This window comes from Chenopodium quinoa, unplaced genomic scaffold, assembly GCF_001683475.1.
Source record: "Chenopodium quinoa cultivar QQ74 unplaced genomic scaffold, ASM168347v1, whole genome shotgun sequence".
Classification (NCBI taxonomy): Eukaryota; Viridiplantae; Streptophyta; class Magnoliopsida; order Caryophyllales; family Amaranthaceae; genus Chenopodium; species Chenopodium quinoa.
Window position 1 is genome coordinate 32,412 of NW_018744802.1, and position 72,089 is coordinate 104,500.

Below are 72,089 nucleotides of genomic sequence, written 5' to 3' on the forward strand. Positions count from 1 at the left end.
TTGACTTTCATCTGATTATAAAAGCTTTGATTGAATGTAATTGACTTTCATTTGATTCAATTAGCTTTGTTTGATTGTGTTTAACTTTCTTTTGATTTAATTAGCTTTGCAGAATGCATTTGACTTTCATTTGATTCAATTTGCTTTGTTGAATGTATTTGACTTTCATTTGTTTCAAAAAGCTTTGATTGATTGTGTTTGAGTTTCATTTGATTCAAATAGCTTTGTAAATGCATTGACTTTCATTTGATTCAATTAGCTATTTAGAAAGCATTTGACTTTCATTTGATTCAATTAGCTTTGTTGAATGCGTTTAACTTTCATTTGATTCAAAAAGCTTTGGTAGAATGCATTTGACTTTCATTTGATTCAATTAGCTTTGTTGAAAGCATGTGACTTTCATTTGATTTAAAAAGCTTTGTTTGATTGAGTTTGACTTTCATTTGATATAATTAGCTTTGTAGAATGCATTAGACTTTCATTTGATTTAATTAGCTTTGTTTGAATTTATTTGACTTTCATTTGATTCAATTAGCTTTGTAGAATGCATTTCATTTTCATTTGATTCAATTAGCTTTGTTGAATGCGTTTGACTTTCACTTGATTCAAAAAGCTTTGTTTGAATGTGTTTGACTTTCATTTGATTCAATTAGCTTTGTATAATGCATTTGACTTTCATTTGATTCAATTCGCTTTGTTGAAAGCATTTGACTTTCTTTTGATTCAAGAAGCTTTGTTTGAATGTGTTTGACATTCATTTGAATCATTCAGCTATTTAGAATGCATTTGACTTTCATTTGATTCAATTAGCTTTGTTGAATGCGTCTGACTTTCATTTGATTCAAAAAGCTTTGGTTGAATGCATTTGACTTTCATTTGATTCAATTCGCTTTGTTGAAAGCATTTGACTTTCATTTGATTCAAGAAGCTTTGTTTGAATGTGTTTGACATTCATTTGAATCATTTAGCTATTTAGAATGCATTTGACTTTCATTTGATTCAATTAGCTTTGTTGAATGCGTTTGACTTTCATTTGATTCAAAAAGCTTTGTGATGTGTAAGCAAGGTGAGAAACTTGTTTACAAACGAACTGGAATGCGTGTTGTGTTTAGTTGAATTAGAAGTATCAATGTAGAGTAACTAAGAAGGATTAGGGGAACTCTCACCCTTAACCTTGAGGATATAACAATGAGAAACACTCACTCACTTGTTTGGGCGTAGTAGTAATTAGGGAACTCTCACCTATTCGACAACTACCAGTTTAAGTCTTAGGAACTCTCACTAAAACACAAACCGTCCAACTTAATCCCCATTACAACTAATTATTACTCTAATTAAGAAAGCTTAAAACAAGGGAAGAATAACTCCCAAACGTTCAGCAAATTGACTCCAATCATGCTGTCCAAATTCGTCCTCCAAAGCAGCCTTGAAATGCGCCTTTGTAACCTCCCATTTAAGCCTTCATTCAAGCTCCTTTATTACGAAGTTAAACCAGCTTGAAACTCTCCTTAAAGTATGCATTAAATCAGCCTACATTCCCCCATTATTGAGGTAATTAGTCACGCTCAATATGGTGCAGCCAGTTGAGGAATTATATGGACCATGCACACCAAAATCCATAGGAGCAGCATCGAAGAAAGTCTTGGACAAAATCAATTCCCTAACGCTCAACTCTTGGACTGGAATATCCGAACCTTGGCCACTTTGGTCATCCTCTCCTTCTTCAAAGGGAATTGCCCTCAATTCTTCATCATTATAGTACGGTGCTAGATCCCCCACATTGAATGTGCTTGAGACGCCATACTTTCCTCCTAAATCTACCTTGTAGGCATTGTCATTGATCTTTTCCACTATCTCAAATGGGCCTTCAGCTCGTGGCATGAGTTTGTTCTTCCTTTGATTGGGAAACCTTTCCTTCCTCATGTAGATCCACATTAAGTCACCAACTTCAAAACTTCTCACGTTTTTGACTCTCTTGTTGGCTTGCTTCTTATAGATTTCATTAGCCTTCTCGATGTTCTTCCTTACTTCCTTGTGAATTTTCACCATGAACTCGGCTTGTTCCTTGGCACCTCCATGCACGAACTTGTCTCGAGGCAATGCTATGAGATCAATTGGAACATAAGGATTAGAACCATAGACTACTTCAAAAGGAGAATACTTCGTAGTAGTGCTAGGAGTTCTATTGTAAGCAAACTCGGCATGAGCGAGTTTGACATCCCAATCTTTGGTGCTTTTACTAACCAAGGTCCTAAGCAAAGAACCTAGTACCCTATTTACCACCTCGGTTTGGCCATCGGTTTGGGGGTGATGGGAGGTAGAAAACAGTCACTTGGTTCCCATAAGACGCCACAAGGACTTCCAAAAATGACTTTGGAACTTTGTATCTCGATCTGAAACAATGGTGCGTGGGATCCCATGGAAACGAACAACCCCATCAAAATATAATTTCGCCACCTTCGCAGCATCTTCGGTTTTATGACAAGGGACAAAGTGAGCCATTTTTGAAAAACGATCAACTACCACCATGATTGAGTCCTTACCTCTTTGAGTTCTAGGTAAAGCCACAATGAAATCCATGCTTATGTCTTCCCAAGGTCTCTCCGGAATTGGCAATGGCTTTTAAAGACCTTTGTGAAACACCATCTTTGCCCTTTGACAAGTAGAGCAACGTGCCACAACACGGTGCACAGTGGGTAGCATACTAGGCCAATAAAAGTGAGCTTGAAGAAGCTCCATAGTCTTTTGAACTCCGAAATGGCCTGCCAAACCTCCCCCATGCGCTTCATGAATCAACAAGCTTCGAATTGGACATTTGGGAATGCATAACCTATTTCCCTTAAAAAAAAATCATTTTGTAAGGAAAATAATTCATAACTACCATTCACGCATTTCTCCAAAATGACCTTGAAGTCATCATCTTCCTTGTAGTATTCTTTGATTAATTCGAACCCAAGGACTTTCGCCTCAACGACTCCAAGTAAAGTATGCCTTCGAGATAAGGCATCCGCAACAACATTTGCCTTTCCACTCTTGTACTTTGATGAAAAGTTAAATGTTTGCAAGAATTCCACCCACTTTGCATGTCTCGAATTCAACTTCTTTTGGCCATGGATGAACCTCAAAGATTCATGGTCAGAATGAAGTATGAATGGTTGTGGTCTCAAGTAATGCGACCAATGATTTAAAGCTCGCACCATTGCATAGAACTCTTTATCATAGGTGGAATAATTCAGCTTGCCTTGGCTCAATTTCTCACTAAAGTAAGCTATAGGACGCCCTTCTTGAATCAACACGGGACCAATCCCCTTTCCACTTGCGTCACACTCAACTTCAAATGGCTTTGAAAAATCTGGAAGTGCTAGGATGGGTGTATTGCACATTTTTTTTCTTTGATCACTTCAAATGCCTTTTGAGCTTGAGGAGTCCACTCAAATGAGCCCTTCTTTGTGCACTCGGTGATAGGGGTCATGAGAGTGCTGAAATTACGAATGAACCTCCTATAAAAGGAAGCTAATCCATGGAAAGAACGGACCTCCGTGAGTGTCTTTGGACTAGGCCATGATTGAATAGCCTCAATCTTGCTTGGATCAACTTTCACACCTTCTCCTGAAACAATGTAACCAAGAAAAGTGACCTCATATAGCATAAAATTACATTTTTCAAGTTTTCCATACAATTTTTGTTCTCTCAAAACCGTAAAACTTTAAATAAATGTATCAAATGTTCATCCCCATCTTTGCTATAAATAAGAATATCATCAAGGTACACCACCACGAATTTCCCAAGGAAAGGCCGCAACACCTCGTTCATCAACCTCATGAAAGTGCTAGGTGCGTTGGTGAGTCCAAATGGCATCACGAGCCACTCATACAAGCCGTGCTTGGTTTTGAAAGCGGTCTTCCATTCATCTCCTTTCCTCATCCGAATTTGATGGTAACCACTCCTCAAATCCACTTTTGAAAACCACTTCGAACCACTCAGTTCATCAAGCATGTCATCTAGTCTTGGAATTGGAAACCTATACTTGATAGTAATATTGTTAACAACCCTACTATCAATACACATGCGCCATGTACCATCCTTTTTTGGGACCAAAAGAGCAGGCACAGCACACGGACTCATAGACTCACGTACATACCCCATACTCATCAACTCCTCAATTTGTCGTTGCAATTCCTTAGTTTCCAAGGGATTACACCTATAGGCAGGTTTGTTAGGCAAAGAAGCACCCGTAATGAGGTCAATTTGATGTTCAATTCCCCTCAAAGGTGGTAACTCTTTCGGTAACTCATCGGGAAAAACATCCTCAAAATCCTTAATCAACTGAGCTAATTAAGGATTTTGACTCACAAAATTTTCGTGGATCTCTTTAGAGTACAAAAAGTATAATTCCTCCTCACCATTAATTTCCCTTTCAAATTCCTTAAGGGTAAGCAATGACACCTCCTTTGATTGTTTAGGATTTTGTGAAAACCATGGGGGTGGTAAAGGGTGCAATTTTTTTTGTTTTCCTTGGTGAGTTATAGTGTAAGTGTTATGGTACCCATCATGTTGAGATTTTCGATCAGTTTGCCAAGGTCTACCAAGCAAAATGTGACAAGCATCCATAGACACAACATCACACAGTTGAGTATCATGATAAGACCCAATAGAAAAATTAACCATGCATTGTTTCCTAACCCCCGTACTCGAATTAGAGTCCAACCAACTCAACTTATAAGGATGTGGGTGATTTGTGGTTGTAAGACCAAGTCTAGCTATCATGGTTTTGGAAACTGTGTTTGCCTCACTACCACCATCAACAATTAAATCACATACCTCGCCTTTAATCTTGCACTTGGTAATGAAAATATGTTGCCTTTGCGGTGCCAAGGGTTCGTCAACACGAGCTTGCAACGCCCTTCTCACAACCAGATTTGTTTTGGTCTCTTCTTCGGGGAAACATTGCTCTTCCTCCTCGTCCCCTTCATTAGAATTCACGTCCTCCACTTCTTCAACCTCGAAATCCTCCCAATTGATAGTTTGATTAGCAATAAGCTTTACCTCTTGCATGGTCAAAGCTCTGGAATTTGGACAATCCTTATTAAAATGGCCCCTTCCTCCGCACTTGTAACAAACAATGTCACTCATTTTGAAATCTTTCTTGTCCTTCTTAGGTGGATCGTTGGCTTTGACAAAAGAAGAACCATCCTTGACAGGGAAGGTTGGTCTTCGTGCCACTTGAGGGGTGACAATCGGCTTTTTCTTCTTCCTTTTTGAATCAAACTTGATCACAAATTTGCAAGCTTCAGCAAAGGTTAAATTGGTGTAACCTTCAAGTTTGTCTTGCAACTCTTGATCCAACCCAGCCACGAAACGTCCCATCTTGAGTTCTTCATTCTCCGTGATTTCACACACGATAGAAAGTCTGTCAAACTCTTTGATGTAGTCCTCAACCGATTCTCCATTTTGTTGCAAAGTGCTCCACTTCACATATTGGCTTTGTTTGAAATTGTGAGGAATAAAGCGATCCCTCATCCTTTTCTTTAACTTGCTCCAAGTAGAAATGGATGCCTTACCCCTAAGAGTACGTCCCCTTTGCTCTCCTTGTAGCCAGTTATCTCCATAGCCTTTTAACTTCACCTTGGCTATCTTGTATTTTTGGAACTCCTCTTGAATGTCCTTATAATCGAAATACCTCTCCAAGGATTTCTCCCATTCCAAGTACTTTTCTGGATCAAGTGTCCCATCAAAGGGACGTCCACTTTGAGACTCCTATCTTCCCTCCTAGGTGGAGGGTCTTCGCCTTGATCTCTCCTATCATGCTCGTTCATGAGCCTTGCCATCAAGGCAGCAAGGTTCCCTTGTAGATTGGCGTTGGTTTCGGCCAACCTCTCTTGACTAGCAATGGATCGATTAAGAGCTTCCAAAGCTGTCCTCAAGTCTTGATTTTCTCCCATGGTGTGTAGGTATTCGACCCGTTTGGAAGAATTTAAGAAAACTCTCCCCCTACCTGACGCGCCAAATGATGTGTAAGCAAGGTGAGAAACTTGTTTACAAACGAACTGGAATGCGTGTTGTGTTTAGTTGAATTAGAAGTATCAATGTAGAGTAACTAAGAAGGATTAGGGGAACTCTCACCCTTAACCTTGAGGATATAACAATGAGGAACACTCACTCACTTGTTTGGGCGTAGTAGTGATTAGGGAACTCTCACCTATTCGACAACTACCAGTTTAAGTCTTAGGAACTCTCACTAAAACACAAACTCTTCAAATTGAGATAACTCTCAAGTTTGGAAAATCAAACCTGACTAGCTCAAGTCAAATTTGGATAATACACTCGTGTGTTTCTTGCAAATTTCTGGACCATCTTTTTATTGATCATTAGCATGCTATTTATAGCTTTAGTACATCATTTAGTTGCCACTACACTTAGCTAAAAAAAGCAATAAATCAGAAATAACAAAACTGAAGATAAGGGTAGATTAAGTGGCTCATAACCGTCCAACTTAATCCCTATTACAACTAATTATTACTCTAATTAAGAAAGCTTAAAACAAGGGAAGAATAACTCCCAAACGTTCAACAAATTGACTCCAATCATGCTGTCAAAATTCCTCCTCCAAAGCAGCCTTGAAATGCGCCTTTATAACCTCCCATTTAAGCCTTCATTCAAGCTCCTTTATTACGAAGTTAAACCAGCTTGAAACTCTCCTTAAAGTATACATTAAATCAGCCTACATTCCCCCATTATTGAGGTAATTAGTCACGCTCAATATGGTGCAGCCAGTTGAGGAATTATATGGACCATGCACACCCAAAATCCATAGGAGCAGCATCGAAGAAAGTCTTGGACAAAATCAATTCCCTAACGTTCAACTCTTGGACTGGAATATCCGAACCTTGGCCACCTTGGCCACTTTGGTCACTTTGGTTGAATATGTTTGACATTCATTTAATTCAATTAGCTTTGTAGAATGCATTTGACTTTCTTTAGATTCAATTAGCTTTGTTGAATGTGTTTGACTTTCATTTGATTCAAAAAGATTTGTTTGAATGTGTTTGACTTTCTTTTGATTCAATTAGCTTTGTAGAATGCATTTGACTTTCATTTGATTCAATTAGCTTTGTTGAATGCGTTTGACTTTCATTTGATTCAAAAAGCATTGTTTGAATGTGTTTGACTAGCATTTGATTCAATTTAGCTTTGTTTGATTGTGTTTAACTTTCAATTGATTCAATTAGCTTTGTAAAAAGCATTTGACTTTCATTTGATTCAAATAGATTTGTTTGAATGCATTTTACTTTCATTTGATTAAAAAAGCTTTGTTTGAATGTAATTGACTTTCATTTGATTCAATTAGCTTTGTAGAATGCATTAGACTTTCATTTGATTCAATTAGCTTTGTAGAATGCATTTGACTTTCATTTGATTTAATTAGCTTTGTTGAATGTGTTTGACTTTAATATGATTCAAAAAGCTTTGTTTGAATGTGTTTGACTTTAATTTGATTCAATTAGCTTTGTTTGATTGTGTTTAACATTCTTTTGATTCAATTAGCTTTGTAGTTTGCATTTGACTTTCATTTGATTCAATTAGCATTGTTGAATGCATTTGAGTTTCATTTGATTCAAAAAGCTTTATTTCAATGTGTTAACTTTTATTTGATTCTATTAGCTTTGTAGAATGCATTTGACTTTCTATAGATTCAATTAGCTTTGTTGAAAGGATTTGACATTCATTTGATTCAAAAAGCTTTGTTTAATTGTGTTTGACTAGCATTTGATTCAATTAACTTTTTTTTATTGTGTTTAACTTTCATTTGATTCAATTAACTTTGTTTGATTCATTTGACTTTCCTTTGATTCAAATAGCGTCCTTGAATGCATTTGACTTTAATTTGATTCAAAATGCTTTGTTTGAATGTGTTTGATTTTCATTTGATTCAATTAGCTTTGTTTGACTGTGTTTAACTTTCTTTTGATTCAATTAGCTTTGCAGAATGCATTTGACTTTCATTTGATTCAATTTGCTTTGTTGAATGTATTTGACTTTCATTTGTTTCAAAAAGATTTGATTGATTGTGTTTGAGTTTCATTTGATTCAAATAGCTTTGTAAATGCATTGACTTTCATTTGATTCAATTAGCTATTTAGAAAGCATTTGACTTTTATTTGATTCAATTAGCTTTGTTGAATGCGTTTAGCTTTCATTTGATTCAAAAAGCTTTGGTAGAATGCATTTGACTTTCATTTGATTCAATTAGCTTTGTTGAAAGCATTTGACTTTCATTTTATTTAAAAAGCTTTGTTTGATTGTGTTTGACTTTCATTTGATATAATTAGCTTTGTAGAATACATTAGACTTTCATTTGATTCAATTAGCTTTGTTTGAATTTATTTGACTTTCATTTGATTCAATTAGCTTTGTAGAATGCATTTGATTTTCATTTGATTCAATTAGCTTTGTTGAATGCGTTTGACATTCACTTGATTCAAAAAGCTTTGTTTGAATGTGTTTGACTTTCATTTGATTCAATTAGCTTTGTATAATGCATTTGACTTTCATTTGATTCAATTAGCTTTGTTGAAAGCATTTGACTTTCATTTGATTCAAGAAGCTTTGTTTGAATGTGTTTGACATTCATTTGAATCATTTAGCTATTTAGAATGCATTTGACTTTCATTTGATTCAATTAGCTTTGTTGAATGCGTTTAACTTTCATTTGATTCAAAAAGCTTTGGTCGAATGTGTTTGACTTTCATTTGATTCAATTAGCTTTGTAGAATGCATTTGACTTTCATTAGATTCAATTAGCTTTGTTGAATGTGTTTGACTTTCATATGATTCAAAAAGCTTTGTTTGAATGTGTTTGACTTTCGTTTGATTCAATTAGCTTTGTAGAATGCATTTGACTTTCATTTGATTCAATTAGCTTTGTTGAAAGCATTTGACTTTCATTTGATTTAAAAAGCTTTGTTCGATTGTGTTTGACTTTCATTTGATATAATTTGCTTTGTAGAATGCATTAGACTTTCATTTGATTCAATTAGCTTTGTTTGAATTTATTTGACTTTCATTTTATTCAATTAACTTTGTAGAATGCATTTGATTTTCATTTGATTCAATTAGCTTTGTTGAATGCGTTTGACTTTCACTTGATTCAAAAAGCTTTGTTTGAATGTGTTTGACTTTCATTTGATTCAATTAGCTTTGTATAATGCATTTGACTTTCATTTGATTCAATTAGCTTTGTTGAAAGCATTTGACTTTCATTTGATTCAATAAGCTTTGTTTGAATGTGTTTGACATTCATTTGAATCATTTAGCTATTTAGAATGCATTTGACTTTCATTTGATTCAATTAGCTTTGTTGAATGCGTCTGACTTTCATTTGATTCAAAAAGCTTTGGTTGAATGCATTTTACTTTCATTTGATTCAATTAGCTTTGTTGAAAGCATTTGACTTTCATTTGATTCAAGAAGCTTTGTTTGAATGTGTTTGACATTCATTTGAATCATTTAGCTATTTAAAATGCATTTGACTTTCATTTGATTCAATTAGCTTTGTTGAATGCGTTTGACTTTCATTTGATTCAAAAAGCTTTGGTTGAATGTGTTTGACTTTCATTTGATTCAATTAGCTTTGTAGAATGCATTTGACTTTCTTTAGATTCAATTAGCTTTGTTGAATGTGTTTGACTTTGATTTGATTCAAAAAGATTTGTTTGAATGTGTTTGACTTTCTTTTGATTCAATTAGCTTTGTAGAATGCATTTGACTTTCATTTGATTCAATTAGCTTTGTTGAATGCATTTGACTTTCATTTGATTCAAAAAGCTTTGTTTGAATGTGTTTGACTAGCATTTGATTCAATTTAGCTTTGTTTGATTGTGTTTAACTTTCAATTGATTCAATTAGCTTTGTAGAATGCATTTGACTTTCATTTGATTCAAATAGATTTGTTTGAATGCATTTTACTTTCATTTGATTAAAAAGCTTTGTTTGAATGTAATTGACTTTCATTTGATTCAATTAGCTTTGAAGAATGCATTAGACATTCATTTGATTCAATTTGCTTTGTAGAATGCATTTGACTTTCATTTGATTTAATTAGCTTTGTTGAATGTGTTTGACTTTAATATGATTCAAAAAGCTTTGTTTGAATGTGTTTGACTTTAATTTGATTCAATTAGCTTTGTTTGATTGTGTTTAACGTTCTTTTGATTCAATTAGCTTTGTAGTTTGTATTTGACTTTCATTTGATTCAATTAGCATTGTTGAATGCATTTGACTTTCATTTGATTCAAAAAGCTTTAATTCAATGTGTTTACTTTTATTTGATTCTATTAGCTTTGTAGAATGCATTTGACTTTCATTTGATTCAATTAGCTTTGTTGAATGCGTTTGACTTTCATCTGATTATAAAAGCTTTGATTGAATGTAATTGACTTTCATTTGATTCAATTAGCTTTGTTTGATTGTGTTTAACTTTCTTTTGATTTAATTAGCTTTGCAGAATGCATTTGACTTTCATTTGATTCAATTTGCTTTGTTGAATGTATTTGACTTTCATTTGTTTCAAAAAGCTTTGATTGATTGTGTTTGAGTTTCATTTGATTCAAATAGCTTTGTAAATGCATTGACTTTCATTTGATTCAATTAGCTATTTAGAAAGCATTTGACTTTCATTTGATTCAATTAGCTTTGTTGAATGCGTTTAACTTTCATTTGATTCAAAAAGCTTTGGTAGAATGCATTTGACTTTCATTTGATTCAATTAGCTTTGTTGAAAGCATGTGACTTTCATTTGATTTAAAAAGCTTTGTTTGATTGAGTTTGACTTTCATTTGATATAATTAGCTTTGTAGAATGCATTAGACTTTCATTTGATTTAATTAGCTTTGTTTGAATTTATTTGACTTTCATTTGATTCAATTAGCTTTGTAGAATGCATTTGATTTTCATTTGATTCAATTAGCTTTGTTGAATGCGTTTGACTTTCACTTGATTAAAAAAGCTTTGTTTGAATGTGTTTGACTTTCATTTGATTCAATTAGCTTTGTATAATGCATTTGACTTTCATTTGATTCAAATCGCTTTGTTGAAAGCATTTGACTTTCTTTTGATTCAAGAAGCTTTGTTTGAATGTGTTTGACATTCATTTGAATCATTCGGCTATTTAGAATGCATTTGACTTTCATTTGATTCAATTAGCTTTGTTGAATGCGTCTGACTTTCATTTGATTCAAAAAGCTTTGGTTGAATGCATTTGACTTTCATTTGATTCAATTCGCTTTGTTGAAAGCATTTGACTTTCATTTGATTCAAGAAGCTTTGTTTGAATGTGTTTGACATTCATTTGAATCATTTAGCTATTTAGAATGCATTTGACTTTCATTTGATTCAATTAGCTTTGTTGAATGCGTTTGACTTTCATTTGATTCAAAAAGCTTTGTGATGTGTAAGCAAGGTGAGAAACTTGTTTACAAACGAACTGGAATGCGTGTTGTGTTTAGTTGAATTAGAAGTATCAATGTAGAGTAACTAAGAAGGATTAGGGGAACTCTCACCCTTAACCTTGAGGATATAACAATGAGAAACACTCACTCACTTGTTTGGGCGTAGTAGTAATTAGGGAACTCTCACCTATTCGACAACTACCAGTTTAAGTCTTAGGAACTCTCACTAAAACACAAACCGTCCAACTTAATCCCCATTACAACTAATTATTACTCTAATTAAGAAAGCTTAAAACAAGGGAAGAATAACTCCCAAACGTTCAGCAAATTGACTCCAATCATGCTGTCCAAATTCGTCCTCCAAAGCAGCCTTGAAATGCGCCTTTGTAACCTCCCATTTAAGCCTTCATTCAAGCTCCTTTATTACGAAGTTAAACCAGCTTGAAACTCTCCTTAAAGTATGCATTAAATCAGCCTACATTCCCCCATTATTGAGGTAATTAGTCACGCTCAATATGGTGCAGCCAGTTGAGGAATTATATGGACCATGCACACCAAAATCCATAGGAGCAGCATCGAAGAAAGTCTTGGACAAAATCAATTCCCTAACGCTCAACTCTTGGACTGGAATATCCGAACCTTGGCCACTTTGGTCATCCTCTCCTTCTTCAAAGGGAATTGCCCTCAATTCTTCATCATTATAGTACGGTGCTAGATCCCCCACATTGAATGTGCTTGAGACGCCATACTTTCCTCCTAAATCTACCTTGTAGGCATTGTCATTGATCTTTTCCACTATCTCAAATGGGCCTTCAGCTCGTGGCATGAGTTTGTTCTTCCTTTGATTGGGAAACCTTTCCTTCCTCATGTAGATCCACATTAAGTCACCAACTTCAAAACTTCTCACGTTTTTGACTCTCTTGTTGGCTTGCTTCTTATAGATTTCATTAGCCTTCTCGATGTTCTTCCTTACTTCCTTGTGAATTTTCACCATGAACTCGGCTTGTTCCTTGGCACCTCCATGCACGAACTTGTCTCGAGGCAATGCTATGAGATCAATTGGAACATAAGGATTAGAACCATAGACTACTTCAAAAGGAGAATACTTCGTAGTAGTGCTAGGAGTTCTATTGTAAGCAAACTCGGCATGAGCGAGTTTGACATCCCAATCTTTGGTGCTTTTACTAACCAAGGTCCTAAGCAAAGAACCTAGTACCCTATTTACCACCTCGGTTTGGCCATCGGTTTGGGGGTGATGGGAGGTAGAAAACAGTCACTTGGTTCCCATAAGACGCCACAAGGACTTCCAAAAATGACTTTGGAACTTTGTATCTCGATCTGAAACAATGGTGCGTGGGATCCCATGGAAACGAACAACCCCATCAAAATATAATTTCGCCACCTTCGCAGCATCTTCGGTTTTATGACAAGGGACAAAGTGAGCCATTTTTGAAAAACGATCAACTACCACCATGATTGAGTCCTTACCTCTTTGAGTTCTAGGTAAAGCCACAATGAAATCCATGCTTATGTCTTCCCAAGGTCTCTCCGGAATTGGCAATGGCTTTTAAAGACCTTTGTGAAACACCATCTTTGCCCTTTGACAAGTAGAGCAACGTACCACAACACGGTGCACAGTGGGTAGCATACTAGGCCAATAAAAGTGAGCTTGAAGAAGCTCCATAGTCTTTTGAACTCCGAAATGGCCTGCCAAACCTCCCCCATGCGCTTCATGAATCAACAAGCTTCGAATTGGACATTTGGGAATGCATAACCTATTTCCCTTAAAAAAAAATCATTTTGTAAGGAAAATAATTCATAACTACCATTCACGCATTTCTCCAAAATGACCTTGAAGTCATCATCTTCCTTGTAGTATTCTTTGATTAATTCGAACCCAAGGACTTTCGCCTCAACGACTCCAAGTAAAGTATGCCTTCGAGATAAGGCATCCGCAACAACATTTGCCTTTCCACTCTTGTACTTTGATGAAAAGTTAAATGTTTGCAAGAATTCCACCCACTTTGCATGTCTCGAATTCAACTTCTTTTGGCCATGGATGAACCTCAAAGATTCATGGTCAGAATGAAGTATGAATGGTTGTGGTCTCAAGTAATGCGACCAATGATTTAAAGCTCGCACCATTGCATAGAACTCTTTATCATAGGTGGAATAATTCAGCTTGCCTTGGCTCAATTTCTCACTAAAGTAAGCTATAGGACGCCCTTCTTGAATCAACACGGGACCAATCCCCTTTCCACTTGCGTCACACTCAACTTCAAATGGCTTTGAAAAATCTGGAAGTGCTAGGATGGGTGTATTGCACATTTTTTTCTTTGATCACTTCAAATGCCTTTTGAGCTTGAGGAGTCCACTCAAATGAGCCCTTCTTTGTGCACTCGGTGATAGGGGTCATGAGAGTGCTGAAATTACGAATGAACCTCCTATAAAAGGAAGCTAATCCATGGAAAGAACGGACCTCCGTGAGTGTCTTTGGACTAGGCCATGATTGAATAGCCTCAATCTTGCTTGGATCAACTTTCACACCTTCTCCTGAAACAATGTAACCAAGAAAAGTGACCTCATATAGCATAAAATTACATTTTTCAAGTTTTCCATACAATTTTTGTTCTCTCAAAACCGTAAAACTTTAAATAAATGTATCAAATGTTCATCCCCATCTTTGCTATAAATAAGAATATCATCAAGGTACACCACCACGAATTTCCCAAGGAAAGGCCGCAACACCTCGTTCATCAACCTCATGAAAGTGCTAGGTGCGTTGGTGAGTCCAAATGGCATCACGAGCCACTCATACAAGCCGTGCTTGGTTTTGAAAGCGGTCTTCCATTCATCTCCTTTCCTCATCCGAATTTGATGGTAACCACTCCTCAAATCCACTTTTGAAAACCACTTCGAACCACTCAGTTCATCAAGCATGTCATCTAGTCTTGGAATTGGAAACCTATACTTGATAGTAATATTGTTAACAACCCTACTATCAATACACATGCGCCATGTACCATCCTTTTTTGGGACCAAAAGAGCAGGCACAGCACACGGACTCATAGACTCACGTACATACCCCATACTCATCAACTCCTCAATTTGTCGTTGCAATTCCTTAGTTTCCAAGGGATTACACCTATAGGCAGGTTTGTTAGGCAAAGAAGCACCCGTAATGAGGTCAATTTGATGTTCAATTCCCCTCAAAGGTGGTAACTCTTTCGGTAACTCATCGGGAAAAACATCCTCAAAATCCTTAATCAACTGAGCTAATTAAGGATTTTGACTCACAAAATTTTCGTGGATCTCTTTAGAGTACAAAAAGTATAATTCCTCCTCACCATTAATTTCCCTTTCAAATTCCTTAAGGGTAAGCAATGACACCTCCTTTGATTGTTTAGGATTTTGTGAAAACCATGGGGGTGGTAAAGGGTGCAATTTTTTTTGTTTTCCTTGGTGAGTTATAGTGTAAGTGTTATGGTACCCATCATGTTGAGATTTTCGATCAGTTTGCCAAGGTCTACCAAGCAAAATGTGACAAGCATCCATAGACACAACATCACACAGTTGAGTATCATGATAAGACCCAATAGAAAAATTAACCATGCATTGTTTCCTAACCCCCGTACTCGAATTAGAGTCCAACCAACTCAACTTATAAGGATGTGGGTGATTTGTGGTTGTAAGACCAAGTCTAGCTATCATGGTTTTGGAAACTGTGTTTGCCTCACTACCACCATCAACAATTAAATCACATACCTCGCCTTTAATCTTGCACTTGGTAATGAAAATATGTTGCCTTTGCGGTGCCAAGGGTTCGTCAACACGAGCTTGCAACGCCCTTCTCACAACCAGATTTGTTTTGGTCTCTTCTTCGGGGAAACATTGCTCTTCCTCCTCGTCCCCTTCATTAGAATTCACGTCCTCCACTTCTTCAACCTCGAAATCCTCCCAATTGATAGTTTGATTAGCAATAAGCTTTACCTCTTGCATGGTCAAAGCTCTGGAATTTGGACAATCCTTATTAAAATGGCCCCTTCCTCCGCACTTGTAACAAACAATGTCACTCATTTTGAAATCTTTCTTGTCCTTCTTAGGTGGATCGTTGGCTTTGACAAAAGAAGAACCATCCTTGACAGGGAAGGTTGGTCTTCGTGCCACTTGAGGGGTGACAATCGGCTTTTTCTTCTTCCTTTTTGAATCAAACTTGATCACAAATTTGCAAGCTTCAGCAAAGGTTAAATTGGTGTAACCTTCAAGTTTGTCTTGCAACTCTTGATCCAACCCAGCCACGAAACGTCCCATCTTGAGTTCTTCATTCTCCGTGATTTCACACACGATAGAAAGTCTGTCAAACTCTTTGATGTAGTCCTCAACCGATTCTCCATTTTGTTGCAAAGTGCTCCACTTCACATATTGGCTTTGTTTGAAATTGTGAGGAATAAAGCGATCCCTCATCCTTTTCTTTAACTTGCTCCAAGTAGAAATGGATGCCTTACCCCTAAGAGTACGTCCCCTTTGCTCTCCTTGTAGCCAGTTATCTCCATAGCCTTTTAACTTCACCTTGGCTATCTTGTATTTTTGGAACTCCTCTTGAATGTCCTTATAATCGAAATACCTCTCCAAGGATTTCTCCCATTCCAAGTACTTTTCTGGATCAAGTGTCCCATCAAAGGGACGTCCACTTTGAGACTCCTATCTTCCCTCCTAGGTGGAGGGTCTTCGCCTTGATCTCTCCTATCATGCTCGTTCATGAGCCTTGCCATCAAGGCAGCAAGGTTCCCTTGTAGATTGGCGTTGGTTTCGGCCAACCTCTCTTGACTAGCAATGGATCGATTAAGAGCTTCCAAAGCTGTCCTCAAGTCTTGATTTTCTCCCATGGTGTGTAGGTATTCGACCCGTTTGGAAGAATTTAAGAAAACTCTCCCCCTACCTGACGCGCCAAATGATGTGTAAGCAAGGTGAGAAACTTGTTTACAAACGAACTGGAATGCGTGTTGTGTTTAGTTGAATTAGAAGTATCAATGTAGAGTAACTAAGAAGGATTAGGGGAACTCTCACCCTTAACCTTGAGGATATAACAATGAGGAACACTCACTCACTTGTTTGGGCGTAGTAGTGATTAGGGAACTCTCACCTATTCGACAACTACCAGTTTAAGTCTTAGGAACTCTCACTAAAACACAAACTCTTCAAATTGAGATAACTCTCAAGTTTGGAAAATCAAACCTGACTAGCTCAAGTCAAATTTGGATAATACACTCGTGTGTTTCTTGCAAATTTCTGGACCATCTTTTTATTGATCATTAGCATGCTATTTATAGCTTTAGTACATCATTTAGTTGCCACTACACTTAGCTAAAAAAAGCAATAAATCAGAAATAACAAAACTGAAGATAAGGGTAGATTAAGTGGCTCATAACCGTCCAACTTAATCCCTATTACAACTAATTATTACTCTAATTAAGAAAGCTTAAAACAAGGGAAGAATAACTCCCAAACGTTCAACAAATTGACTCCAATCATGCTGTCAAAATTCCTCCTCCAAAGCAGCCTTGAAATGCGCCTTTATAACCTCCCATTTAAGCCTTCATTCAAGCTCCTTTATTACGAAGTTAAACCAGCTTGAAACTCTCCTTAAAGTATACATTAAATCAGCCTACATTCCCCCATTATTGAGGTAATTAGTCACGCTCAATATGGTGCAGCCAGTTGAGGAATTATATGGACCATGCACACCCAAAATCCATAGGAGCAGCATCGAAGAAAGTCTTGGACAAAATCAATTCCCTAACGTTCAACTCTTGGACTGGAATATCCGAACCTTGGCCACCTTGGCCACTTTGGTCACTTTGGTTGAATGTGTTTGACATTCATTTAATTCAATTAGCTTTGTAGAATGCATTTGACTTTCTTTAGATTCAATTAGCTTTGTTGAATGTGTTTGACTTTCATTTGATTCAAAAAGATTTGTTTGAATGTGTTTGACTTTCTTTTGATTCAATTAGCTTTGTAGAATGCATTTGACTTTCATTTGATTCAATTAGCTTTGTTGAATGCGTTTGACTTTCATTTGATTCAAAAAGCATTGTTTGAATGTGTTTGACTAGCATTTGATTCAATTTAGCTTTGTTTGATTGTGTTTAACTTTCAATTGATTCAATTAGCTTTGTAGAAAGCATTTGACTTTCATTTGATTCAAATAGATTTGTTTGAATGCATTTTACTTTCATTTGATTAAAAAAGCTTTGTTTGAATGTAATTGACTTTCATTTGATTCAATTAGCTTTGTAGAATGCATTAGACTTTCATTTGATTCAATTAGCTTTGTAGAATGCATTTGACTTTCATTTGATTTAATTAGCTTTGTTGAATGTGTTTGACTTTAATATGATTCAAAAAGCTTTGTTTGAATGTGTTTGACTTTAATTTGATTCAATTAGCTTTGTTTGATTGTGTTTAACTTTCTTTTGATTCAATTAGCTTTGTAGTTTGCATTTGACTTTCATTTGATTCAATTAGCATTGTTGAATGCATTTGAGTTTCATTTGATTCAAAAAGCTTTATTTCAATGTGTTAACTTTTATTTGATTCTATTAGCTTTGTAGAATGCATTTGACTTTCTATTGATTCAATTAGCTTTGTTGAAAGGATTTGACATTCATTTGATTCAAAAAGCTTTGTTTAATTGTGTTTGACTAGCATTTGATTCAATTAACTTTTTTTGATTGTGTTTAACTTTCATTTGATTCAATTAACTTTGTTTGATTCATTTGACTTTCCTTTGATTCAAATAGCGTCCTTGAATGCATTTGACTTTAATTTGATTCAAAATGCTTTGTTTGAATGTGTTTGATTTTCATTTGATTCAATTAGCTTTGTTTGACTGTGTTTAACTTTCTTTTGATTCAATTAGCTTTGCAGAATGCATTTGACTTTCATTTGATTCAATTTGCTTTGTTGAATGTATTTGACTTTCATTTGTTTCAAAAAGATTTGATTGATTGTGTTTGAGTTTCATTTGATTCAAATAGCTTTGTAAATGCATTGACTTTCATTTGATTCAATTAGCTATTTAGAAAGCATTTGACTTTTATTTGATTCAATTAGCTTTGTTGAATGCGTTTAGCTTTCATTTGATTCAAAAAGCTTTGGTAGAATGCATTTGACTTTCATTTGATTCAATTAGCTTTGTTGAAAGCATTTGACTTTCATTTTATTTAAAAAGCTTTGTTTGATTGTGTTTGACTTTCATTTGATATAATTAGCTTTGTAGAATACATTAGACTTTCATTTGATTCAATTAGCTTTGTTTGAATTTATTTGACTTTCATTTGATTCAATTAGCTTTGTAGAATGCATTTGATTTTCATTTGATTCAATTAGCTTTGTTGAATGCGTTTGACATTCACTTGATTCAAAAAGCTTTGTTTGAATGTGTTTGACTTTCATTTGATTCAATTAGCTTTGTATAATGCATTTGACTTTCATTTGATTCAATTAGCTTTGTTGAAAGCATTTGACTTTCATTTGATTCAAGAAGCTTTGTTTGAATGTGTTTGACATTCATTTGAATCATTTAGCTATTTAGAATGCATTTGACTTTCATTTGATTCAATTAGCTTTGTTGAATGCGTTTAACTTTCATTTGATTCAAAAAGCTTTGGTTGAATGTGTTTGACTTTCATTTGATTCAATTAGCTTTGTAGAATGCATTTGACTTTCTTAAGATTCAATTAGCTTTGTTGAATGTGTTTGACTTTCATTTGATTCAAAAAGATTTGTTTGAATGTGTTTGACTTTCTTTTGATTCAATTAGCTTTGTAGAATGCATTTGACTTTCATTTGATTCAATTAGCTTTGTTGAATGGGTTTGGCTTTCATTTGATTCAAAAAGCTTTGTTTGAATGTGTTTGACTAGCATTTGATTCAATTTAGCTTTGTTTGATTGTGTTTAACTTTCAATTGATTCAATTAGCTTTGTAGAATGCATTTGACTTTCATTTGATTCAAATAGATTTGTTTGAATGCATTTTACTTTCATTTGATTAAAAAAGCTTTGTTTGAATGTAATTGACTTTAATTTGATTCAATTAGCTTTGTAGAATGCAATAGACTTTCATTTGATTTAATTAGCTTTATAGAATGCATTTGACTTTCATTTGATTTAATTAGCTTTGTTGAATGTGTTTGACTTTAATATGATTCAAAAAGCTTTGTTTGAATGTGTTTGACTTTAATTTGATTCAATTAGCTTTGTTTGATTGTGTTTAACTTTCTTTTGAATCAATTAGCTTTGTAGTTTGCATTTGACTTTCATTTGATTCAATTAGCATTGTTGAATGCATTTGACTTTCATTTGATTCAAAAAGCTTTATTTCAATGTGTTAACTTTTATTTGATTCTATTAGCTTTGTAGAATGCATTTGACTTTCATTTGAGTTAATTAGCTTTGTTGAAAGGATTTGACATTCATTTGATTCAAAAAGCTTTGTTTAATTGTGTTTGACTAGCATTTGATTCAATTAACTTTGTTTAATTGTGTTTGACTTTCGTTTGATTCAATTAGCTTTGTTTGATTCATTTGACTTTCCTTTGATTCAAATAGCGTCCTTGAATGCATTTGACTTTAATTTGATTCAAAAAGCTTTGTTTGAATGTGTTTGATTTTCATTTGATTCAATTAGCTTTGTTTGATTGTGTTTAACATTCTTTTGATTCAATTAGCTTTGCATTTGACATTCATTTGATTCAATTTGCTTTGTTGAATGTATTTGACTTTCATTTGTTTCAAAAAGCTTTGATTGATTGTGTTTGAGTTTCATTTGATTCAAATAGCTTTGTAAATGCATTGACTTTCATTTGATTCAATTAGCTATTTAGAAAGCATTTGACTTTCATTTGATTCAATTAGCTTTGTTGAATGCGTTTAACTTTCATTTGATTCAAAAAGCTTTGGTTGAATGTGTTTGACTTTTATTTGATTCAATTAGCTTTGTAGAATGCATTTGACTTTCATTAGATTCAATTAGCATTGTTGAATGTGTTTGACTTTCATATGATTCAAAAAGCTTTGTTTGAATGTGTTTGACTTTCATTTGATTCAATTAGCTTTGTAGAATGCATTTGACTTTCATTTGATTCAATTAGCTTTGTTGAAAGCATTTGACTTTTATTTGATTTAAAAAGCTTTGTTTGATTGTGTTTGACTTTCATTTGATATAATTAGCTTTTTAGAATGCATTAGACTTTCATTTGATTCAATTAGCATTGTTTGAATTTATTTGACTTTCATTTGATTCAATTAGCTTTGTAGAATGCATTTGATTTTCATTTGATTCAATTAGCTTTGTTGAATGCGTTTGACTTTCACTTGATTCAAAAAGCTTTGTTTGAATGTGTTTGACCTTTATTTGATTCAATTAGCTTTGTATAATGCATTTGACTTTCATTTTATTCAATTAGCTTTGTTGTAAGCATTTGACTTTCAATTGATTCAAAATGCTTTGTTTGAATGTGTTTGACTAGCATTTGATTCAATTTAGCTTTGTTTGATTGTGTTTAACTTTCAATTGATTCAATTAGCTTTGTAGAAAGCATTTGACTTTCATTTGATTCAAATAGATTTGTTTGAATGCATTTTACTTTCATTTGATTAAAAAAGCTTTGTTTGAATGTAATTGACTTTCATTTGATTCAATTAGCTTTGTAGAATGCATTAGACTTTCATTTGATTCAATTAGCTTTGTAGAATGCATTTGACTTTCATTTGATTCAATTAGCTTTGTTGAATGTGTTTGACTTTCATATGATTCAAAAAGCTTTGTTTGAATGTGTTTGACTTTCATTTGATTCAATTAGCTTTGTTTGATTGTATTTAACTTTCTTTTGATTCAATTAGCTTTGTAGTTTGCATTTGACTTTTATTTGATTCAATTAGCATTGTTGAATGCATTTGACTTTCATTTGATTTAAAAAGCTTTATTTCAATGTGTTAACTTTTATTTGATTCTATTAGCTTTGTAGAATGCATTTGACTTTCATTTGATTCAATTAGCTTTGTTAAAAGCATTTGACATTCATTTAATTCAAAAAGCTTTGTTTAATTGTGTTTGACTAGCATTTGATTCAATTAACTTTGTTTGATTTTGTTTGACTTTCATTTGATTCAATTAGTTTTGTTTGATTCATTTAACTTTCCTTTGATTCATATAGCTTCCTTGAATGCATTTAACTTTAATTTGATTCAAAAAGCTTTGTTTGAATGTGTTTGACTTTCATTTGATTCAATTAGTTTTGTTTGATTGTGTTTAACATTCTTTTGATTCAATTAGCTTTGTAGAATACATTTGACTTTCATTTGATTCAATTACCTTTGTTGAATGTATTTGAGTTTCATTTGATTCAATTAGCTTTGTAAATGCATTTGAATTTCATTTGATTCAATTAGATTTGTTGAAAGCATTTGACTTTCATTTGATTCAATTAGCTTTGTAGAATGCATTTGACTTTAATTTGATTCAAAAAGCTTTATTTGAATGTGTTTGAATTTCATTTGATACAATTAGCATTGTAGAATGCATTAGACTTTCATTTGATTAAATTACCTTTGTTTGACTGTGTTTGACTTTCATTTGATTCAATTAGCTTTGTAGAATGGATTTGACATTCATTTGATTCAATTAGCTTTGTTGAATGCATTTGACTTTCATTTGATTCAAAAAGCTTTGTTTAAATGTGTTTGACTTTCATTTGATTCAATTAGCTTTGTAGAATGCATTTGACTTTCATTTGATTCACATAGCTTTGTTTGAATGTGTTTGACTTTCATTTGATTCAAAAAGCTTTGTTTGAATGTGTTTGACTTTCATTCAATTCAACTAGCTTTGTAGAATGCATTTGACTTTCATTTGATTCAATTAGCTTTGTTGAAAGCATTTGACTATAATTTGATTCAAAAAGTTTTGTTTGAATGTGTTTGACTTTCATTTGATACAATTAGTTTTGTAGAATGCATTTGACTTTCTTTTGATTCAATTAGCTTTGTTTTAATGTGTTTGACTTTCAATTTATTCAATTAGCTTCGTTGAATGCGTTTGACTTTTATTTGATTCAAAAAGCTTTATTTGAATGTGTTTTACTTTCATTTGATTCAATTAGGTTTTTTTGATATTGTTTAACTTTCATTTGATTCAATTAGCATTGTTGAATGCATTTGACTTTCATTTGATTCAAAAAGCTTTATTTCAATGTGTTAACTTTTATTTGATTCTATTAGCTTTGTAGAATGCATTTGACTTTCATTTGAGTTAATTAGCTTTGTTGAAAGGATTTGACATTCATTTGATTCAAAAAGCTTTGTTTAATTGTGTTTGACTAGCATTTGATTCAATTAACTTTGTTTAATTGTGTTTGACTTTCGTTTGATTCAATTAGCTTTGTTTGATTCATTTGACTTTCCTTTGATTCAAATAGCGTCCTTGAATGCATTTGACTTTAATTTGATTCAAAAAGCTTTGTTTGAATGTGTTTGATTTTCATTTGATTCAATTAGCTTTGTTTGATTGTGTTTAACATTCTTTTGATTCAATTAGCTTTGCATTTGACATTCATTTGATTCAATTTGCTTTGTTGAATGTATTTGACTTTCATTTGTTTCAAAAAGCTTTGATTGATTGTGTTTGAGTTTCATTTGATTCAAATAGCTTTGTAAATGCATTGACTTTCATTTGATTCAATTAGCTATTTAGAAAGCATTTGACTTTCATTTGATTCAATTAGCTTTGTTGAATGCGTTTAACTTTCATTTGATTCAAAAAGCTTTGGTTGAATGTGTTTGACTTTTATTTGATTCAATTAGCTTTGTAGAATGCATTTGACTTTCATTAGATTCAATTAGCATTGTTGAATGTGTTTGACTTTCATATGATTCAAAAAGCTTTGTTTGAATGTGTTTGACTTTCATTTGATTCAATTTGCTTTGTAGAATGCATTTGACTTTCATTTGATTCAATTAGCTTTGTTGAAAGCATTTGACTTTTATTTGATTTAAAAAGCTTTGTTTGATTGTGTTTGACTTTCATTTGATATAATTAGCTTTTTAGAATGCATTAGACTTTTATTTGATTCAATTAGCATTGTTTGAATTTATTTGACTTTCATTTGATTCAATTAGCTTTGTAGAATGCATTTGATTTTCATTTGATTCAATTAGCTTTGTTGAATGCGTTTGACTTTCACTTGATTCAAAAAGCTTTGTTTGAATGTGTTTGACCTTTATTTGATTCAATTAGCTTTGTATAATGCATTTGACTTTCATTTTATTCAATTAGCTTTGTTGTAAGCATTTGACTTTCAATTGATTCAAAATGCTTTGTTTGAATGTGTTTGACTAGCATTTGATTTAATTTAGCTTTGTTTGATTGTGTTTAACTTTCATTTGATTCAATTAGCTTTGTAGAATGCATTTGACTTTCATTTGATTTAAATCGCTTTGTTTGAATGCATTTTACTTTCATTTGATTAAAAAAGCTTTGTTTGAATGTAATTGACTTTCATTTGATTCAATTAGCTTTGTAGAATGCATTTGACTTTCATTTGATTCAATTAGCTTTGTTGAATGTGTTTGACTTTCATATGATTCAAAAAGCTTTGTTTGAATGTGTTTGACTTTCATTTGATTCAATTAGCTTTGTTTGATTGTATTTAACTTTCTTTTGATTCAATTAGCTTTGTAGTTTGCATTTGACTTTTATTTGATTCAATTAGCATTGTTGAATGCATTTGACTTTCATTTGATTTAAAAAGCTTTATTTCAATGTGTTAACTTTTATTTGATTCTATTAGCTTTGTAGAATGCATTTGACTTTCATTTGATTCAATTAGCTTTGTTAAAAGCATTTGACATTCATTTAATTCAAAAAGCTTTGTTTAATTGTGTTTGACTAGCATTTGATTCAATTAACTTTGTTTGATTTTGTTTGACTTTCATTTGATTCAATTAGTTTTGTTTGATTCATTTAACTTTCCTTTAATTCATATAGCTTCCTTGAATGCATTTAACTTTAATTTTATTCAAAAAGCTTTGTTTGAATGTGTTTGACTTTCATTTGATTCAATTAGTTTTGTTTGATTGTGTTTAACATTCTTTTGATTCAATTAGCTTTGTAGAATACATTTGACTTTCATTTGATTCAATTACCTTTGTTGAATGTATTTGAGTTTCATTTGATTCAATTAGCTTTGTAAATGCATTTGAATTTCATTTGATTCAATTAGATTTGTTGAAAGCATTTGACTTTCATTTGATTCAATTAGCTTTGTAGAATGCATTTGACTTTAATTTGATTCAAAAAGCTTTATTTAAATGTGTTTGAATTTCATTTGATACAATTAGCATTGTAGAATGCATTAGACTTTCATTTGATTAAATTACCTTTGTTTGACTGTGTTTGACTTTCATTTGATTCAATTAGCTTTGTAGAATGGATTTGACATTCATTTGATTCAATTAGCTTTGTTGAATGCATTTGACTTTCATTTGATTCAAAAAGCTTTGTTTAAATGTGTTTGACTTTCATTTGATTCAATTAGCTTTGTAGAATGCATTTGACTTTCATTTGATTCACATAGCTTTGTTTGAATGTGTTTGACTTTCATTTGATTCAAAAAGCTTTGTTTGAATGTGTTTGACTTTCATTCAATTCAACTAGCTTTGTAGAATGCATTTGACTTTCATTTGATTCAATTAGCTTTGTTGAAAGCATTTGACTATAATTTGATTCAAAAAGTTTTGTTTGAATGTGTTTGACTTTCATTTGATACAATTAGTTTTGTAGAATGCATTTGACTTTCTTTTGATTCAATTAGCTTTGTTTTAATGTGTTTGACTTTCAATTTATTCAATTAGCTTCGTTGAATGCGTTTGACTTTTATTTGATTCAAAAAGCTTTATTTGAATGTGTTTTACTTTCATTTGATTCAATTAGGTTTTTTTGATATTGTTTAACTTTCTTTTGATTCAATTAGCTTTGTAGAATGCATTTGACTTTCATTTGATTCAATATGCTTTGTTGAATGCATTTGACTTTCATTTGATTCAAAAAGCTTTGTTTAATTTTGTTTGACTAGCATTTGATTCAATTAGTTTTGTTTGATTTTGTTTGACTTTCATTTGATTCAATAAGCTTTGTAGAATGCATTTGACTTTCATTTGATTCAAATAGCTTCCTTGAATGCATTTGACTTTAATTTGATTCAAAAAGCTTTGTTTGAATGTGTTTGACTTTCATTTGATTCAATTATCTTTGTTTCATTGTGTTTAACTTTTCTTTTGATTGAATTAGCTTTGTAGAATGTATTTGACTTTTATTTGATTCAAAAAGCTTTGTTTGAATGTTTTTGACTTTGATTTTATTCAAAAAGCTTTGTTTGAAGGCGTTTGACATTCATTTGATTCAATTAGCTTTTTAGAATGCATTTGACTTTCATTTGATTTAATTAGTTTTGTTGAATGCATTTGACTTTCATTTGATTCAAAAATCTTTGTTTGAATGTGTTTAACTTTCATTTGATTCAATTAGCTTTGTTTAAATGTGTTTGACTTTCATTTGATTCAATTAGATTTGTAGAATGCATTTGACTTTCGTTTGATTCAATTAGCTTTGTTGAATGTATTTGACTTTCATATGATCAAAAAGCTTTGTTTGAATGTGTTTGACTTTAACTTGATTCAATCAGCTTTGTTGAATGCATTTGACTTTCATTTGATTCAATTAGCTTTGTTTGAATGTGTTTGACATTCATTTGATTCAATTAGCTTTGTAGAATGCATTTGACTTTCATTTGATTCAATTAGCTTTGTTGAAGTATTTGAATTTCATATGATTCATAACGTTTTGTTTGATTGTGTTTGACTTTCAGTTGATTCAATTAGCTTTGTACAATGCATTTGACTTTCATATGATCGAAATAGCATCTTTGAATGCATTTGACTTTAATTTGATTCAAAAAGCTTTGTTTAATTGTGTTTGACTTTCATTTGATACAATTAGCTTTGTTTGAATGCGTTTGACTTTCATTTGATTCAATTAGCTTTGTAGAATGCATTTGACTTTCATTTGATTCAATTAACTTTGTTGAATGTGTTTGACTTTCATTTGATTCAAAAAGCTTTGTTTGAATGTGTTTGACTTTCATTAGATTCAATTAGCTTTGTTTGATTGTGTTTAACTTTCTTTTCATTCAATTAACTTTGTAGAACGCATTTGACTTTCATGTGATTCAATTAGCTTTGTTGAATGCATTTGACTTTTATTTGATTCCAAAAACTTTGTTTGAATGTGTTTGACTATTATTTGATTTAAATAGCTTCTTTGAATGCATTTAACTTTAATTTGATTCAAAAAAGCTTTGTTTAATTATGTTTGACTTTCATTTGATACAATTAGCTTTGTACAATGCATTAGACTTTCATTGATTCAATTAGATTTGTTTGAATGCATTTGACTTTCATTTGATTCAAAAAGCTTTGGTTGAATGTGTTTGACTTTTATTTGATTCAATTAGCTTTGTAGAATGCATTTGACTTTCAAGTGATTCAATTAGCTTTGTTGAATGTGTTTGACTTTCATATGATTCAAAAAGCTTTGTTTGAATGTATTTGACTTTCATTTGATTCAATTACCTTTGTAGAATGCATTTGACTTTCATTTGATTCAATTAGCTTTGTTGAATGCGTTTGACTTTCATTTGATTCAAAAAGCTTTGGTTGAATGTGTTTGACTTTTATTTGATTCAATTAGCTTTGTAGAATGCATTTGACTTTCATGTGATTCAATTAGCTTTGTTGAATGTGTTTGACTTTCATATGATTCAAAAAGCGTTGTTTGAATGTGTTTGACTTTCATTTGATTCAATTAGCTTTGTAGAATGCATTTGATTTTCATTTGATTCAATTAGCTTTGTTGAATGCGTTTGACTTTCACTTGATTCAAAAAGCTTTGTTTGAATGTGTTTGACTTTCATTTGATTCAATTAGCTTTGTATAATGCATTTGACTTTCATTTGATTCAATTAGCTTTGTTGTAAGCATTTGACTTTCATTTGATTCAAAAAGCTTTGTTTGATTGTGTTTGACTAGCATTTGATTTAATTTAGCTTTGTTTGATTGTGTTTAACTTTCATTTGATTCAATTAGCTTTGTTGTAAGCATTTGACTTTCATTTGATTCAAAAAGCTTTGTTTGAATGTGTTTGACTAGCATTTGATTTAATTTAGCTTTGTTTGATTGTGTTTAACTTTCATTTGATTCAATTAGCTTTGTAGAATGCATTTGACTTTCATTTGATTTAAATCGCTTTGTTTGAATGCATTTTACTTTCATTTGATTAAAAAAGCTTTGTTTGAATGTAATTGACTTTCATTTGATTCAATTAGCTTTGTAGAATGCATTTGACTTTCATTTGATTCAATTAGCTTTGTTGAATGTGTTTGACTTTCATATGATTCAAAAAGCTTTGTTTGAATGTGTTTGACTTTCATTTGATTCAATTAGCTTTGTTTGATTGTATTTAACTTTCTTTTGATTCAATTAGCTTTGTAGTTTGCATTTGACTTTTATTTGATTCAATTAGCATTGTTGAATGCATTTGACTTTCATTTGATTTAAAAAGCTTTATTTCAATGTGTTAACTTTTATTTTATTCTATTAGCTTTGTAGAATGTATTTGACTTTCATTTGATTCAATTAGCTTTGTTGAAAGCATTTGACATTCATTTGATTCAAAAAGCTTTGTTTAATTGTGTTTGACTAGCATTTGATTCAATTAACTTTGTTTGATTTTGTTTGACTTTCATTTGATTCAATTAGTTTTGTTTGATTCATTCAACTTTCCTTCGATTCAAATAACTTCCTTGAATTCATTTAACTTTAATTTGATTCAAAAAGCTTTGTTTGAATGTGTTTGACTTTCATTTGATTCAATTAGCTTTGTTTGATTGTGTTTAACATTCTTTTGATTCAATTAGCTTTGTAGAATACATTTGACTTGTTGAATGTATTTGAGTTTCATTTGATTCAATTAGCTTTGTAAATGCATTTGAATTTCATTTGATTCAATTAGATTTGTTGAAAGCATTTGACTTTCATTTGATTCAATTAGCTTTGTAGAATGCATTTGACTTTCATTTCATTGAAATAGCTTCTTTGAATACATTTGACTTTAATTTGATTCAAAAAGCTTTATTTGAATGTGTTTGAATTTCATTTGATACAATTAGCATTGTAGAATGCATTAGACTTTCATTTCATTAAATTACCTTTGTTTGACTGTGTTTGACTTTTATTTGATTCAATTAGCTTTGTAGAATGGATTTGACTTTCATTTGATTCAATTAGCTTTGTTGAATGCATTTGACTTTCATTTGATTCAGAAAGCTTTGTTTAAATGTGTTTGACTTTCATTTGATTCAATTAGCTTTGTAGAATGCATTTGACTTTCATTTGATTAACATAGCTTTGTTTGAATGTGTTTGACTTTCATTTGATTCAAAAAGCTTTGTTTGAATGTGTTTGACTTTCATTCGATTCAACTAGCTTTGTAGAATGCATTTAACTTTCATTTGATTCAATTAGCTTTGTTGAAAGCATTTGACTATAATTTGATTCAAAAAGTTTTGTTTGAATGTGTTTGATGTGTAAGCAAGGTGAGAAACTTGTTTACAAACGGTCTGGAATGCGTGTTGTGTTTAGTTGAATTAGAAGTATCAATGTGGAGTAACTAAGAAGGATTAGGGGAACTCTCACCCTTAACCTTGAGGATATAACAATGAGGAACACTCACTCACTTGTTTGGGCGTAGTAGTGATTAGGGAACTCTCACCTATTCGACAACTACCAGTTTAAGTCTTAGGAACTCTCACTGAAACACAAACTCTTCAAATTGAGATAACTCTCAAGTTTGGAAAATCTAACCTGACTAGCACAAGTCAAATTTGGATCATACACTCGTGTGTTTCTTGCAAATTTCTGGAATGTCTTTTATTGATAATTAGCATGCTATTTATAGCTTTAGTACATCATTTAATTACCACTACACTTAGCTAAAACAAGCAACAAATCAGAAATAACAAAACTGAAAATAAGGGTAGATTAAGTGGCTCATAACCGTCCAACTTAATCCCTATTACAACTAATTATTACTCTAATTAAGAAAGCTTATAACAAGGGAAGAATAACTCCCAAAACGTCCAGCAAATTGACTCCAACATGCTGTCCAAATTCGTCCTCCAAAGCAGCCTTGAAATGCGCCTTTGTAACCCCCTCATTTAAGCCTTCATTCAAGCTCCTTTATTACGAAGTTAAACCAGCTTGAAACTCTCCATAAGGTCTGCATTAAATCCGTCTACATTCCCCCACTATCAAGGTAATTAGTCACGCTCAATATGGTGCAACCAGTTGAGGAATTATATGGACCGTGCACACCAAAATCCATAGGAGTAGAATCGAAGAAAGACTTGGACAAAATCAATTCCCTAACGTTCAACTCTTGGACTGGAATATTCAAACCTTGACCACTTTTGTAGATTCAAAAAGGGAATTGCCCTCAATTCCTCATCATTATAGTACGGTGCTAGATCCCCCACATTGAATGTGCTTAAGACGCCTTACTTTCCTCCCAAATCTACCTTGTAGGCATTGTCATTGATCTTTTCCACTATCTCAAAAGGACCCTCGGCTCGTGGCATGAGCTTGTTCTTCCTTTGATTGGGAAACCTTTCCTTCCTCATGTAAATCCACACTAAGTCACCAACTTCAAAACTTCTCACGTTTTTTACTCTCTTGTTGGCTTGCTTCTTATAGATTTCATTAGCCTTTTCGATGTTCTTCCTTACTTCCTTGTGGATTTTCACCATGAACTCGGCTTGTTCCTTGGCACCTCCATGCACGAACTTGTCTCGAGGCAACGCTATGAGATCAATTGGAACATAAGGATTATAACCATAGACTACTTCAAAAGGAGAATACTTTGTAGTAGCGCTAGGAGTTCTATTGTAAGCAAACTCGGCATGAGCGAGTTTGACATCCCAATCTTTGGTGCTCTTACTAACCAAGGTCCTAAGCAAAGAACCTAGTACCCTATTCACCACCTCGGTTTGGCCATCGATTTGGGGGTGATGTGAGGTTGAAAACAACAACTTGGTTCCCATAAGACGCCACAAGGACTTCCAAAAATGACTTTGGAACTTTGGATCTCGATCTGAAACAATGGTGCGTGGGATTCCATGGAAACGAACAACCCCATCAAAATATAATTTCGCCACCTTCGCAGCATCCTCGGTTTTATGACAAGGGACAAAGTGAGCCATTTTTGAAAAACGATCAACTACCACCATGATTGAGTCCTTACCTCTTTGAGTTCTAGGTAAAGCCACAATGAAATCCATGCTTATGACTTCCCAAGGTCTCTCCGGAATTGGCAATGGCTTGTAAAGACCTTTGTGAAACACCATCTTTGCCCTTTGACAAGTACAACAACGTGCTACAACACGGTGAACAGTGGATAGCATATTAGGCCAATAAAAGTGAGCTTGAAGAAGCTCCATAGTCTTTTGAACTCCGAAATGGCCTGCTAGACCTCCTCCATGCGCTTCATGAATCAACAAGCTTCGAATTGGACATTTGGGAATGCATAACCTATTTCCCTTAAAAAGAAAATCATTTTGTAAGGAAAATAATTCATAACTACCACTCACGCATTTCTCCAAAATGACCTTGAAATCACCATCTTCCTTGTAGTATCCTTTGATTAATTCGAACCCAAGGACTTTCGCCTCAACGACTCCAAGTAAAGTATGCCTTCGAGATAAGGCATCCGCAACAACATTTTCCTTTCCACTCTTGTACTTTGATGAAAAGTTAAATGTTTGCAAGAATTCCACCCACTTTGCATGTCTCGAATTCAACTTCTTTTGGCCATGGATGAACCTCAAAGATTCATGGTCAGAATGAAGTATGAAGGGTTGTGGTCTCAAGTAGTGCGACCAATGATTCAAAGCTCGCACCATTGCATAGAATTCCTTATCATAGGTGGAATAATTCAGCTTGCCTTGGCTCAATTTCTCACTAAAGTAGGCAATAGGACGCCCTTCTTGAATCAACACGGCACCAATCCCCTTTCCGCTTGCATCACACTCAACTTCAAATGGTTTTGAAATATCTGGAAGTGCTAGGATGGGTGTATTGCACATTTTTTCTTTGATCACTTCAAATGCCTTTTGAGCGTGAGGAGTCCACTCAAATGAGCCCTTCTTTGTGCACTCGGTGATAGGGGTCATGAGAGTGCTGAAATTACGAATGAACCTCCTATAAAAGGAAGCTAATCCATGGAAAGAACGGACCTCCGTGAGTGTCTTTGGACTAGGCCATGATTCAATAGCCTCAATCTTGCTAGGATCAACTTTCATACCTTCTCCTAAAACAATGTAACCAAGAAAAGTGACCTCATATAGCATAAAATTACATTTTTCAAGTTTTCCATACAATTTTTGTTCTCTCAAAACCGTAAAAACTTTAAATAAATGTATCAAATGTTCGTCCCCCTCTTTGCTATAAATAAGGATATCATCAAGGTACACCACCACGAATTTGCCAAGGAAAGGCCGCAACACCTCGTTCATCAACCTCATGAAAGTGCTAGGTGCGTTGGTGAGTCCAAATGGCATCACGAGCCACTCATACAAGCCGTGCTTGGTTTTGAAAGCGGTCTTCCATTCATCTCCTTTCCTCATCCGAATTTGATGATAACCACTCCTCAAATCCACTTTTGAAAACCACTTCGAGCCAAATGATGTGTAAGCAAGGTGAGAAACTTGTTTACAAACGGTCTGGAATGAGTGTTGTGTTTAGTTGAATTAGAAGTATCAATGTGGAGTAACTAAGAAGGATTAGGGGAACTCTCACCATTAACCTTGAGGATATAACAATGAGGAACACTTACTCACTTGTTTGGGCGTAGTAGTGATTAGGGAACTCTCACCTATTCGACAACTACCAGTTTAAGTCTTAGGAACTCTCACTAAAACACAAACTCTTCAAATTGAGATAACTCTCAAGTTTGGAAAATCAAACCTGACTAGCACAAGTCAAATTTGGATCATACACTCGTGTGTTTCTTGCAAATTTCTGGAATGTCTTTTATTGATAATTAGCATGTTATTTATTGCTTTAGTACATCATTTAATTACCACTACACTTAGCTAAAACAAGCAACAAATCAGAAATAACAAAACTGAAAATAAGGGTAGATTAAGTGGCTCATAACCGTCCAACTTAATCCCTATTACAACTAATTATTACTCTAATTAAGAAAGCTTATAACAAGGGAAGAATAACTCCCAAAACGTCCAGCAAATTGACTCCAACATGCTGTCAAAATTCGTCCTCCAAAGCAGCCTTGAAATGCGCCTTTGTAACCCCCTCATTTAAGCCTTCATTCAAGCTCCTTTATTACGAAGTTAAACCAGCTTGAAACTCTCCATAAGGTCTGCATTAAATCCGTCTACATTCCCCCACTATCAAGGTAATTAGTCACGCTCAATATGGTGCAACCAGTTGAGGAATTATATGGACCGTGCACACCAAAATCCATAGGAGTAGAATCGAAGAAAGACTTGGACAAAATCAATTCCCTAACGTTCAACTCTTGGACTGGAATATTCGAACCTTGACCACTTTGGTTAGTGTTTGACTTTCATTTGATACAATTAGCTTTGTAGAATGCATTAGACTTTCTTTTGATTCAATTAGCTTTGTTTTAATGTGTTTGACTTTTAATTTATTCAATTAGCTTTGTAGAATGCGTTTGACTTTTATTTGATTCAAAAAGCTTCATTTGAATGTGTTTTACTTTCATTTGATTCAATTAGGTTTTTTTGATATTGTTTAACTTTCTTTTGATTCAATTAGCTTTGTAGAATGCATTTGACTTTCATTTGATTCAATATGCTTTGTTGAATGCATTTGACTTTCATTTGATTCAAAAAGCTTTGTTTAATTGTGTTTGACTAGTATTTGATTCAATTAGTTTTGTTTGATTGTGTTTGACTTTCATTTGATTCAATAAGCTTTGTAGAATGCATTTGACTTTCATTTGATTCAAATAGCTTCCTTGAATGCATTTGACTTTAATTTGATTCAAAAAGCTTTGTTTGAATGTGTTTGACTTTCATTTGATTCAATTATCTTTGTTTCATTGTGTTTAACTTTTCTTTTGATTGAATTAGCTTTGTAGAATGTATTTGACTTTTATTTGATTCAAAAAGCTTTGTTTGAATGTTTTTGACTTTGATTTTATTCAAAAAGCTTTGTTTGAAGGCGTTTGACATTCATTTGATTCAATTAGCTTTTTAGAATGCATTTGACTTTCATTTGATTTAATTAGTTTTGATGAATGCATTTGACTTTCATTTGATTCAAAAAGCTTTGTTTGAATGTGTTTAACTTTCATTTGATTCAATTAGCTTTGTTTAAATGTGTTTGACTTTCATTGGATTCAATTAGATTTGTAGAATGCATTTTGACTTTCGTTTGATTCAATTAGCTTTGTTGAATGTATTTGACTTTCATATGATTCAAAAAGCTTTGTTTGAATGTGTTTGACTTTAACTTGATTCAATCAGCTTTGTCGAATGCATTTGACTTTCATTTGATTCAATTAGCTTTGTTTGAATGTGTTTGACATTCATTTGATTCAATTAGCTTTGTAGAATGCATTTGACTTTCATTTGATTCAATTAGCTTTGTTGAAGTATTTGACTTTCATATCATTCATAACGTTTTGTTTGATTGTGTTTGACTTTCAGTTGATTCAATTAGCTTTGTACAATGCATTTGACTTTCATATGATTGAAATAGCATCTTTGAATGCATTTGACTTTAATTTGATTCAAAAAGCTTTGTTTAATTGTGTTTGGCTTTTATTTGATACAATTAGCTTTGTTTGAATGCGTTTGACTTTCATTTGATTCAATTAGCATTGTAGAATGCATTTTACTTTCATTTGATTCAATTAACTTTGTTGAATGTGTTTGACTTTCATTTGATACAAAAAGCTTTGTTTGAATGTGTTTGACTATTATTTGATTTAAGTAGCTTCTTTGAATGCATTTGACTTTAATTTGATTCAAAAAAGCTTTGTTTAAATATGTTTGACTTTCATTTGATACAATTAGCTTTGTACAATGCATTAGACTTTCATTGATTTAATTAGCTTTGTTTGAATGTGTTTGACTTTTATTTGATTCAATTAGCTTTGTAGAATGCATTTGACTTTCATTTGATTCAATTAACTTTGTTGAATGTGTTTGACATTCATTTGATTCAAAAAGCTTTGATTGAATGTGTTTGATTTTCATTAGATTCAATTAGCTTTGTTTGATTGTGTTTAACTTTCTTTTGATTCAATTAGCTTTGTAGAATGATACGAGGACGAACTTGGAAGATTTGATAAATCAACATGAAGAAACATTAGCCCTTCATTTGGACTCAAATCACGCAATTCATGGTCACTTCATGGGTCATCAAAGTAAGGCTACGGTTTGCCTTGTAGCCTTCCTTGGTTTAGCTTGATATTGGAGTCTTCTTTACTTAGGTTTTTGCTTACAAGTTTTTACCTTTCACTTGAAAGGGTTTTTCTTGTTTTAAGCACTTAGGATTTCTAATTGCTTTAGGAATTATTTTTGCTTAATAAGTTCCTAGATTGATTTGGACTAGTTTTAGCTAAGCAAGTTTCTAAGTTGATTAGGATTTGTTTTTAGCAAAGTGAATTCCTAAGTTGATTAGGACTTGGAATGCAAGCTTGAGTTAGGATAAAATAGGCAAGTTTTATCTTAAGAGTAGTTAGAGTTTAAGTAGGATTAAATAACTAAATCAAAGTTATCTAAACTTGATTAAGTTATGCAATCCGTGGGTTTTTGTTAGGGGATTAGAATTCTAATTCAAGTGGGATCAGGATAGTTGATTGAGTCTATAAATATAGGGTTGTAATCTTCGAATAATATACAAGTTTAATCACACATTCATAATAATATTTCTTATTGCTTTTGTTTAAGTTGGATTACTTAAATTCTTGATTGGTGGATTCCAATTTGCTTTTTTGTTTGTTTTAGTTAAAACAATCATTTAGGTTAATTAATTAGGTGGATTCTTGATTAATTAATCTAATTTTCTTTCTTAATTCTTGGTAAATTTTCTGTATAGAATTAGGTTAGATTCATATCTTTGTGAGGCTTAGTTTTCGGACTAAAAATCACATCATAGAATGCGTTTGACTTTCACGTGATTCAATTAGCTTTGTTGAATGCATTTGACTTTTATTTGACTCAAAAAGCTTTGTTTGAATGTGTTTGACTTTCATTTGATTTAAAAAGCTTCTTTGAATGCATTTGACTTTAATTTGATTCAAAAAGCGTTGTTTAATTGTGTTTGACTTTCATTTGATACAATTAGCTTTCTAGAATGCATTAGACTTTCATTTGATTCAATTAGCTTTGTTTGATTGTGTTTAACTTTCATTTGATTCAATTAGCTTTGTAGAATGCATTTTACTTTCATTTGATTCAAATAGATTCTTTGAATGCATTTGACTTTAATTAGATTCAATTAGCTTTGTTGAATGCATTTGATTTTCATTTGATTTAAAAAGCTTTGTTTGAATTTATGTGACTTCCGTCTGATTCAATTAGCATTGTTTGATTGTGTTTGACTTTCATTTGATTCAATTAGCTTTGTACAATGCATTTGACTTTCATTTGATTGAAATAGTATCTTTGAATGCATTTGACTTTAATTTTATTCAAAAAGCTTTGTTTAATTGTGTTTGACTTTCATTTGATACAATTAGCTTTGTACAATGCATTAGACTTTCATTGATTCAATTAGCTTTGTTTGAATGTGTTTGATTTTCATTTGATTCAATTAGCTTTGTAGAATGCATTTGACTTTCATTTGATTCAATTAACTTTGTTGAATGTGTTTGACTTTCATTTGATTCAAAAAGCTTTGATTGAATGTGGTTGACTTTCATTAGATTCAATTAGCTTTGTTTGATTGTGTTTAACTTTCTTTTGATTCAATTAGCTTTGTAGAATGCATTTGACTTTCATTTGATTCAATTTGCTTTGTTGAATGTATTTGACTTTCATTTGTTTCAAAAAGCTTTGATTGATTGTGTTTGAGTTTCATTTGATTCAAATAGCTTTGTAAATGCATTGACTTTCATTTGATTCAATTAGCTATTTAGAAAGCATTTGACTTTCATTTGATTCAATTAGCTTTGTTGAATGCGTTTAACTTTCATTTGATTCAAAAAGCTTTGGTTGAATGTGTTTGACTTTTATTTGATTCAATTAGCTTTGTAAAATGCATTTGACTTTCATTTGATTCAATTAACTTTGTTGAATGTGTTTGACTTTCATATGATTCAAAAAGCATTGTTTGAATGTGTTTGACTTTCATTTGATTCAATTAGAATTGTAGAATGCATTTGACTTTCATTTGATTCAATTAGCTTTAATGAAAGCATTTGACTTTCATTTGATTTAAAAAGCTTTGTTTGATTGTGTTTGACTTTCATTTGACATAATTAGCTTTGTAGAATGCATTAGACTTTCATTTGATTCAATTAGCATTGTTTGAATTTATTTGACTTTCATTTGATTCAATTAGCTTTGTAGAATGCATTTTTTTCATTTGATTCAATTAGCTTTGTTAAATGTTTTTGACTTTCACTTGATTCAAAAAGCTTTGTTTGAATGTGTTTGACTTTCATTTGATTCAATTAGCTTTGTATAATGCATTTGACTTTAATTTGATTCAATTAGCTTTGTTGTAAGCATTTGACTTTCATTTGATTCAAAAAGCTTTGTTTGAATATGTTAGACTAGCATTTGATTTAATTTAGCTTTGTTTGATTGTGTTTAACTTTCATTTGATTCAATTAGCTTTGTAGAATGCATTTGACTTTCATTTGATTTAAATCGCTTTGTTTGAATGCATTTTACTTTCATTTGATTCAATCAGCTTTGTAGAATGCATTTGACTTTCATTTGATTCAATTAGCTTTGTTTGATTGTGTATAACTTTCATTTGATTCAATTAGCTTTGTAGAATGCATTTTACTTTCATTTGATTCAAATAGCTTCTTTGAATGCATTTGACTTTAATTTGATTCAATTAGCTTTGTTGAATGCATTTAATTTTCATTTGATATAAAAAGCTTTGTTTGAATTTATTTGACTTCCGTTTGATTCAATTAGCATTGTTTGATTGTGTTTGACTTTCATTTGATTCAATTAGCTTTGTAGATTGCATTTGACTTTCATTTGATTCAATTAGCTTTGTAGATTGCATTTGACTTTCATTTGATTCAAATAGCTTCTTTGAATGCATTTGACTTTAATTTGATTCAAAAAGCTTTGTTTGAATGTGTTTGACTTTCAATTGATTCAATTAGCTTTGTTTGATTGTGTTTAACTTTCATTTAATTCAATTAGCTTTGTAGATTGCATTTGACTTTCATTTGATTCACTTAGCTTTGTAGAATGCATTTGACTTTCATTTGATTCAAATAACTTCTTTGAATGCATTTGACTTTCATTTGATTCAAATAGCTTCTTTGAATGCATTTGACTTTAATTTGATTCAAAAAGCTTTGTTTGAATGTGTTTGACTAGCATTTGATAATAGCTTGGAGCGCAAGCTTGAGTTAGGATAAAATAGGCAAGTTTTATCTTAAGAGTAGTTAGAGTTTAAGTAGGATTAAATAACTAAATCAAAGTTATCTAAACTTGATTAAGTTATGCAATTCGTGGGGTTTTGTTAGGGGATTAGAATTCTAATTCAAGTGGGATCAGGATAGTTGATTGAGTCTATAAATATAGGGTTGTAATCTTCGAATAATATACCAGTTTAATCACACATTCATAATATTTCTTATTGCTTTTGTTTAAGTTGGATTACTTAAATTCTTGATTGGTGGATTCCAATTTGCTTTTTTGTTTGTTTTAGTTAAAACAATCATCTAGGTTAATTAATTAGGTGGATTCTTGATTAATTAATCTAATTTTCTTTCTTAATTCTTGGTAAATTTTCTGTATAGAATTAGGTTAGATTCATATCTTTGTGAGGCTTAGTTTTCGGACTAAAAATCACATCATAGAATGCGTTTGACTTTCATGTGATTCAATTAGCTTTGTTGAATGCATTTGACTTTTATTTGATTCAAAAAGCTTTGTTTGAATGTGTTTGACTTTCATTTGATTTAAAAAACTTCTTTGAATGCATTTGACTTTAATTTGATTCAAAAAGCTTTGTTTAATTGTGTTTGACTTTCATTTGATACAATTAGCTTTGTACAATGCATTAGACTTTCATTTGATTCAATTAGCTTTGTTTGATTGTGTTTAACTTTCATTTGATTCAATTAGCTTTGTAGAATGCATTTTACTTTCATTTGATTCAAATAGCTTCTTTGAATGCATTTGACTTTAATTTGATTCAATTAGCTTTGTTGAATGCATTTAATTTTCATTTGATTTAAAAAGCTTTGTTTGAATTTATTTGACTTCCGTCTCATTCAATTAGCATTGTTTGATTGTGTTTGACTTTCATTTGATTCAATTAGCTTTGTACAATGCATTTGACTTTCATTTGATTGAAATAGTATCTTTGAATGCATTTCACTTTAATTTGATTCAAAAAGCTTTGTTTAATTGTGTTTGACTTTCATTTGATACAATTAGCTTTGTACAATGCATTAGACTTTCATTGATTCAATTAGCTTTGTTTGAATGTGTTTGACTTTCATTTTATTCAATTAGCTTTGTAGAATGCATTTGACTTTCATTTGATTCAATTAACTTTGTTGAATGTGTTTGACTTTCATTTGATTCAAAAAGCTTTGATTGAATGTGTTTGACTTTCATTAGATTCAATTAGCTTTGTTTGATTGTGTTTAACTTTTTTTTGATTCAATTAGCTTTGTAGAATGCGTTTGACTTTCATTTGATACAATTAGCTTTGTAGAATGCATTAGACTTTCATTTGATTCAATTAGCTTTGTTTGATTGTGTTTAACTTTCATTTGATTCAATTAGCTTTGTAGAATGCATTTTACTTTCATTTGATTCAAATAGCTTCTTTGAATGCATTTGACTGTAATTTGATTCTATTAGCTTTGTTGAATGCATTTGATTTTCACTTGATTTAAAAAGCTTTGTTTGAATTAATTTGACTTCCGTTTGATTCAATTAGCATTGTTTGATTGTGTTTGACTTTCATTTGGTTCAATTAGCTTTGTAGAATGCATTAGACTTTTATTTGATTAAAAAAGCTTTGTTTGAATGTTTTTGACTTTCATTTGATTCAATTAGCTTTGTTTAAAGCATTTGACTTTGATTTTATTCAAAAAGCTATGTTTGAAGGTGTTTGACTTTCATTTGATTCAATTAGCTTTTTAGAATGCATTTGACTTTCACTTGATTCAATTAGCTTTGTTGAATGCATTTGACTTTCATTTGATTCAAAAAGCATTGTTTGAATGTGTTTAACTTTCATTTGATTCAATTAGCTTTGTTTAAATGTATTTGACTTTCATTTCATTCAATTAGGTTTGTAGAATGCATTTGACTTTTGTTTGATTCAATTAACTTTGTTGAATGTATTTGACTTTCATATGATTCAAAAAGCTTTGTTTGAATGTGTTTGACTTTAACTTGATTCAATCAGCTTTGTCGAATGCATATGACTTTCATTTGATTCAATTAGCTTTGTTTGAATGTGTTTGACATTCATTTGATTCAATTAGCTTTGTAGAATGCATTTGACTTTCATTTGATTCAATTAGCTTTGTTGAATGTATTTGACTTTCATTTGATTTAAAAAACTTTGTTTAAATTTTTTTGACTATCATTTGATTCAATCAGCTTTGTAGAATGCATTTGACTTTCATTTGATTCAATTAGCTTTGTTTGATTGTGTTTAACTTTCATTTGGTTCAATTAGCTTTGTAAAATGCATTTTACTTTCATTTGATTCAAATAGCTTCTTTGAATGCATTTGACTTTAATTTGATTCAATTAGCTTTGTTGAATGCATTTGATTTTCATTTGATTTAAAAAGCTTTGTTTGAATTTATTTGACTTCCGTTTGATTCAATTAGCATTGTTTGATTGTGTTTGACTTTCATTTGATTCAATTAGCTTTGTAGAATGCATTAGACTTTTATTTGATTAAAAAAGCTTTGTTTGAATGTTTTTGACTTTCATTTGATTCAATTAGCTTTGTTTAAAGCATTTGACTTTGATTTTATTCAAAAAGCTATGTTTGAAGGTGTTTGACTTTCATTTGATTCAATTAGCTTTTTAGAATGCATTTGACTTTCACTTGATTCAATTAGCTTTGTTGAATGCATTTGACTTTCATTTGATTCAAAAAGCTTTGTTTGAATGTGTTTAACTTTCATTTGATTCAATTAGCTTTGTTTAAATGTGTTTGACTTTCATTTCATTCAATCAGGTTTGTAGAATGCATTTGACTTTTGTTTGATTCAATTAACTTTGTTGAATGTATTTGACTTTCATATGATTCAAAAAGCTTTGTTTGAATGTGTTTGACTTTAACTTGATTCAATCAGCTTTGTCGAATGCATATGACTTTCATTTGATTCAATTAGCTTTGTTTGAATGTGTTTGACATTTATTTGATTCAATTAGCTTTGTAGAATGCATATGACTTTCAGTTGATTCAATTAGCTTTGTTTGATTGTGTTTAACTTTCATTTGGTTCAATTAGCTTTGTAGAATGCATTTTACTTTCATTTGATTCAAATAGCTTCTTTGAATGCATTTGACTTTAATTTGATTCAATTAGCTTTGTTGAATGCATTTGATTTTCATTTGATTTAAAAAGCTTTGTTTGAATTTATTTGACTTCCGTTTGATTCAATTAGCATTGTTTGATTGTGTTTGACTTTTATTTGATTCAATTAGCTTTGTACATTGCATTTGACTTTCATTTGATTCAATTAGCTTTGTATAATGCACTTGACTTTCATTTGATTCAAATAGCTTCTTTAAATGCATTTGACTTTAATTTGATTCAAAAAGCTTTGTTTGAATTTGTTTGACTTTCAATTGATTCAATTAGCTTTGTTTGATTGTGTTTATCTTTCATTTGATTCAATTAGCTTTGTAGATTGCATTTGACTTTCATTTGATTCACTTAGCTTTGTAGAATGCATTTGACTTTCATTTGATTCAAATAGCTTCTTTGAATGCATTTGACTTTAATTTGATTCAAAAAGCTTAGTTTGAATGTGTTTGACTAACATTTGATTTAATTTAGCTTTGTTTGATTGTGTTTAACTTTCATTTGATTCAATTAGCTTTGTAGAATGCATTTGACTTTAATTTGATTCAAATCGCTTTATTTGAATGCATTTTACTTTCATTTGATTAAAAAAGCTTTGTTTTAAGTTGTTTGACTTTCATTTGATTCAATTAGCTTTGTTTGTTTGTGTTTGACTTTTAGTTGATTGAATTAACGTTGTAAAATGCATTTGACTTTCATTCGATTCAAAAAGCTTTGTTTGAATGTGTTTGACTTTTTGTTGATTCAATTAGCTTTGTAGAATGCATTAGACTTTCATTTGATTCAATTAGCTTTGTTTGAACGTGTTTGACTTTCATTTGATTTAGTTTTTGTAGAATGCATTTGACTTTCATTTGATTCAATTCGCTTTGTTAAATGCATTTGACTTTCATATGATTCAAAAAGCTTTGTTTGAATGTGTTTGACTTTAACTTGATTCAATCAGCTTTGTCGAATGCATTTTACTTTCATTTGATTCAATTAGCTTTTTTGAATGTGTTTGACATTCATTTGATTCAATTAGCTTTGTAGAAAGCATTTGACTTTCATTTGATTCAATTAGCTTTGTTGAATGTATTTGACTTTCATATGATTCATAACGATTTGTTTGATAGTGTTTGACTTTCATTTGATTCAATTCGCTTTGTTAAATGCATCTGACTTTCATATGATTCAAAAAGTTTTGTTTGAATGTGTCTGACTTTCATTTGATTAAAAAAGCTTTGTTTGAATGTGTTTGACTTTAACTTGATTCAATCAGCTTTGTCGAATGCATATGACTTTCATTTGATTCAAATAGCTTTTTTGAATGTGTTTGACATTCATTTGATTTAATTAGCTTTGTAGAATGCATTTGACTTTCATTTGATTCAATTAGCTTTGTACAATGCATTTGACTTTTATTTGATTAAAATAGCATCTTTGAATGCATGTGACTTTAATTTGATTTAAAAAGCTTTGTTTAATTATGTTTGACTTTCATTTGATACAATTAGCTTTGTACAATGCATTAGACTTTCATTGATTCAATTAGCTTTGTTTGAATGTGTTTGACTTTCATTTGATTCAATTAGCTTTGTAGAATGCATTTGACTTTCATTTGATTTAATTAACTTTGTTGAATGTGTTTGACATTCATTTGATTCAAAAAGCTTTGATTGAATGTGTTTTACTTTCATTAGATTTAATTAACTTTGTTTGATTGTGTTTAACTTCCTTTTGATTCAATTAGCTTTGTAGAATGCGTTTGACTTTCATGTGATTCAATTAGCTTTGTTGAATGCATTTGACTTTTATTTGATTCAAAAAGCTTTGTTTGAATGTGTTAGACTTTCATTTGATTTAAATATCTTCTTTGAATGCATTTGACTTTAATTTGATTCAATTAGCTTTATTTGAATGTGTTTGACTTTCATTTGACTCAATTAATGTTGTAGAATGCATTTGACTTTCATTTGATTTAAGTAACTTTGTTGGATGTGTTTGACATTCATTTGATTTAAAAAGCTTTGATTGAATGTGTTTTACTTTCATTAGATTCAATTAGCTTTGTTTGAATGTGTTTAACTTTCATTTGATTCAATCAGCTTTGTAGAGTGCATTTGACTTTCATTTGATTCAATTCGCTTTGTTAAATGCATTTGACTTTCATATGATTCAAAAAGCTTTGTTTAAATGTGTTTGACTTTAACTTGATTCAATCAGCTTTGTCGAATGCATTTTACTTTCATTTGATTCAATTAGCTTTTTTGAATGTGTTTGACATTCATTTGATTCAATTAGCTTTGTACAAAGCATTTGACTTTCATTTGATTCAATTAGCTTTGTACAAAGCATTTGACTTTCATTTGATTCAATTAGCTTTGTTGAATGTATTTGACTTTCATATGATTCATAACGTTTTGTTTGATAGTGTTTGACTTTCATTTGATTCAATTAGCTTTGTACAATTCATTTGACTTTTATTTGATTGAAATAGCATCTTTGAATGCATTTGACTTTAAATTTATTCAAAAAGCTTTGTTTAATTATGTTTGACTTTCATTTGATACAATTAGCTTTGTACAATGCATTAGACTTTCATTGATTCAATTAGCTTTGTTTGAATGTGTTTGACTTTCATTTGATTCAATTAGCTTTGTAGAATGCATTTGACTTTCATTTGATTTAATTAACTTTGTTGAATGTGTTTGACATTCATTTGATTCAAAAAGCTTTGATTGAATGTGTTTTACTTTCATTAGATTTAATTAACTTTGTTTGATTGTGTTTAACTTCCTTTTGATTCAATTAGCTTTGTAGAATGCGTTTGACTTTCATGTGATTCAATTAGCTTTGTTGAATGCATTTGACTTTTATTTGATTCAAAAAGCTTTGTTTGAATGTGTTAGACTTTCCTTTGATTTAAATATCTTCTTTGAATGCATTTGACTTTAATTTGATTCAAAAACCTTTGTTTAATTGTGTTTGACTTTCATTTGATACAATTAGCTTTGTAGAATGCATTAGACTTTCATTTGATTCAAAAAGCTTTGTTTGAATGTGTTTGACTTTTATTAGATTAATTAGCTTTGTTTGATTGTGTTTAACTTTCTTTTCATTCAATTAGCTTTGTAGAATGCCTTTGACTTTCATGTGATTCAATTAGCTTTGTTAAATGCATTTGACTTTTATTTGATTCAAAAAGCTTTGTTTGAATGTGTTTGACTATTATATGATTCAATTATCTTTGTAGAATGCATTTGACTTTCATTTGATTCAATTAGCTTTGTTGAAAGCATTTGACTTTCATAAGATTCAAAAAGCTTTGTTTAATTGTGTTTGACTAGCATTTAATTTAATTATCTTTGTTTGATTGTGTTTAACTTTCATTTGATTCAATTAGCTTTGCAGAATGCATTTGACTTTCATTTGATTCAATTCGCTTTGTTAAATGCATCTGACTTTCATATGATTCAAAAAGCTTTGTTTGAATGTGTCTGACTTTCATTTGATTCAAAAAGCTTTGTTTGAATGTGTTTGACTTTAACTTGATTCAATCAGCTTTGTCGAATGCATATGACTTTCATTTGATTCAATTAGCTTTTTTGAATGTGTTTGACATTCATATGATTTAATTAGCTTTGTAGAATGCATTTGACTTTCATTTGATTCAATTAGCTTTGTACAATGCATTTGACTTTTATTTGATTAAAATAGCATCTTTGAATGCATGTGACTTTAATTTGATTCAAAAAGCTTTGTTTAATTATGTTTGACTTTCATTTGATACAATTAGCTTTGTACAATGCATTAGACTTTCATTGATTCCATTAGCTTTGTTTGATTGTGTTTGACTTTCATTTGATTCAATTAGCGTTGTAAAATGCATTTGACTTTCATTTGATTTAATGAACTTTGTTGAATGTGTTTGACATTCATTTGATTCGAAAAGCTTTGATTGAATGTGTTTTACTTTCATTAGATTCAATTAGCTTTGTTTGATTGTGTTTAACTTTCATTTGATTCAATCAGCTTTGTAGAATGCATTTGACTTTCATTTGATTCAGTTCGCTTTGTTAAATGCATTTGACTTTCATATGATTCAAAAAGCTTTGTTTGAATGTGTTTGACTTTAACTTGATTCAATCAGCTTTGTCGAATGCATTTTACTTTCATTTGATTCAATTAGCTTTTTTGAATGTGTTTGACATTCATTTGATTCAATTAGCTTTGTAGAAAGCATTTGACTTTCATTTGATTCAATTAGCTTTGTTGAATGTATTTGACTTTCATATGATTCATAACGTTTTGTTTGATTGTGTTTGACTTTCATTTGATTCAATTAGCTTTGTACAATTTATTTGACTTTCATTTGATTGAAATAGCATCTTTGAATGCATTTGACTTTAATTTGATTCAAAAAGCTTTGTTTAATTATGTTTGACTTTCATTTGATACAATTAGCTTTGTACAATGCATTAGACTTTCATTGATTCAATTAGCTTTGTTTGAATGTGTTTGACTTTCATTTGATTCAATTAGCTTTGTAGAATGCATTTGACTTTCATTTGATTTAATTAACTTTGTTGAATGTGTTTGACATTCATTTGATTCAAAAAGCTTTGATTGAATGTGTTTTACTTTCATTAGATTCAATTAACTTTGTTTGATTGTGTTTAACTTCCTTTTGATTCAATTAGCTTTGTAGAATGCGTTTGACTTTCATGTGATTCAATTAGCTTTGTTGAATGCATTTGACTTTTATTTGATTCAAAAAGCTTTGTTTGAATGTGTTAGACTTTCATTTGATTTAAATATCTTCTTTGAATGCATTTGACTTTAATTTGATTCAAAAAGCTTTGTTTAATTGTGTTTGACTTTCATTTGATACAATTAGCTTTGTAGAATGCATTAGACTTTCATTTGATTCAAAAAGCTTTGTTTGAATGTGTTTGACTTTCATTAGATTAATTAGTTTTGTTTGATTGTGTTTAACTTTCTTTTCATTCAATTAGCTTTGTAGAATGCCTTTGACTTTCATGTGATTCAATTAGCTTTGTTGAATGCATTTGACTTTTATTTGATTCAAAAAGCTTTGTTTGAATGTGTTTGACTATTATATGATTCAATTATCTTTGTAGAATGCATTTGAATTTCATTTGATTCAATTAGCTTTGTTGAAAGCATTTGACTTTCATAAGATTCAAAAAGCTTTGTTTAATTGTGTTTGACTAGCATTTAATTCAATTATCTTTGTTTGATTGTGTTTAACTTTCATTTGATTCAATTAGCTTTGTAGAATGCATTTGACTTTCATTTGATTCAATTCTCTTTGTTAAATGCATCTGACTTTCATATGATTCAAAAAGCTTTGTTTGAATGTGTCTGACTTTCATTTGATTCAAAAAGCTTTGTTTGAATGTGTTTGACTTTAACTTGATTCAATCAGCTTTGTCGAATGCATATGACTTTCATTTGATTCAATTAGCTTTTTTGAATGTGTTTGACATTCATATGATTTAATTAGCTTTGTAGAATGCATTTGACTTTCATTTGATTCAATTAGCTTTGTACAATGCATTTGACTTTTATTTGATTAAAATAGCGTCTTTGAATGCATGTGACTTTAATTTGATTCAAAAAGCTTTGTTTAATTATGTTTGACTTTCATTTGATACAATTAGCTTTGTACAATGCATTAGACTTCATTGATTCCATTAGCTTTGTTTGAATGTGTTTGACTTTCATTTGATTCAATTAGCGTTGTAGAATGCATTTGACTTTCATTTGATTTAATGAACTTTGTTGAATGTGTTTGACATTCATTTGATTCAAAAAGCTTTGATTGAATGTGTTTTACTTTCATTAGATTCAATTAGCTTTGTTTGATTGTGTTTAACTTTCATTTGATTCAATCAGCTTTGTAGAATGCATTTGACTTTCATTTGATTCAATTCGCTTTGTTAAATGCATTTGACTTTCATATGATTCAAAAAGCTTTGTTTGAATGTGTTTGACTTTAACTTGATTCAATCAGCTTTGTCGAATGCATTTGACTTTCATTTGATTCAATTAGCTTTTTTGAATGTGTTTGACATTCATTTGATTCAATTAGCTTTGTAGAATGCATTTGACTTTCATTTGATTCAATTAGCTTTGTACAATGCATTTGACTTTTATTTGATTAAAATAGCATCTTTGAATGCATGTGACTTTAATTTGATTCAAAAAGCTTTGTTTAATTATGTTTGACTTTCATTTGATACAATTAGCTTTGTACAATGCATTAGACTTCATTGATTCCATTAGCTTTGTTTGAATGTGTTTGACTTTCATTTGATTCAATTAGCGTTGTAGAATGCATTTGACTTTCATTTGATTTAATGAACTTTGTTGAATGTGTTTGACATTCATTTGATTCAAAAAGCTTTGATTGAATGTGTTTTACTTTCATTAGATTCAATTAGCTTTGTTTGATTGTGTTTAACTTTCATTTGATTCAATCAGCTTTGTAGAATGCATTTGACTTTCATTTGATTCAATTCGCTTTGTTAAATGCATTTGACTTTCATATGATTCAAAAAGCTTTGTTTGAATGTGTTTGACTTTAACTTGATTCAATCAGCTTTGTCGAATGCATTTGACTTTCATTTGATTCAATTAGCTTTTTTGAATGTGTTTGACATTCATTTGATTCAATTAGCTTTGTAGAATGCATTTCACTTTCATTTGATTCAATTAGCTTTGTACAATGCATTTGACTTTTATTTGATTAAAATAGCATCTTTGAATGCATGTGACTTTAATTTGATTCAAAAAGCTTTGTTTAATTATGTTTGACTTTCATTTGATACAATTAGCTTTGTACAATGCATTAGACTTTCATTGATTCAATTAGCTTTGTTTGAATGTGTTTGACTTTCATTTGATTTAAATATCTTCTTTGAATGCATTTGACTTTAATTTGATTCAAAAAGCTTTGTTTAATTGTGTTTGACTTTCATTTGATACAATTAGCTTTGTAGAATGCATTAGACTTTCATTTGATTCAAAAAGCTTTGTTTGAATGTGTTTGACTTTCATTAGATTAATTAGCTTTGTTTAATTGTGTTTAACTTTCTTTTCATTCAATTAGCTTTGTAGAATGCCTTTGACTTTCATGTGATTCAATTAGCTTTGTTGAATGCATTTGACTTTTATTTGATTTAAAAAGCTTTGTTTGAATGTGTTTGACTATTATTTGATTCAATTATCTTTGTAAATTGCATTTGACTTTCATTTGATTCAATTAGCTTTGTAGAATGCATTAGACTTTCATTTGATTCAAAAAGCTTTGTTTGAATGTGTTTGACTTTCATTAGATTAATTAGCTTTGTTTGATTGTATTTAACTTTCATTTGATTCAATCAGCTTTGTAGAATGCATTTGACTTTCATTTGATTCAATTCGCTTCGTTAAATGCATTTGACTTTCATATGATTCAAAAAACTTTGTTTGAATGTGTTTGACTTTAACTTGATTCAATCAGCTTTGTCGAATGCATTTGACTTTCATTTGATTCAATTAGCTTTTTTGAATGTGTTTGACATTCATTTGATTCAATTAGCTTTGTAGAAAGCATTTGACTTTCATTTGATTCAATTAGCTTTGTTGAATGTATTTGACTTTCATATGATTCATAACGTTTTGTTTGATTGTGTTTGACTTTCATTTGATTCAATTAGCTTTGTACAATGCATTTGAATTTCATTTGATTGATATAGCATCTTTGAATGCATTTGACTTTAATTTGATTCAAAAAGCTTTGTTTAATTATGTTTGACTTTCATTTGATACAATTAGCTTTGTACAATGCATTAGACTTTCATTGATTCAATTAGCTTTGTTTGAATGTGTTTGACTTTCATTTGATTCAATTAGCTTTGTAGAATGCATTTGACTTTCATTTGATTTAATTAACTTTGTTGAATGTATTTGACATTCATTTGATTCAAAAAGCTTTGATTGAATGTGTTTTACTTTCATTAGATTCAATTAACTTTGTTTGATTGTGTTTAACTTCCTTTTGATTCAATTAGCTTTGTAGAATGCGTTTGCTTTCATGTGATTCAATTAGCTTTGTTGAATGCATTTGACTTTTACTTGATTCAAAAAGCTTTGTTTGAATGTGTTAGACTTTCATTTGATATAAATATCTTCTTTGAATGCATTTGACTTTCATTTGATTCAAAAAACTTTGTTTAATTGTGTTTGACTTTCATTTGATACAATTAGCTTTGTAGAATGCATTAGACTTTAATTTGAATTAATTAACTTTGTTGAATGTGTGTTGACATTCATTTGATTCAAAAAGCTTTGATTGAATGTGTTTTACTTTCATTAGATTCAATTAGCTTTGTTTGATTGTGTTTAACTTTCTCTTCATTCAATTAGCTTTGTAGAATGCATTTGACTTTTATGTGATTCAATTAGCTTTGTTGAATGCATTTGACTTTTATTTGATTCAAAAGCTTTGTTTGAATGTGTTTGACTATTATTTGATTCAATTATCTTTGTAGAATGCATTTGAATTTCATTTGATTCAATAAGCTTTATTGAAAGCATTTGACTTTCATATGATTCAAAAAGCTTTGTTTAAATTTATTTGACTAGCATTTAATTCAATTAGCTTTGTCTGATTGTGTTTAACTTTCATTTGATTCAATCAGCTTTGTATAATGCATTTGACTTTCATTTGATTCAATTCGCTTTGTTAAATGCATTTGACTTTCATATGATTCAAAAAGCTTTGTTTGAATGTGTTTGACTTTAACTTGATTCAATCAGCTTTGTCGAATGCATTTGACTTTCATTTGATTCAATTAGCTTTTTTGAATGTGTTTGACATTCATTTGATTCAATTAGCTTTGTAGAAAGCATTTGACTTTCATTTGATTCAATTAGCTTTGTTGAAAGTATTTGACTTTCATATGATTCATAACGTTTTGTTTGATTGTGTTTGACTTTCATTTGGTTCAATTAGCTTTGTACAATTCATTTGACTTTCATTTGATTGAAATAGCATCTTTGGATGAATTTGACTTTAATTTGATTCAAAAAGCTTTGTTTAATTATTTTTGACTTTCATTTGATACAATTAGCTTTGTACAATGCATTAGACTTTCATTGATTCAATTAGCTTTGTTTGAATGTGTTTGACTTTCATTTGATTCAATTAGCTTTGTAGAATGCATTTGACTTTCATTTGATTTAATTAACTTTGTTGAATGTGTTTGACATTCATTTGATTCAAAAAGCTTTGATTGAATGTGTTTTACTTTCATTAGATTCAATTAACTTTGTTTGATTGTGTTTAACTTCCTTTTGATTCAATTAGCTTTGTAGAATGCATTTGACTTTCATGTAATTCAATTAGCTTTGTTGAATGCATTTGACTTTTATTTGATTCAAAAAGCTTTGTTTGAATGTGTTAGACTTTCATTTGATTTAAATATCTTCTTTGAATGCATTTGACTTTAATTTGATTCAAAAAGCTTTGTTTAATTGTGTTTGACTTTCATTTGATACAATTAGCTTTGTAGAATGCATTAGACTTTCATTTGATTCAAAAAGCTTTGTTTGAATGTGTTTGACTTTCATTAGATTAATTAGCTTTGTTTGATTGTATTTAACTTTCAATTGATTCAATCAGCTTTGTAGAATGCATTTGACTTTCATTTGATTCAATTCGCTTTGTTAAATGCATTTGACTTTCATATTATTCAAAAAGCTATGTTTGAATGTGTTTGACTTTAACTTGATTCAATCAGCTTTGTCGAATGCATTTTACTTTCATTTGATTCAATTAGCTTTTTTGAATGTGTTTGACATTCATTTGATTCAATTAGCTTTGTAGAAAGCATTTGACTTTCATTTGATTCAATTAGCTTTGTTGAATGTATTTGACTTTCATATGATTCATAACGTTTTTTTTTTATTGTGTTTGACTTTCATTTGGTTCAATTAGCTTTGTACAATTCATTTGACTTTCATTTGATTGAAATAGCATCTTTGAATGCATTTGACTTTAATTTGATTCAAAAAGCTTTGTTTAATTATGTTTGACTTTCATTTGATACAATTAGCTTTGTACAATGCATTAGACTTCCATTGATTCAATTAGCTTTGTTTGAATGTATTTGACTTTCATTTGATTCAATTAGCTTTGTAGAATGCATTTGACTTTCATTTGATTTAATTAACTTTGTTGAATGTGTTTGACATTCATTTGATTTTAAAAGCATTGATTGAATGTGTTTTACTTTCATTAGATTCAATTAACTTTGTTTGATTGTGTTTAACTTCCTTTTGATTCAATTAGCTTTGTAGAATGCGTTTGACTTTCATGTGATTCAATTAGCTTTGTTGAATGCATTTGAATTTTATTTGATTCAAAAAGCTTTATTTGAATGTGTTAGACTTTCATTTGATTTAAATATCTTCTTTGAATGCATTTGACTTTAATTTGATTCAAAAAACTTTGTTTAATTGTGTTTGACTTTCATTTGATACAATTAGCTTTGTAGAATGCATTAGACTTTCATTTGATTTAATTAACTTTGTTGAATGTGTTTGACATTCATTTGATTCAAAAAGCTTTGATTGAATGTGTTTTACTTTCATTAGATTCAATTAGCTTTGTTTGATTGTGTTTAACTTTCTTTTCATTCAATTAGCTTTGTAGAATGCATTTGACTTTTATGTGATTATATTAGCTTTGTTGAATACATTTGACTTTTATTTGATTCAAAAGCTTTGTTTGAATGTGTTTGACTATTATTTGATTCAATTATCTTTGTAGAATGCATTTGAATTTCATTTGATTCAATTAGCTTTATTGAAAGCATTTGACTTTCATATGATTCAAAAAGCTTTGTTTAATTGTGTTTGACTAGCATTTAATTCAATTAGCTTTGTTTGATTGTGTTTAACTTTCATTTGATTCAATCAGCTTTGTAGAATGCATTTGACTTTCATATGATTCAAAAAGCTTTGTTTGAATGTTTTTTACTTTAACTTGATTCAATCAGCTTTGTCGAATGCATTTTACTTTCATTTGATTCAATTAGCTTTTTTGAATGTGTTTGACATTCATTTGATTCAATTAGCTTTGTAGAAAGCATTTGACTTTCATTTGATTCAATTAGCTTTGTTGAATGTATTTGACTTTCATATGATTCATAACGTTTTTTTTTTATTGTGTTTGACTTTCATTTGGTTCAATTAGCTTTGTACAATTCATTTGACTTTCATTTGATTGAAATAGCATCTTTGAATGCATTTGACTTTAATTTGATTCAAAAAGCTTTGTTTAATTATGTTTGACTTTCATTTGATACAATTAGCTTTGTACAATGCATTAGACTTTCATTGATTCAATTAGCTTTGTTGAATGTGTTTGACTTTCATTTGATTCAATTAGCTTTGTAGAATGCATTTGACTTTCATTTGATTTAATTAACTTTGTTGAATGTATTTGACATTCATTTGATTCAAAAAGCTTTGATTGAATGTGTTTTACTTTCATTAGATTCAATTAACTTTGTTTGATTGTGTTTAACTTCCTTTTGATTCAATTAGCTTTGTAGAATGCGTTTGCTTTCATGTGATTCAATTAGCTTTGTTGAATGCATTTGACTTTTATTTGATTCAAAAAGCTTTGTTTGAATGTGTTAGACTTTCATTTGATATAAATATCTTCTTTGAATGCATTTGACTTTCATTTGATTCAAAAAACTTTGTTTAATTGTGTTTGACTTTCATTTGATACAATTAGCTTTGTAGAATGCATTAGACTTTCATTTGATTTAATTAACTTTGTTGAATGTGTTTGACATTCATTTGATTCAAAAAGCTTTGATTGAATGTGTTTTACTTTCATTAGATTCAATTAGCTTTGTTTGATTGTGTTTAACTTTCTCTTCATTCAATTAGCTTTGTAGAATGCATTTGACTTTTATGTGATTCAATTAGCTTTGTTGAATGCATTTGACTTTTATTTGATTCAAAAGCTTTGTTTGAATGTGTTTGACTATTATTTGATTCAATTATCTTTGTAGAATGCATTTGAATTTCATTTGATTCAATTAGCTTTATTGAAAGCATTTGACTTTCATATGATTCAAAAAGCTTTGTTTAAATTTATTTGACTAGCATTTAATTCAATTAGCTTTGTCTGATTGTGTTTAACTTTCATTTGATTCAATCAGCTTTGTATAATGCATTTGACTTTCATTTGATTCAATTCGCTTTGTTAAATGCATTTGACTTTCATATGATTCAAAAAGCTTTGTTTGAATGTGTTTGACTTTAACTTGATTCAATCAGCTTTGTCGAATGCATTTGACTTTCATTTGATTCAATTAAATTTTTTAAATGTGTTTAACATTCATTTGATTCAATTAGCTTTGTAGAAAGCATTTGACTTTCATTTGATTCAATTAGCTTTGTTGGATGTATTTGACTTTCATATGATTCATAACGTTTTGTTTGATTGTGTTTGACTTTCATTTGATTCAATTAGCTTTGAACAATGCATTTGACTTTCATTTGATTGAAATAGCATCTTTGAATGCATTTGACTTTAATTTGATTCAAAAAGCTTTGTTTAATTATGTTTGACTTTCATTTGATACAATTAGCTTTGTACAATGCATTAGAATTTCATTGATTCAATTAGCTTTGTTTGAATGTCTTTGACTTTCATTTGATTCAATTAGCTTTGTAGAATGCATTTGACTTTCATTTGATTTAATTAACTTTGTTGAATGTGTTTGACATTCATTTGATTTTAAAAGCTTTGATTGAATGTGTTTTACTTTCATTAGATTCAATTAACTTTGTTTGATTGTGTTTAACTTCCTTTTGATTCAATTAGCTTTGTAGAATGCGTTTGACTTTCATGTGATTCAATTAGCTTTGTTGAATGCATTTGAATTTTATTTGATTCAAAAAGCTTTATTTGAATGTGTTAGACTTTCATTTGATTTAAATATCTTCTTTGAATGCATTTGACTTTAATTTGATTCAAAAAACTTTGTTTAATTGTGTTTGACTTTCATTTGATACAATTAGCTTTGTAGAATGCATTAGACTTTCATTTGATTTAATTAACTTTGTTGAATGTGTTTGACATTCATTTGATTCAAAAAGCTTTGATTGAATGTGTTTTACTTTCATTAGATTCAATTAGCTTTGTTTGATGGTGTTTAACTTTCTTTTCATTCAATTAGCTTTGTAGAATGCATTTGACTTTTATGTGATTCAATTAGCTTTGTTGAATGCATTTGACTTTTATTTGATTCAAAAGCTTTGTTTGAATGTGTTTGACTATTATTTGATTCAATTATCTTTGTAGAATGCATTTGAATTTCATTTGATTCAATTAGCTTTATTGAAAGCATTTGACTTTCATATGATTCAAAAAGCTTTGTTTAATTGTGTTTGACTAGCATTTAATTCAATTAGCTTTGTTTGATTGTGTTTAACTTTCATTTGATTCAATCAGCTTTGTAGAATGCATTTGACTTTCATTTGATTCAATTCGCTTTGTTAAATGCATTTGACTTTCATATTATTCAAAAAGCTATGTTTGAATGTGTTTGACTTTAACTTGATTCAATCAGCTTTGTCGAATGCATTTTACTTTCATTTGATTCCATTAGCTTTTTTGAATGTGTTTGACATTCATTTGATTCAATTAGCTTTGTAGAAAGCATTTGACTTTCATTTGATTCAATTAGCTTTGTTGAATGTATTTGACTTTCATATGATTCATAACGTTTTGTTTGATTGTGTTTGACTTTCATTTGGTTCAATTAGCTTTGTACAATTCATTTGACTTTCATTTGATTGAAATAGCATCTTTGAATGCATTTGACTTTAATTTGATTCAAAAAGCTATGTTTAATTATGTTTGACTTTCATTTGACACAATTAGCTTTGTACAATGCATTAGACTTTCATTGATTCAATTAGCTTTGTTTGAATGTGTTCGACTTTCATTTGATTCAATTAGCTTTGTAGAATGCATTTGACTTTCATTTGATTTAATTAACTTTGTTGAATGTGTTTGACATTCATTTGATTCAAAAAGCTTTGATTGAATGTGTTTTACTTTCATTAGATTCAATTAACTTTGTTTGATTGTGTTTAACTTCCTTTTGATTCAATTAGCTTTGTAGAATGCGTTTGACTTTAATGTGATTCAATTAGCTTTGTTGAATGCATTTGACTTTTATTTGATTCAAAAAGCTTTGTTTGAATGTGTTAGACTTTCATTTGATTTAAATATCTTCTTTGAATGCATTTTACTTTAATTTGATTCAAAAAACTTTGTTTAATTGTGTTTGACTTTCAATTGATACAATTAGCTTTTAAGAATGCATTAGACTTTCATTTGATTTAACTAACTTTGTTGAATGTGTTTGACATTCATTTGATTCAAAAAGCTTTGATTGAATGTGTTTTACTTTCATTAGATTCAATTAGCTTTGTTTGATTGTGTTTAACTTTCTTTTCATTCAATTAGCTTTGTAGAATGCATTTGACTTTTATGTGATTCAATTAGCTTTGTTGAATGCATTTGACTTTTATTTGATTCAAAAGCTTTGTTTGAATGTGTTTGACTATTATTTGATTCAATTATCTTTGTAGAATGCATTTGAATTTCATTTGATTCAATTAGCTTTATTGAAAGCATTTGACTTTCATATGATTCAAAAAGCTTTGTTTAAATTTATTTGACTAGCATTTAATTCAATTAGCTTTGTCTGATTGTGTTTAACTTTCATTTGATTCAATCTGCTTTGTATAATGCATTTGACTTTCATTTGATTCAATTCGCTTTGTTAAATGCATTTGACTTTCATATGATTCAAAAAGCTTTGTTTGAATGTGTTTGACTTTAACTTGATTCAATCAGCTTTGTCGAATGCATTTGACTTTCATTTGATTCAATTAGCTTTTTTGAATGTGTTTGACATTCATTTGATTCAATTAGCTTTGTAGAAAGCATTTGACTTTCATTTGATTCAATTAGCTTTGTTGAATGTATTTGACTTTCATATGATTCATAACGTTTTGTTTGATTGTTTTTGACTTTCATTTGATTCAATTAGCTTTGAACAATGCATTTGACTTTCATTTGATTGAAATAGCATCTTTGAATGCATTTGACTTTAATTTGATTCAAAAAGCTTTGTTTAATTATGTTTGACTTTCATTTGATACAATTAGCTTTGTACAATGCATTAGACTTTCATTGATTCAATTAGCTTTGTTTGAATGTGTTTGACTTTCATTTGATTCAATTAGCTTTGTAGAATGCATTTGACTTTCATTTGATTTAATTAACTTTGTTGAATGTGTTTGACATTCATTTGATTTTAAAAGCTTTGATTGAATGTGTTTTACTTTCATTAGATTCAATTAACTTTGTTTGATTGTGTTTAACTTCCTTTTGATTCAATTAGCTTTGTAGAATGCGTTTGACTTTCATGTGATTCAATTAGCTTTGTTGAATGCATTTGAATTTTATTTGATTCAAAAAGCTTTATTTGAATGTGTTAGACTTTCATTTGATTTAAATATCTTCTTTGAATGCATTTGACTTTAATTTGATTCAAAAAACTTTGTTTAATTGTGTTTGACTTTCATTTGATACAATTAGCTTTGTAGAATGCATTAGACTTTCATTTGATTTAATTAACTTTGTTGAATGTGTTTGACATTCATTTGATTCAAAAAGCTTTGATTGAATGTGTTTTACTTTCATTAGATTCAATTAGCTTTGTTTGATTGTGTTTAACTTTCTTTTCATTCAATTAGCTTTGAAGAATGCATTTGACTTTTATGTGATTCAATTAGCTTTGTTGAATGCATTTGACTTTTATTTGATTCAAAAGCTTTGTTTGAATGTGTTTGACTATTATTTGATTCAATTATCTTTGTAGAATGCATTTGAATTTCATTTGATTCAATTAGCTTTATTGAAAGCATTTGACTTTCATATGATTCAAAAAGCTTTGTTTAAATTTATTTGACTAGCATTTAATTCAATTAGCTTTGTCTGATTGTGTTTAACTTTCATTTGATTCAATCAGCTTTGTATAATGCATTTGACTTTCATTTGATTCAATTCGCTTTGTTAAATGCATTTGACTTTCATATGATTCAAAAAGCTTTGTTTGAATGTGTTTGACTTTAACTTGATTCAATCAGCTTTGTCGAATGCATTTGACTTTCATTTGATTCAATTAGCTTTTTTGAATGTGTTTTACATTCATTTGATTCAATTAGCTTTGTAGAAAGCATTTGACTTTCATTTGATTCAATTAGCTTTGTTGAATGTATTTGACTTTCATATGATTCATAACGTTTTGTTTGATTGTGTTTGATTTTCATTTGGTTCAATTAGCTTTGTACAATTCATTTGACTTTCATTTGATTGAAATAGCATCTTTGAATGCATTTGACTTTAATTTGATTCAAAAAGCTTTGTTTAATTATGTTTGACTTTCATTTGATACAATTAGCTTTGTACAATGCATTAGACTTTCATTGATTCAATTAGCTTTGTTTGAATGTGTTCGACTTTCATTTGATTCAATTAGCTTTGTAGAATGCATTTGACTTTCATTTGATTTAATTAACTTTGTTGAATGTGTTTGACATTCATTTGATTCAAAAAGCTTTGATTGAATGTGTTTTACTTTCATTAGATTCAATTAACTTTGTTTGATTGTGTTTAACTTCCTTTTGATTCAATTAGCTTTGTAGAATGCGTTTGACTTTAATGTGATTCAATTAGCTTTGTTGAATGCATTTGACTTTTATTTGATTCAAAAAGCTTTGTTTGAATGTGTTAGACTTTCATTTGATTTAAATATCTTCTTTGAATGCATTTTACTTTAATTTGATTCAAAAAACTTTGTTTAATTGTGTTTGACTTTCAATTGATACAATTAGCTTTTTAGAATGCATTAGACTTTCATTTGATTTAACTAACTTTGTTGAATGTGTTTGACATTCATTTGATTCAAAAAGCTTTGATTGAATGTGTTTTACTTTCATTAGATTCAATTAGCTTTGTTTGATTGTGTTTAACTTTCTTTTCATTCAATTAGCTTTGTAGAATGCATTTGACTTTTATGTGATTCAATTAGCTTTGTTGAATGCATTTGACTTTTATTTGATTCAAAAGCTTTGTTTGAATCTGTTTGACTATTATTTGATTCAATTATCTTTGTAGAATGCATTTGAATTTCATTTGATTCAATTAGCTTTATTGAAAGCATTTGACTTTCATATGATTCAAAAAGCTTTGTTTAAATTTGTTTGACTAGCATTTAATTCAATTAGCTTTGTCTGATTGTGTTTAACTTTCATTTGATTCAATCAGCTTTGTATAATGCATTTGACTTTCATTTGATTCAATTCGCTTTGTTAAATGCATTTGACTTTCATATGATTCAATAAGCTTTGTTTGAATGTGTTTGACTTTAACTTGATTCAATCAGCTTTGTCGAATGCATTTGACTTTCATTTGATTCAATTAGCTTTTTTGAATGTGTTTGACATTCATTTGATTCAATTAGCTTTGTTGAAAGCATTTGACTTTCATTTGATTCAATTAGCTTTGTTGAATGTATTTGACTTTCATATGATTCTTAACGTTTTGTTTGATTGTGTTTGACTTTCATTTGGTTCAATTAGCTTTGTACAATTCATTTGACTTTCATTTGATTGAAATAGCATCTTTGAATGCATTTGACTTTAATTTGATTCAAAAAGCTTTGTTTAATTATGTTTGACTTTCATTTGATACAATTAGCTTTGTACAATGCATTAGACTTTGATTGATTCAATTAGCTTTGTTTGAATGTGTTTGACTTTCATTTGATTCAATTAGCTTTGTAGAATGCATTTGACTTTCATTTGATTTAATTAACTTTGTTGAATGTGTTTCACAATCATTTGATTCCAAAAGCTTTGATTGAATGTGTTTTACTTTCATTAGATTCAATTAACTTTGTTTGATTGTGTTTAACTTCCTTTTGATTCAATTAGCTTTGTAGAATGCGTTTGACTTTAATGTGATTCAATTAGCTTTGTTGAATGCATTTGACTTTTATTTGATTCAAAAAGCTTTGTTTGAATGTGTTAGACTTTCATTTGATTTAAATATCTTCTTTGAATGCATTTGACTTTAATTTGATTCAAAAAACTTTGTTTAATTGTGTTTGACTTTCAATTGATACAATTAGCTTTGTACAATGCATTAGACTTTCATTGATTCAATTAGCTTTGTTTGAATGTGTTTGACTTTCATTTGATTCAATTAGCTTTGTAGAATGCATTTGACTTTCATTTGATTTAATTAACTTTGTTGAATGTGTTTTACATTCATTTGATTCAAAAAGCTTTGATTGAATGTGTTTTACTTTCATTAGATTCAATTAACTTTGTTTGATTGTGTTTAACTTCCTTTTGATTCAATTAGCTTTGTAGAATGCGTTTGACTTTAATGTGATTCAATTAGCTTTGCTGAATGCATTTGACTTTCATTTGATTCAAAAAGCTTTGTTTGAATGTGTTAGACTTTCATTTGATTTAAATATCTTCTTTGAATGCATTTGACTTTAATTTGATTCAAAAAACTTTGTTTAATTGTGTTTGACTTTCAATTGATACAATTAGCTTTTAGAATGCATTAGACTTTCATTTGATTTAACTAACTTTGTTGAATGTGTTTGACATTCATTTGATTCAAAAAGCTTTGATTGAATGTGTTTTACTTTCATTAGATTCAATTAGCTTTGTTTGATTGTGTTTAACTTTCTTTTCATTCAATTAGCTTTGTAGAATGCATTTGACTTTTATGTGATTCAATTAGCTTTGTTGAATGCATTTGACTTTTATTTGATTCAAAAGCTTTGTTTGAATGAATTTGACTATTATTTGATTCAATTATCTTTGTAGAATGCATTTGAATTTCATTTGATTCAATTAGATTTATTGAAAGCATTTGACTTTCATATGATTCAAAAAGCTTTGTTTAAATTTGTTTGACTAGCATTTAATTCAATTAGCTTTGTCTGATTGTGTTTAACTTTCATTTGATTCAATCAGCTTTGTATAATGCATTTGACTTTCATTTGATTCAATTCGCTTTGTTAAATGCATTTGACTTTCATATGATTCAAAAAGCTTTGTTTGAATGTGTTTGACTTTAACTTGATTCAATCAGCTTTGTCGAATGCATTTGACTTTCATTTGATTCAATTAGCTTTTTTGAATGTGTTTGACATTCATTTGATTCAATTAGCTTTGTAGAAAGCATTTGACTTTCATTTGATTTAATTAGCTTTGTTGAATGTATTTGACTTTCATATGATTCATAACGTTTTGTTTGATTGTGTTTGACTTTCATTTGATTCAATTAGCTTTGAACAATGCATTTGACTTTCATTTGATTGAAATAGCATCTTTGAATGCATTTGACTTTAATTTGATTCAAAAAGCTTTGTTTAATTATGTTTGACTTTCATTTGATACAATTAGCTTTGTACAATGCATTAGACTTTCATTGATTCAATTAGCTTTGTTTGAATGTGTTTGACTTTCATTTGATTCAATTAGCTTTGTAGAATGCATTTGACTTTCATTTGATTTAATTAACTTTGTTGAATGTGTTTGACATTCATTTGATTCAAAAAGCTTTGATTGAATGTGTTTTACTTTCATTAGATTCAATTAACTTTGTTTGATTGTGTTTAACTTCCTTTTGATTCAATTAGCTTTGTAGAATGCATTTGACTTTCATGTGATTCAATTAGCTTTGTTGAATGCATTTGACTTTTAATTGATTCAAAAACCTTTGTTTGAATGTGTTAGACTTTCATTTGATTTAAATATCTTCTTTGAATGCATTTGACTTTAATTTGATTCAAAAAACTTTGTTTAATTGTGTTTGACTTTCGATTGATACAATTAGCTTTTTAGAATGCATTAGACTTTCATTTGATTTAACTAACTTTGTTGAATGTGTTTGACATTCATTTGATTCAAAAAGCTTTGATTGAATGTGTTTTACTTTCATTAGATTCAATTAGCTTTGTTTGATTGTGTTTAACTTTCTTTTCATTCAATTAGCTTTGTAGAATGCATTAGACTTTTATGTGATTCAATTAGCTTTGTTGAATGCATTTGACTTTTTTTTTTTGATTCAAAAGCTTTGTTTGAATGTGTTTGACTATTATTTGATTCAATTATCTTTGTAGAATGCATTTGAATTTCATTTGATTCAATTAGCTTTATTGAAAGCATTTGACTTTCATATGATTCAAAAAGCTTTGTTTAAATTTGTTTGACTAGCATTTAATTCAATTAGCTTTGTCTGATTGTGTTTAACTTTCATTTGATTCAATCAGCTTTGTATAATGCATTTGACTTTTATTTGATTCAATTCGCTTTGTTAAATGCATTTGACTTTCATATGATTCAAAAAGCTTTGTTTGAATGTGTTTGACTTTAACTTTATTCAATCAGCTTTGTCGAATGCATTTGACTTTCATTTGATTCAATTAGCTTTTTGGAATGTGTTTGACATTCATTTGATTCAATTAGCTTTGTACAAAGCATTTGACTTTCATTTGATTCAATTAGCTTTGTTGAATGTATTTGACTTTCATATGATTCATAACGTTTTGTTTGATTGTGTTTGACTTTCATTTGATTCAATTAGCTTTGAACAATGCATTTGACTTTCATTTGATTGAAATAGCATCTTTGAATGCATTTGACTTTAATTTGATTAAAAAAGCTTTGTTTAATTATGTTTGACTTTCATTTGATACAATTAGCTTTGTACAATGCATTAGACTTTCATTGATTCAATTAGCTTTGTTTGAATGTGTTTGACTTTCATTTGATTCAATTAGCTTTTTAGAATGCATTTGACTTTCATTTGATTTAATTAACTTTGTTGAATGTGTTTGACATTCATTTGATTCAAAAAGCTTTGATTGAATGTGTTTTACTTTCATTAGATTCAATTAACTTTGTTTGATTGTGTTTAACTTCCTTTTGATTCAATTAGCTTTGTAGAATGCGTTTGACTTTCATGTGATTCAATTAGCTTTGTCGAATGCATTTGAATTTTATTTGATTCAAAAAGCTTTGTTTGAATGTGTTAGACTTTCATTTGATTTAAATATCTTCTTTGAATGCATTTGACTTTAATTTGATTCAAAAAACTTTGTTTAATTGTGTTTGACTTTCATTTGATACAATTAGCTTTGTAGAATGCATTAGACTTTCATTTGATTTAATTAACTTTGTTGAATGTGTTTGACATTCATTTGATTCAAAAAGCTTTGATTGAATGTCTTTTACTTTCATTAGATTCAATTAGCTTTGTTTGATTGTGTTTAACTTTCTTTTCATTCAATTAGCTTTGTAGAATGCATTTGACTTTTATGTGATTCAATTAGCTTTGTTGAATGCATTTGACTTTTATTTGATTCAAAAGCTTTGTTTGAATGTGTTTGACTATTATTTGATTCAATTATCTTTGTAGAATGCATTTGACTTTCATTTGATTCAATTCGCTTTGTTAAATGCATTTGACTTTCATATGATTCAAAAAGCTTTGTTTGAATGTGATTGACTTTAACTTGATTCAATCAGCTTTGTCGAATGCATTTGACTTTCATTTGATTCAATTAGCTTTTTTGAATGTGTTTGACATTCATTTGATTCAATTAGCTTTGTAGAAAGCATTTGACTTTCATTTGATTCAATTAGCTTTGTTGAACGTATTTGACTTTCATATAATTCATAACGTTTTGTTTGATTGTGTTTGACTTTCATTTGATTCAATTAGCTTTGTACAATGCATTTGACTTTCATTTGATTGAAATAACATCTTTGAATGCATTTGACTTTAATTTGATTCAAAAAGCTTTGTTTAATTATGTTTGACTTTCATTTGATACAATTAGCTTTGTACAATGCATTAGACTTTCATTGATTCAATTAGCTTTGTTTGAATGTGTTTGACTTTCATTTGATTCAATTAGCTTTGTAGAATGCATTTGACTTTCATTTGATTTAATTAACTTTGTTGAATGTGTTTGACATTCATTTGATTCAAAAAGCTTTGATTGAATGTGTTTTACTTTCATTAGATTCAATTAACTTTGTTTTATTGTGTTTAACTTCCTTTTGATTCAATTAGCTTTGTAGAATGCGTTTGACTTTCATGTGATTCAATTAGCTCTGTTGAATGCATTTGACTTTTATTTGATTCCAAAAGCTTTGTTTGAATGTGTTAGACTTTCATTTGGTTTAAATATCTTCTTTGAATGCATTTGACTTTAATTTGATTCAAAAAGCTTTGTTTAATTGTGTTTGACTTTCACTTGATACAATTAGCTTTGTAGAATGCATTAGACTTTCATTTGACTCAAAAAGCTTTGTTTGAATGTGTTTGACTTTCATTAGATTAATTAGCTTTGTTTGATTGTGTTTAACTTTCTTTTCATTCAATTAGCTTTGTAGAATGCCTTTGACTTTCATGTGATTCAATTAGCTTTGTTGAATGCATTTGACTTTTATTTGATTCAAAAAGCTTTGTTTGAATGTGTTAGACTTTCATTTGATTTAAATATCTTCTTTGAATGCATTTGACTTTAATTTGATTCAGAAAGCTTTGTTTAATTGTGTTTGACTTTCACTTGATACAATTAGCTTTGTAGAATGCATTAGACTTTCATTTGATTCAAAAAGCTTTGTTTGAATGTGTTTGACTTTCATTAGATTAATTAGCTTTGTTTGATTGTGTTTAACTTTCTTTTCATTCAATTAGCTTTGTAGAATGCCTTTGACTTTCATGTGATTCAATTAGCTTTGTTGAATGCATTTGACTTTTATTTGATTCAAAAAGCTTTGTTTGAATGTGTTAGACTTTCATTTGATTTAAATATCTTCTGTGAATGCATTTGACTTTAATTTGATTCAAAAAGCTTTGTTTAATTGTGTTTGACTTTCATTTGATACAATTAGCTTTGTAGAATGCATTAGACTTTCATTTGATTCAAAAAGCTTTGTTTGAATGTGTTTAACTTTCATTTGATTCAATTAGCTTTGTAGAATGCATTAGACTTTCATTTGATTTAATTAACTTTGTTGAATGTGTTTGACATTCATTTGATTCAAAAAGCTTTGATTGAATGTGTTTTACTTTCATTAGATTCAATTACCTTTGTTTGATTGTGTTTAACTTCCTTTTGATTCAATTAGCTTTGTAGAATGCGTTTGACTTTCATTTGATTCAATTAGCATTGTAAAATGCATTTGACTTTCATTTGATTCAATTCGCTTTGTTAAATGCATCTGACTTTCATATGATTCAAAAAGCTTTGTTTGAATGTGTCTTACTTTCATTTGAATCAAAAAGCTTTGTTTGAATGTGTTTGACTTTAACTTGATTCAATCAACTTTGTCGAATGCATATGACTTTCATTTGATTCAATTAGCTTTTTTGAATGTGTTTGACATTCATTTGATACAATTAGCTTTGTACAATGCATTAGAATTTCATTGATTCAATTAGCTTTGTACAATGCATTTGACTTTTATTTGATTAAAATAGCATCTTTGAATGCATGTGACTTTAATTTGATTCAAAAAGCTTTGTTTAATTATGTTTGACTTTCATTTGATACAATTAGCTTTGTACAATGCATTAGAATTTCATTGATTCAATTAGCTTTGTTTGAATGTGTTTGACTTTCATTTGATTCAATTAGCTTTGTAGAATGCATTTGACTTTCATTTGATTTAATTAACTTTGTTGAATGTGTTTGACATTCATTTGATTCAAAAACCTTTGATTGAATGTGTTTTACTTTCATTAGATTCAATTACCTTTGTTTGATTGTGTTTAACTTCCTTTTGGTTCAATTAGCTTTGTAGAATGCGTTTGACTTTCATTTGATTCAATTAGCTTTGTAGAATGCATTTGACTTTCATTTGATTCAATTTGCTTTGTTAAATGCATCTGACTTTCATATGATTCAAAAAGCTTTGTTTGAATGTGTCTGACTTTCATTTGATTCAAAAAGCTTTGTTAGAATGTGTTTGACTTTAACTTGATTCAATCAGCTTTGTCGAATGCATATGACTTTCATTTGATTCAATTAGCTTTTTTGAATGTGTTTGACATTCATTTGATTCAATTAGCTTTGTAGAATGCATTTGACTTTCATTTGATTCAATTAGCTTTGTACAATTCATTTGACTTTTATTTGATTAAAATAGCATCTTTGAATGCATGTGACTTTAATTTGATTCAAAAAGCTTTGTTTAATTATGTTTGACTTTCATTTGATACAATTAGCTTTGTACAATGCATTAGAATTTCATTGATTCAATTAGCTTTGTTTGAATGTGTTTGACTTTCATTTGATTCAATTAGCTTTGTAGAATGCATTAGACTTTCATTTGATTTAATTAACTTTGTTGAATGTGTTTGACATTCATTTGATTCAAAAAGCTTTGATTGAATGTTTTTTACTTTCATTAGATTCAATTACCTTTGTTTGATTGTGTTTAACTTCCTTTTGATTCAATTAGCTTTGTAGAATGCGTTTGACTTTCATTTGATTCAATTAGCATTGTAGAATGCATTTGACTTTCATTTGATTCAATTCGCTTTGTTAAATGCATCTGACTTTCATATGATTCAAAAAGCTTTGTTTGAATGTGTCTTACTTTCATTTGAATCAAAAAGCTTTGTTTGAATGTGTTTGACTTTAACTTGATTCAATCAACTTTGTCGAATGCATATGACTTTCATTTGATTCAATTAGCTTTTTTGAATGTGTTTGACATTCATTTGATACAATTAGCTTTGTACAATGCATTAGAATTTCATTGATTCAATTAGCTTTTTTTGAATGTGTTTGACATTCATTTGATTCAATTAGCTTTGTCGAATGCATTTGACTTTCATTTGATTCAATTAGCTTTTTTGAATGAGTTTCACATTCATTTGATTCAATTAGCTTCGTAGATTGCATTTGACTTTCATTTGATTCAATTAGCTTTGTACAATGCATTTGACTTTTATTTGATTAAAACAGCATCTTTGAATGCATGTGACTTTAATTTGATTCAAAAAGCTTTGTTTAATTATGTTTGACTTTCATTTGATACAATTAGCTTTGTACAATGCATTAGAATTTCATTGATTCAATTAGCTTTGTTTGAATGTGTTTGACTTTCATTTGATTCAATTAGCTTTGTAGAATGCATTTGACTTTCATTTGATTTAATTATCTTTGTTGAATGTGTTTGACATTCATTTGATTCAAAAAGCTTTGATTGAATGTGTTTTACTTTCATTAGATTCAATTACCTTTGTTTGATTGTGTTTAACTTCCTTTTGATTCAATTAGCTTTGTAGAATGCGTTTGACTTTCATTTGATTCAATTAGCTTTGTAGAATGCATTTGACTTTCATTTGATTCAATTCGCTTTGTTAAATGCATCTGACTTTCATATGATTCAAAAAGCTTTGTTTGAATGTGTCTGACTTTCATTTGATTCCAAAAGCTTTGTTAGAATGTGTTTGACTTTAACTTGATTCAATCAGCTTTGTCAAATGCATATGACTTTCATTTGATTCAATTAGCATTGTAGAATGCGTTTGACTTTCATTTGATTCAATTAGCTTTGTAGAATGCATTTGACTTTCATTTGATTTAATTAGCTTTGTACAATGCATTTGACTTTTATTTGATTAAAATAGCATCTTTGAATGCATGTGACTTTAATTTGATTCAAAAAGCTTTGTTTAATTATGTTTGACTTTCATTTGATACAATTAGCTTTGTACAATGCATTAGAATTGATTCAATTAGCTTTGTTTGAATGTGTTTGACTTTCATTTGATTCAATTAGCTTTGTAGAATGCATTAGACTTTCATTTGATTTAATTAACTTTGTTGAATGTGTTTGACATTCATTTGATTCAAAAAGCTTTGATTGAATGTGTTTTACTTTCATTAGATTCAATTACCTTTGTTTGATTGTGTTTAACTTCCTTTTGATTCAATTAGCTTTGTAGAATGCGTTTGACTTTCATTTGATTCAATTAGCATTGTAGAATGCATTTGACTTTCATTTGATTCAATTCGCTTTGTTAAATGCATCTGACTTTCATATGATTCAAAAAGCTTTGTTTGAATTTGTCTTACTTTCATTTGATTCAAAAAGCTTTGTTTGAATGTGTTTGACTTTAATTTGACTTTCATTTGATTGAAATAGCATCTTTGAATGCATTTGACTTTAATTTGATTCAAAAAGCTTTGTTTAATTATGTTTGACTTTCATTTGATACAATTAGCTTTGTACAATGCATTAGACTGACCAATATGGTCAAAGTTCTAATGATTGTGATGCTCCAAGTAGTCAAGGTGAGTTCCAAGTTCAAAGCAATGCAAAGGAGTTGTTTCTATCCAAATCATTCCTTACTCTTTTGCACGGTTTTGGTCCGAAACATTTTACAAGTGGTTACACTTCACTTAGTGTAATTAACCTTGTAGAAAGTATCTAGCAAGTGACGGTTTTCCAAGCTCCAAGTGCAACGGTTACAAGCTGATTGAAGAGCTCCAAGTGCAACGGTTACAAGCTGATTGAAGAGGAGTGATTCATGGCACTTGTTGGGCGTGAATTATGGAGTTTGTTGGCTGAACATTGCACCTCATTATTTGGGGGTTATGAAGAATAAAGAGGCGTGAATCAAGGCATTAAAATGGGGGTTACACAAGCTTGCATATGGCTGTTTTGGGCGTGTAATTGAAGATGCTCTTTGGATGCTGTTTGGCTGATCATCTTCCCTTGTTTCAAGCCTAGTCTTTAGTTCTTTTAATTAAGTTTAATCTTGTTTGTAAAAGGGGTTAAGTGGGACGTGTATTCTCCACTCATTCCCTTAGTTAATTTACTTTTGTCTATTTTATTTTGTTAATTAAAGTAGGCAAGTGAAAAGGTTGTATTGATGCTATAAATAGCATACTTTGAATGAATGAAAATCATCCAAGATTATTTGCCTAAAAACGTGTGTTTTTGTAATTGAAGTGACTTGAGTTTAGTTCACTTTGTTTTTCCAAATTTGAGTATCCGAATTTGAAGAGTGTTAGTTTTGGTGAGAGTTCCCAAAATTAGGACTTATAGTTTATGATTTGGTGAGAGTTCCCTCATCTAAACTATCCCAAGCAAACGAGTGAGAGTTCCTCTTTGCTATATCCTTAGCTTAGGGTGAGAGTTCCCCTAACTAAACTGATTACTTGACACTTGAACTTTAAAACCCTTTGAATCTTTTAACTTGTCATTTCTTGTAACAAGGTTTCTCATCTTGTTTACACATCATTTGGCGCGTCAGGTAGGGGGAAATTTTCTTAAATTTTTCCAGAGGGGTCGAATACCTACATACCATGGGAGAAAATCAAGACTTGAGGACAGCTTTGGAAGCTCTTAATCGATCCATTGCTAGTCAGGAAAGGTTGGCCGAAACCAATGCCAATCTCCAAGGGAACCTTGCTGCCTTGATGGCAAGGCTCATGAACGAGCAAGATAGGAGAGATCAAGGTGAAGACCCTCCACCTAGGAGGGAGGATAGGAGTCTCAAAGTGGACGTTCCTTCTTTTGATGGGACACTTGATCCAGAGAAGTACTTGGAATGGGAGAAATCCTTGGAAAGGTACTTTGAATACAAGGACATTCATGAGGATGTTCAACGTTTTAAGATTGCCAAAGTCAAGTTGAAAGGCTATGGTGATAGCTGGTTGCAAGGAGAACAAAGAGGGCGTACCCTTAGGGGTAAGGCTCACATTTCCACTTGGGAAAAGCTGAAGAAAAGAATGAGGGATCGTTTCATTCCTCACAATTACAAGCAAAATCAGTATGTGAAATGGAGTACTCTCCAACAAAATGGTGATTCGGTGGAAGACTATATCAAAGAATTTGATAGGCTTGCCATTGTATGTGAAGTGACTGAAAATGAAGAGCTGAAGTTGGGGCGTTTTGTAGCTGGGTTGGAACAAGAGTTACAAGACAAACTTGATGGTTACACTAACCTCACGTTTGTGGAAGCTTGCAAACTTGTGACAAAGTTTGATGCTAAAAGGAAAAGAAAGAAAACGCCTACTACTACTCCAGTGGTACGCAAACCACCCTTCAACTCAAAGGAGGGTTCTTCTTTTAGCAAGCCTAATGAGCCACCAAAGAGGAACACGAAAGACTTCAAGCTTAGTGACATTGTATGTTACAAGTGTGGAGGTAGAGGACATTATAAAAAAGATTGTCCTAATTCAAGAGCCTTAACCATGCAAGAGGTTAAACTCATAGCCACCCAAAGCATCAATTGGGAGGAATTTGAGTCTGAAGAAGAGAAGGAGGTGACCCCGTACGAAAAGGAAGAGGAGGAGGACCAATGCTATCCTGAAATGGGGGACAAAACAAACCTGGTGGTTAGGAGAGCTTTGCAAGCTCGTGTGGAGGAACCTTTGGCGCCACAAAGACAACACATTTTCATCACCAAATGTAAAGTTGGTGACGAGGTATGTGATTTAATTATTGATGGGGGCAGTGAGGCTAATACTGTGTCAAAAACCTTAGTATCTAAACTAGGTCTTACCACCACAAATCATCCACATCCTTACAAATTGAGTTGGTTAGATTCTAATGCTAGTACTGGGGTTAGAAAGCAATGTATGGTGAATTTTTCGATTGGTTCATATCATGATAGTCAATTATGTGATGTTGTTTTAATGGATGCTTGTCATATTCTTCTTGGAAGACCGTGGCAATCTGACAAAAAATCTATCCATGATGGGTACCATAACACCTACACTATCACTCACCAAGGGAAACAAAAGAAATTGCACCCTTTACCACCCCCACGGTTTTCACAACCACAAAAGCCACAAATTTCTTTATTGTCTTGTAAAGAGTTTGAGAGGGAGTTTGAGGGTGAGGAAGAGATATTCGTGTTGTACTCTAAAGAAATCCATGGAAAATTTGTGAGTCAAAACCCTAAACTTGCCAAACTGATTAAAGAGTTTGAGGATGTTTTTCCGGATGAGTTACCTAAGGGATTACCACCCTTGAGAGGAATTGAGCATCAAATCGATCTCATTCCAGGCGCACCTCTACCAAATAAACCTGCCTATAGATGTAACCCTTTAGAAACTAAGGAGTTGCAAAGACAAATTGAAGAATTGATGGGTATGGGCTATGTGCGTGAGTCTATGAGTCCATGTGCGGTTCCTGCCTTGTTGGTTCCTAAAAAGGATGGAACTTGGCGTATGTGCATTGATAGTAGAGCTGTTAACAATATTACTATCAAGTACAGGTTTCCAATCCCAAGACTGGATGATATGCTGGACGAATTGAGTGGTTCAAATGTATTCTCAAAAGTTGATTTGAGAAGTGGTTACCATCAAATTCGTATGAGGGAAGGTGATGAATGGAAGACTGCATTCAAGACAAAGCATGGGTTGTATGAATGGCTTGTGATGCCGTTTGGATTGACCAATGCACCTAGCACGTTCATGAGATTAATGAACGAGGTGTTGAGGCCATTTCTTGGCAAGTTCGTGGTGGTGTACCTTGATGACATCCTTATTTACTCTAAAAATGAGGATGAACATTTAGAACATTTGTTTCAAGTTTTTTCTGTTTTAAGAACTCAAAAATTGTATGGAAAACTTGAAAAATGTGATTTTATGTTATATGAGGTCACTTTTCTTGGTTACATAGTTTCAGGTGGTGGCGTGAAGGTGGATCCTTGCAAGGTTGAAGCAATTCAATCATGGCCTAGTCCAAAAACACTCACGGAGGTCCGTTCTTTCCATGGCCTAGCTTCTTTCTATAGAAGATTTATCAAGAATTTTAGCACACTCATGGCTCCTATAACTGAGTGTACTAAGAAGGGGACGTTTGAATGGACTACACAAGCTCAAAAGGCCTTTGAAGAAGTCAAGGAGAAAATGTGCAACACTCCTATTCTTGCACTCCCTGATTTTTCCAAGCCATTTGAAGTTGAGTGTGACGCAAGTGGGAAAGGGATTGGAGCAGTTTTGATTCAAGAAGGGCGTCCAATTGCTTATTTCAGTGAAAAGTTGAGTCAAGGCAAGTTGAACTATTCCACCTATGATAAAGAGTTCTATGCTATGGTACGAGCTCTAGATCATTGGTCACACTACTTGAGACCACAACCGTTCATATTACATTCGGACCATGAATCTCTAAGGTTCATCCATGGTCAAAAGAAGTTGAATTCAAGACATGCTAAATGGGTTGAATTCTTGCAAACCTTTAACTTTTCCTCTAAATACAAGAGTGGAAAGGCTAATGTTGTTGCGGATGCCTTATCTAGGAGACACAATTTGCTTGGAGTTGTCGAAGCAAAAGTTCTTGGGTTTGATTTGATCAAAGCATACTACAAGGAGGATGGAGATTTCATTGAAATAATACAGAAATGTGTCCATGGAGTATATGACTTATTTTCCTTACATGATGACTTTCTTTTTAAGGGAAATCGGTTATGCATTCCTAAGTGTCCAATTAGAAGCTTGTTGATTCATGAGGCTCATGGAGGAGGCCTAGCTGGTCACGTG

At 30.5% G+C, this 72,089-nt stretch overlaps 1 protein-coding gene across 1 annotated transcript; it reads right to left on the reverse strand.

Annotated features, from left to right (window-relative positions):
- Positions 1 to 14,081: 14,081 nt before the first annotated feature.
- LOC110703982 lies at positions 14,082 to 30,821 on the reverse strand. Its single transcript, XM_021881780.1, has 5 exons — positions 30,584 to 30,821; positions 30,141 to 30,421; positions 15,739 to 16,085; positions 14,795 to 15,645; positions 14,082 to 14,722 (listed from the first exon to the last, which is right to left on the reverse strand). The coding sequence occupies exons 1-5, from the start codon at positions 30,819 to 30,821 to the stop codon at positions 14,082 to 14,084; spliced, it is 2,358 nt and encodes a 785-aa protein (XP_021737472.1).
- Positions 30,822 to 72,089: the final 41,268 nt, after the last annotated feature.

Coding starts and splice junctions, on each gene's coding strand:
- LOC110703982 (XM_021881780.1), bottom strand. CDS start 30,821: ATGGCTCACTTTGTCCCTTGTCATAAAACCGAGGATGCTGCGAAGGTG. Junction 15,646..15,738: donor ATGGGACGTTTCGTGGCTGG/GTTGGATCAAGA, acceptor TGATTCAAAAAG/GAAGAAGAAAAAGCCGATTG. Junction 14,723..14,794: donor ATTTGAAAGGGAAATTAATG/GTGAGGAGGAAT, acceptor ATCCTTAATTAG/CTCAGTTGATTAAGGATTTT.